This window comes from Meriones unguiculatus (genome assembly GCF_030254825.1).
Source record: "Meriones unguiculatus strain TT.TT164.6M chromosome 13 unlocalized genomic scaffold, Bangor_MerUng_6.1 Chr13_unordered_Scaffold_45, whole genome shotgun sequence".
NCBI classification, from domain to species: Eukaryota; Metazoa; Chordata; class Mammalia; order Rodentia; family Muridae; genus Meriones; species Meriones unguiculatus.
In genome coordinates, this window is record NW_026843652.1 from 2,293,841 (window position 1) to 2,365,929 (window position 72,089).

The window sequence follows — 72,089 nt, forward strand, 5'->3', positions numbered from 1 at the left end:
ATGTGATGTGGTCCTAAAAACACCTCTATGCTCCAATCACAGCAGTCCTTAGCATCTGCAGGATCACCAAGCAGGACCTACTTGGTACCAGCAGTTCCCCTGATGAATGTAGGGATAGTGTCTTCTTCTCATCTCTTCACACTAATTTGGAAGTTATGAGTTCAGAGGCTTACATATATGATCCCCTTTGAGCAACCAATATAACCAGTGATTTTATCTTTCATATTTTAAACAGTTTTTGAGAAAAATTTTAGTGTAGTCCACAAACTTCCAATACTCATAAGTCAGCTTCAAAATAACTATAATTGCTGATACCTCTCTCCTTTTCATGATTTTTGCTATTTTTTTCTCAATTCAAACAGCAGAATCACACTTTAAATAATTCATTTTTTAAAATATGACTGAAACATTTGTGATAACAAAGTGAAAATGTGTACAGAAGAAAGTCCACTAAGCTTCAACTCTACTTCAAAAAGTCTGTGCCGCTGTGCAATTTTGAGAGTAAGAGAAATACCTCTCATAGGAATAGCAACTAATTGGCTATCAATACCAAATGGTCAGTCCTGAAAAATATATATACAATTAATATTATACTGACTGAGCTGATTATGTAGTTACGAATACATATATATATATCCACACACATATACGTACCTTAACACATATATATCTGTGTAACAATTATTAATTAAAAAAGAAGCTATGATTTTAAAAGAGACCAAGTAAGGAAACATGGGAGGATGTGTAATAAGAAATAAAATAGGGAAATAATGAAGTAATTATAAAGCAAAACAGAACAAAAAACTATTTTATTTTTGTACAGTAAAGCCTAATCAAAGTGTAGCCTCTAATACTATGGCAGGCATGAGGGACATACTCATAGGTTATTAGTCACAACCAAAACATCATTAAACAAGGAGAGATGTAGTTTTTTTTTTTTTCCTTGTTCTGTCTCTTGAGTTTCCTGGAGCCTTGGCATTGCAAGGTCCAGTATATTCCATCGTTGGTGAACTCCTCATAGGCTTCCATGTGGGTAAATATGGATTCTCCTGGGACAGGTCTCAACCTAACAGAACAGATATTCAGTGGATAATTACAAGACTGATATCCATACTAAATTTCAAAGGGTGCATAGTTTTAAAACATGGACTCAATTTGCAAGAGAAGTCATTTTCCTTGCCTCTGGCAAAAGCGACATATGGCACTCCACCAACCTGTGATATCAGGATATCAGCCACCAATGCTGGCCTCCAGGTCAACTGAAGGGGAAGTAAAAGTACTTATTATACATCTCAGAACCCACACCTGTATTCCTGTTACTTCCCAAACAAGCCTACACTCTGCTAACTCCCAAAATATTCAAGCAAAATATTTTATAAAGACAGTTTCTTTACTTGTCTGAGCTATCTCCACTTTCCTGTCTTAATATTGTTTCTTTTCTCATAGACAGCTTGGTCACATGAAATTTTTTTTCTCCCCCCAGGTCTGAAGTTTTCTAGAATCCTCTGAACATTTTTCATCTTTTATCCATAACAAAATTCTTTCCTATAATCATCTAAGATTTGGTGGTTTTTTTTTCCTGTTATCCAGATCATTTAAATTGAACATTTAAAATGTATCTGTACTTAAGTGACTATTACTCTGCTAAAAACAAGGAATGTATAGCTTTTAGTTAGAAAACACTTAATGAAATGAATGAAAGTATCAAAAGAAAGATAGCAGCCAATGGTCTTCAATACACACATAAATGAAACGTATGTAATGTAAAGGGTTATGTTAAAAATAGTACCAATTCCATTTCATGATAACAGAATTGAAAGTAAAAGAGCATGTTTGGAAAACAGTTCTTGTCTAGTCTGAACCTGTATCAAAATATTGAGATTTAGGTTTCAAAGAACGTAAAATATGTCAGAAACAATGAAAGTCTGTTGAAACAAAGAATTGTGACTGAAACATGAGAGATACTCTGTAAGTTTCATAATAAAGAAATGTAGTATACACTGGACATATAATGGTCATGGACAAATCATTCAAAATTAGAATGCCTGTCTTTAAAATGATTGTATTTCGGTGACAGTAATAATTTTTGCCTTCTGCACAGTGTGCAATTTCATTAATATGTGTAATTATATACTTCTAATTAAGATAGCAAAACTCTACCAGACTGTTAGGTTCTTCATGAAGATATTCTGCTGAATAATTATGATTTTAAAAATATAACACATTTGAGTATGGGAAATAAAAACACATCAGAAGGAAATCTCTATAGTGTCACGTGGTTACCAACCCCATTATTTTCAAAATAGTAATAAATACGTGTAAAGAAAGTAATCGGGCTTTCCTAATAGCATAAACTATTTAGGTCCCAGGGAGTGCAATTATCCAAACATGCCAGTCCTGGACCTACTCAACATGCATTTTCAAAGGAATTCTGGTGATTAGAAAGAAACAAGCAAAAAACAAACAAATAAACACACATACAAAAAATAGCATTCATCAAGAATTTGTGCAAAAGTTCTGGTCCAGCAAAATAGCCATTTTCCTTGCTCCAACAAAAGGGACAAATCGCTCTCTATTGACCTGTAGCTCCTATGAGGATATCAACACCCATGGTGGCCTCCAGGTTCCTTGAAGGGGAAGTAAATGGACTTGTTATATATCTCAAAACACACGTCTAGATTCCTGTGCCTTCCCAAAGAGCCTCATCTCTTTCTGCACTATCCTAATTTTCTGCATAGTCTAGAAATACCCTGATTTTTTTTTACACAAATTAATTTATTTATAAATTTCATATCTTCATCCCAGGCCCCGTCCCTTCTCTCTTCACAGTCCCACCATCATTCTTCCCTCCCCCATTCCCTCTTTCTCTTCAGAGAGGCTCACTGTGTGTAACAACCCACCCTGACACATTACATGAGGTAGGACTTCCTCTCTCACTAAGGACAGGCAAGACAGCCCAGCTAGGGGAAAGGAAACTAAGGGCAAGCAACAGAGTCAGAGATAGCCTTCAGTTCAATGTTAGGGGTCCCACATGCTGACCAAGATGCACATCTGTTACATATGTGTAGGTGGACCTAAGTCCAGCCTGTACATTTATGAAAGCATAGTTTGTCTCTGTCTAAGCTATCTTTACTTTTCTCCTAATATTCTCCATTCTCTTCTAGACAGTCTTGGTCATATCACGTCTGCTTCTTTTTCTCTGTGCTATGAACTCTTCCAGGTGCCTCTGAACATTTTTCCTCTCTGACCCATAATAAAATTATTCCCTGTAATAATGGAGTGGCTACAATTTTAATGGTTTCTCTGTTGTTCCTGCTCATACAGTTGGAATATTTAACATATATATTTTATTAAGTGAATATTACTATGCCTAAGTCATTTCATTTCATTCAAGGAATATGTACTGACAAGCCATAGTTTTTACTTGGGAAGGATTAAAGATCCCTGTGAATTGAACAGTCAAAGAGAGACATCAGCCAAGGTTGTCATCAAATGCATCTGGCAATAATGTAAAGGTATTTTATAAAATATTGCCAATGCAATTTCATTATAAAATTGAAATTAAATGAGTATGTCTGGAAAGTCATTCCTATCTAGTAGAATCAATGTTCACATATTGAGAAATATATGTTTGAAACTAGAAGGTTGTTGAATTTGGGGCTGAAATTTGAGCAGTTTCCAACAAAACTTTGTTGGCACAATGGGTAATACAACTAGATGAAGAGAAAATAATCTCTCATATCTTGGGCATATAGTTTTGAAGGTACATGGCTATCATTCCTTGTAATAACTCAAAGCATTACTCTCTGTCATGATAACTTTGTTTCTTTGGGGGAATGGTACTGATTATTGCTAACAGGAGTAGCTTTTCATGAAAAAAAAAAAAAAAAACTGTTAAGAATTAGCTCACAGGTTCTAGAGAACTCAAGACAGAACACTTCCTGAGACCATTAGTCTAGCATGAAAATCATAATGAGCATTTTAAAATACCTTTACATCGGAGCCTGGAATGGAGAACCTTTCACTGGGCAAAAAATTATCCTTTTCTTTCCTGGCACTAACCAAAATGGCTACAGCAGTTTGTAGACAAACCCCTGAAGTGTAAACATTCTGTAGTAGTCAGGGGGAGAAACCACTGTGATGTCAACATTCCAAGGCTCAGGCCATAACTGACAAAGTGACGCATGCATTTCAAATTTTGACTTTAAGACATTGATTTAAAAAAAAAAATTGAGCCACATGTGTTTTGAAGAAATATTCAAAACTGTGTGTGTGTATGCGTGTGTAATAGATATATGATATAGACAATAGACAAAGAATAGATGTTAGATAGAAGGATAGATAACTATAATGCTATCAGCACAACAATAGGAGGAATACTTATATAGGGTCAAATAGGGGGAATACTTGTACAGGGTCAAATAAAAGGGGAGGACAACCTTCCCTAACAGTGGACTAGGGGAAGGGTGCAGGGGGAGAAGAGGGAAAGAGGGTGGGATCTGAGATGAGGGAGAGGGCCACAGCCACAATATAATTTGAATAACTTGAAATAAATAATAATAATAATAATATTTAAAAGACAGTAATGTAAAAATATCGGGAAATTTATATTCATCTCCAAAGATTATTAATTCCTAATTTTTTAACCTGTTAAAGGCCCAGGTAAAAAAAGGCAGCATGCAAAATCATTAAAACTCTGAAACTTAGAGTCTAATACATGCAAAAATCATAGAATACTTGAAAGATGAATGCGCTTTATTGAGATATGGTCAGAAAGCTTCATGCACAAAGAAGTCAGAAAGCTTGAAGGAGAGGAGTACACATGCTTATGAGTATACAGTAAATTTTATATATTAGTCCTAGATACACAAAGAATTGTAACTGAAACATGGGAGATGCTCTGTACATTTAGTAATAAAATATGTAGTATACTTTGGACATATAACAACCATGAACAAACCATTCAAAATTAGAATTACCTGTCTGTATGGTGATTGTATTTGGTGATAGTAATGATTTTAGACTTCTGCAAAGTTGTATAATTTCATTAATACATTTAATTATACAGTTCTCTTTAAGATAGCAAAATTCTACCAGACTGTGAGATTCTTCATAAAGATGTTCTGCCAAATAATTATAATTTTAAAAATATGACACATTTGAGTATGGGAAATAAAAACACATCATAAGGAAATCTCTAAAGTGGCATGTGATAACTAAACCCATTACTTTTTAAAAGGACATAATAGGTGGGAATAGTTTAATCAGGCTCTCCTGATTACACTATTTAATTTAAATAATTTAAAAAACAAGTTTAAACTTGTTAGGTCCCACGAAGTGCAATTATCCAAAAATGCTCAACATGCAGTATCAAAGGAATTCTGGTGATTAGAAAGAAACAACAACAAAAACAGACAAACAAATAAATACATATACCAAAAACAGTATTCATCCAGAATTAGTGAAATAGTCCTTGTCCAGCAAAATAACCATTTTTCTTGCTGTGACAAAAGGATCATACTGCTCTCTACTGACCTGTGGCTCCTATCAGGATATTAACACCCATGGTGGCTTCCAGGTTGCCTGAAGGGGGAGTAAATGTACTTGTTACACACCTCAAAACACCCATCTAGATTCCTGTGCCTTCCCAAACAGCCTCATCTCTTTCTGCACTATCACAATTTTCTAAATATTCTAGAAATTACCCTGTCTTTCTTTCCACCAATTAATTAATTAATTTCATACCTTCATCACAGGCCCCCATCCCTTCTCTCCTCACAGTCCTACCATCATTATTCACTCCCCCATGACCTCATTCTCTTCAAAGAGGCTCACTATGTGCACCAACCCACCCTGACATATTACATGAGGCAGGACTAAGAGCATCTCGCTAAGGGGAAGGGAATTAAGGGCAAGCATCAGAGTCAGTGAAAGCTCTCAGTCCAATTGTTAAGGGACCCACATGTTGCCCAAGCTGCACACCCGCTACTTAAGTGAGGGGGGCCCTAGGTACAGCCTGTGCATTGATGAAAGCATACTTTGTCTCTATCTAAGCTACCTCTACTTTTCTCCTAATATTCTCTATTTTCTTTGAGATAGTCTTGGTCATATCAAGTCTACTTCTTTTTCTCTCTGATCTGAATTCTTCCATGTGCCTCTGAACATTTTTCCTCTCTCATCCATAAAAAATTACTCACTGTAATAATGGACCAGATGCTATTTTGCTGGTTTCTCTGCTGTCCCTGCTCATACAGTTTGAATATTTAAAGTATATATTTTATTAAGTGAGTATCACTATGTCCAAGACATGTTACTTTGTTTAAGGAGCCCCGGTCCTAGTGTGGGTGGCTCCTCCTCACATGCTGAGGAGGCCCTAGATGGATGACTCCAGGGTCTGGAGAAAGCAGAGCTCTGTCAGCCCTGGAGACCTTGGCTCTCCGCCACATTGCTGTACTCCCTGGCCTCAGGGCATGGAATCTCTTCCCCCAAGAGCTCACATCACCTCTGGCTACACAGCCTTCCTCCTTTCCTCCCTCCCTCCTTCCTTCCCTCTCTCCCTTTCTTCCCTCCCTCCATTCCTTCCTTCCCTCACTCCTTTCTTCCTTCCGTCCTTCCCTCCTCCCTTCATTCCTCCCTTTCCTCCCCTCCCACTTCTTCTTCCCCCCACTGCCTGGCCTGGCTGGTCTGGAACTCTGTATACCAGGCTGCCTCCAACTCCATGGAGACCAATCTTCATCTGACTCCTGGAATTAAAGACATGTGTCCCTAAGTCTGGACCTGTATTTCAGGATTTATTTATGTCTTTTTTTTTTTTTTTTGAGACAGGGTCTCTCTATGTAGCCCTGGCTGTCCTGGACTTGCTCTGTAGACCAGGCTGGCCCTGAACTCACAGAGATGCCCCTACCTCCGCCTCCCTCAGTATTGGTGTCACAGGTGTGCTATACCACCCAGCTAATTTATGTATATATGCATGTAAGCATGTATGTATGTATGTATGTTCGTATTTTTGCATACATCACATGTGTGCCTGGTGTCTGTGGAAGGTGGAAGAGCATCAGAGTTCATGGGCCTGGTCGTGAGCTGCCAAGGGGGTGTCGGGAACCAAATCCTGAGGCCTAGGCGAGTGCTCTTAACTGCTAAGCCATCACTCCAGGCCCTATACTACTTTTTGTATTATCACACTTGTTGCATGTATGTGTGTGTGTGTGTGTTTGTGTGTTGCATGCATGTTCTATCTTCTCGGCTCATTGCATTATTTTTTGGTGTGTGTGGGGTAAGGTTCTATCATCTAGCTCAGGCTAGCACCGAGCTCAGAGCAATCCCTCTGCTTCAGCCTCCCAAACCTGGGCATTCCAAGACCGAGCCCATAGCCAACTGTGTAAACTGAGAAGCTGTGTCTGTGCACAGCTGTGTGGGCTGCTGGCTTCAACACAGCACCAAGCTTTCCTGATGATGAGGGTGGCTCAGAACCACCACCCACCCACCTGCCAGGGACTGTGCTCCTCCTGTCTTAGGGACTCTGGGGCCAGCTCTTCTGCCAGGCACTGTGGCAAAGTGGCTCAGTGGATAGTGCATGCATGGCCCGGGCTGCACCCCAGTGCTGCCAACTGCCACTGGAGAGACATACCTTGAAATCCCAGATCATCATGGCCCCATTGATGCCAGTGGTGTATAATTTGCAACTGTCCTGCTGGTCCACCTCGTAAATGGACACCTGGCTAAAAGAAGAGCGAGACCATGAGGTTGGTGGAGGGAGTGAGGCCATTGCCCCAAGCCCCGCACCGAAAGATGGCTGGGGGTGCACTAGGCTCCAGATTCCTCAGGGCCACACGACAAGACCCTGTCCTAGAGTGGGAGGGCTCACTCACCCGGGATGTGGCCGAGACTACATCAGGCCCTGGCCAGGTCCCCAAAGCCACATACACTGGCTACTGGTGCTTGCATGGAGACCTACCTATCTGAAGGTGGAGGCCAGAAGGCTACAAGTTCAAGGTCAGGGGGCTGCAGGGATGGGTCAGAGGTTGAGAGTGCTGGCTGCTATTCCAGAGGTCTTGAATTCGAGTCCCAGGACTCACACGGTGGCTCATAGCCATCTGGTGCAGAGGAGAGGGAGAGGGAAAAGGAGGGAGAGAAAGAGAGAGGGAGGGAGAGGGATGGAGAGAGAGAGGAAGGGAGAGAGAAAGAGGAGGGAGAAGGAGGAGGAAGGAGGGGAAGGTAGAGGGAGAGAGAAGAGGAATGGAGAAGTAAGGAAAAGGCGAGGGAGAGGGATACAGGAGAGAGGAGAGCGAGGAAGTGGGAAGGAGAGGGAGGGGAAGGCGGCAGGAGGAAGACAGGGAAGGAGGGAGGAAGGAGAAAAGGCCACAGCCTCAGCATGGGGCTGGTAGGGACAGAACAGGGCTCAGCAGATGCAGACACAAAGAACTACTTTTTCCTTCCAAGCTCAAAAGTGACCGGAGCATGGCTGAAGCCAACCAGTCCTCAACAAGGCCTCTGAAAGCAGCCTGCTTGGGCAGCCACAGCCTTCCTGGCTTTTGAAATCGGCCTTCAGGAGTTCCAGGTTCCATCCCAATCCACAACCCCAAAGGAAACAAACAAATAGGGAGACTCCCTACAGAGCCTTCACCCCAAGATGCCTGCAGAACTGGGCAGACAGGGGATACCCGGGTGAGCCAACCCATCTGCAGAGCTTCCAGAGAGACTCCTCCTCCTCCTCAGATGCCAGCCTGGCTGGCCTCAAGGCGTGGAGGCCCCAGCACAGCCGGTGAGAAGGGCCTTTACACACTCACAATCATTTCAGGTTGTTATTAGTTCGTTAAGCTGTGTTTTTGGTATATAGGTCAGTAAACGACTATGAGAATCTGTTCTCTCCCTTCTCCGTGTGGGCTCTGGACAGCACATGCGCCTTGTTTGACTGGCACAGGCAGTGGCACCCTGCAAGTGGGCACACTGTGTGCGGGAAACTGTGTGTGGGGGAGGGTGTGCGGAGCATATCCTGGGACTGGCACAGGCAGGTGGCACCCTGAGAAGGGGCACACTACAGGAGACTATGTGCAGGGGACTGTGTGAGGGGAGCACCCTGGGAATGGCACAAGCGGGTGGCACCCAGCTAGGGTGCCCACTGCGGGGAAGTGTGTGCGTGGGAGGGTGTGTGAGGCAAGTCCTGGGCCCAGCACAGGAGGCATCCCAGGAGGGGCACACACTCACCTCGGCCACCATGCTCTTCTCTGAGGACAAACTGAGCAGTGGCAGAAATTCTGTCTTCAGACTCGACACACTGCACAGGGGAAACACGCATCACACATGGTTCTCCTCCTTTGTGAAGTGCACACTGAGGACCAAACTTGGGCAGTGCCACCTTCATGTGAGGGTCGTACCCTGCAGACCAGGCTGGCCTCAAAGGCATGATCCCTTTGCCTCGGCTCCCCGGATGCTGGGATTGTGGGCCTGCACTACCGTGCCTGGCTTGGAAGAGTGTATTCATGTGGAAGGGTGAAATCTTGACACCAAGGTCTTTGGCTTGACCTTTGTGGCTCTTTGACCTCCCCCACCACCACAGAGGGAGGAGCAGTATTGCCAAGCCAGAGGAGGACATTGTAGCCAGTCCTGATGAGACCTGATAGACTAGGGTCATATGGAAGGGGGGGGGACTTCCCCTAGCAGTGGACTGGGGGAGGAGCAGGGAGGAGATGAGGGAGGAAGGGATGATGGGGAGGGAGGGATGACGGGAAGGGAGGGTGGCAGGGATGATGGGGAGGGAGGAAGGGATGATGGGGAGGGAGGGAGGATTGGTGGGGAGAAAGGGAGGGATGACAGGGAGGGAAGGAGAGATGATGGGAGGAATGACAGGGGGAGGGAGGGAGCTACAGCTGGGTTACAAATAAACTATAGTTAATATAAAAAATAGAAATTTAATTTAAAAACAAAACAAAATGCAAACAACCAAAAAACAAAATAAAAGCTTGACACCAGCAAAGCTGTCGCAGAGCACAGTTCTGCCATGGTGACCCTTTCATAAGAGAACTAGTAGAGTCAGCACGGGGAGGACCACATCCATACCGTCCACGCCACTGCATCCTCACAGGGTGGCCAGGAGGAGGCCATAACCCAGGCACATTCCTAGTTTGCCCATGGGAGGGCAAGTGCCAAGCTGCCTGAAAGCGGACTCTGGGCTTCTTCCCTTGCCACCGAGCCACCTTCACCGCAGTCTGGTGAAAAAGCACCATTCAGACTCTTCCTGAAGACCTGGGGTGGCACGAAGGCAGGAGAAAGATGGCCCCTGTCCTGTTTGGGGTGGTGTCAGGGGAAGGAGCTGAGGGTGTGCATGTGCTGGGTGGTGGCAGCAGCTTCAGCTCTGGTTTTCTGGGACAAAGACCAGGCTGGCCTTGAACTTCTGAGCCTCCTGCTTCTGCATCCTGGGCCACCACGCTCTGTCTCATCTCCCTGGGGGCTGGTGGGGACCACAGATGTGAGGAGACATTCAGGCATCTGAGGTGCCATCCTCCCAGCTCCCAGACATCATCTTCATGAGGGCGGCTTGGACCAGGCCTGCTGTCTACAAGTGCTGCCGGAAGGGCGGCCGTGGGTTACTGACCCCCAGTGAGACCCAGCTGCTCTATCCTGGGAGCTGTATACACTCCCCCTAGCTGCAGTGCTCTAGGTTACTGTGTCCAGAGTGACTGTGGCCAGCTGTATACACTTCCCCCAGCTGCCAAGGAGAGTCAGCATGTCCAGATCGGTAGCTGTCCACCCTTCCCCTCGCTGCTGTGTAGGGCCAGCATGTACAGATCGTTAACTGTACCCCCCAACCCTCCCCTCAGCCAGGCGAGGACTCACTGAACACTCTTGGAGGTGTCAGCCACAGACACTGTGCTGTCGCAGGCGGCTCCCACTGGCCGAGCAGCTGACACTGTGCACCCAGCCACCAGTGCAGCTGCTTTAGTGCTGGGTTTACAGGCGTGCAGCACCTACCGGGCTTCTGCAGTGCTATGGGAAGGTAACCAGCTCAGCAAGTTCTCTACCTGCTGAGCCACATCTCAGCCCCAGCTCCTTTTCTAAACGAAGAAGCTCTCTTTATCACCCAGCTGCTCACATGGTACTGTACTTTGCAAATAAAGGAGCCCAAAGGGTACCTGGCAGTGCTGAGCAATAGGCAGTGCCCATTTATCCTCACCTGGATTTGAAGTCACATGACCCTGCAGCCAGCAAAATGTTGTTGGAGTGCCAGCCCAACCTGAGGACTGTGGAGCGAATCAGCTTCTTAATGTGCTTGCTCACCCACCTAAGGAAGGAGAAAACCTAGTTTACAATCTTCACAGACAAAAACAGCATCATTTGCCAAGACGCCCCATAAACCCCCTCCAAATAAAACTGATCTATATGTTTATAAAAACCATTTCAATTCTGAAATCTACTAGCAACGTTAGCTACATTTACAGAGATAAGTCATATAGGCACTTTTAATGTTGTAAGGCTGCCCTTTGACTTAGGCTTGAGTATTTTCATGGGCTCCCTACAGTTCACAGCTGCTCCTGCTGAAGGCTGGCTTGCTCTCTGTCAGGGAAGAGCTTCCTATACAGAGTTCAGGCTGGCCTCTGATTTGCTGTGAACCCCACACTGCTCTTAAAGTCAAGCTAGAATTACAGGCCTGTGCACCACACTGGCCTGAGGGCTGACGTACAGCTCATGTTTAGGGACTACATTTGCGACCACAGTAAGGTCCAGTCCACTAACAACCTCTCTGCAAACACATAGAGTCAACTGCTCCAAGGCAGTCAGGAGGAAATGCTTCCTACATGAATTAAGAAGAGTGGGGGGCTGGAAAAGGAAGGATGGAAATGAAGGGATGAAGGAGGAGGTAGAGGGAGAAAGAAAGGGAAGGGGGATTAGCATGGCTCACCAGTTGTTTTCAGACTCAAAGTAGCAGACTGAGGAGATGAGCCAGCCTCCACTCCCCACAGCAAACTTGTTATCCAAAGAGGACTACTTCACAAAAGTGGCACAGTTGATCCTGAGCAAGGGCAGGGGTGGTGGCAACCTCAAGGTTGTCACTTTTCCAAAGCCCCTCCTCCTTGGCCCTGCAGAGGATTTATGAGGTGGCCGTGCACCTGGCTCTCCACTTCTCCAAAGCCCTTCCTCCTTGGGTGCACAAGGGACGCAAGAGGTGGCTGTGTGCCCTGACTCTCCTGGAGCACCCTGGGGCTGTGGCGGTGGCAGAACAGCATCTTTAGGTGGTTTCTCTTCCCTTTCGAAGTCCATCCCCAGGGGGACGGGGGGCGCGCCTTGTACCCAGGCCTGCGCAGGCTTGGTCTCCTCCTTGTAGTCCTCCTACTGCTTTGGGATCAGGTTAGGTTTCAGGCAGCTTGGTTCTCCAGGCCTGAAACGGGAGAATGTGAGCAGAGAGAGAAGGGGCCCAGCCCGGGACTCCAATGTCAGTGTTAGGACCCAAGGTCTCGGTGGGGTCAGGGGGTCAATCTATAAGAACTGTTCCCCTGAGCGCTTAGGGAGAGGGAGGTGGGGGGGATGGGAACTGGGGGATACTGGGAAGAAGAGGGGTTCCAGAGGCAGGACAGGAACTGGGGTATTCTGGGAAGGACGCTTTATCACAGCATCCAGGAGGAGACCCTGGCTCACCAGAGCCATGTGGACCTCAGGGCGTCAGAGAGGAGCCTCACTCACCCGGCACGGTCGTGCTCCCTTAGTCCTCCGCGCTCTCTTTGCACGAGCCGTTCTGGGGATCCACAGCCAGCTGCTGCCATTCTCCCTGGGTTGGACATTCAGCCTCGGCCTTGAAAGTCGGGGTGCCCTGGAGGGGCGCAAGACCTCAGTTAGTACTCGCTTTCTCTGCTGAGTAGCAAGGAGCTGGTGAGCCGAGTGGCAGGGTAACAAAGCGACCCACGTCACCTCGACTGGACTCAGGGACCCCTGAAACACGGCTTCGGGACTAGCCTGAGCTAGCCAGCATCTCCCGGCAGCTTTGACTAAGCTGAATGTGCGGAATGGAGACAAGGGGAGCGCCGGCGTCCACCTCCTCCTCACCGCTAATTGGGAAACAAGGGGACCAGCCCCACCCCTGCTGCACCTTCCTGGGCCTGGACTGTGGCTCTTGTTCTACCCTGACACCCCAAAATAAGCCCTTCCCTCTCGGAGCCCTTAACACAGCGGCGGGAAGAGTCATTCGCCTACGGTCTCGGGGTTTGGGGGGGTCCTCACCTGCGGGGAGGCCGAATGCAGGGAGCGCGCCCAGGCCGCCGCCTCCTCCCCGCTCTCGGGGCGCCGGTGGCGCAGCCGGCGCGGGAGGAGGCTGAGGAACTGCTCGAGGACCAGCAGCTCCAGCATCTGCTCCTTGGAGCGCCGCTCGGGCCGCGGCCAGCGGCGGCACAGCTCCCGCCGGCGGCTCAGCGCCTCCTCCGGGCCGGACACGTCCCCGGAGCGCAGCCGCCCGAAGCGTCTCCGGGAGGTGTCGGGGTCCCGCCAGTCCCCGGGGTCCTTCTCTTCCTCCTCCGCTTCTGCTTTCAACGCCAGCACCACCGCGCAGGCCGCCGCCAACGCTGCCTCCGGGGCCCCGAGACACCGATGAGATTCCCGGAAAGCAGGGCGCACGGCCACCGTCTCCTCCAAAGCACCGCCACCACAGCTCACTACCCCGGCCAGCGCGCCAGCGGGAGAAAAACAAACCAGGCCGGAAGTGCGTCATCAACCCACGCCTACTCCGGACAGAGGGATATAGAAGCCGGGCCTGTCATGGGTCTCTCCATGTGCATCTCTGCCTCCCAGCGTTTATAATGCTGGAAAAAGCGCGCGCGGGATTCTGGGATTTGTAGGCGACTCAGTGTCCACGGTCCAGCAACGGACAGGGAAGGAATCAAACTCGGGACTACGAGCAATCCCAGAATGCATCGCGCCACGTCGACGTCATTTTTGTAGTTCTCCGATACAATCCCGGAAGTCCTGCCTCCGAAGCCATGTTTGTAGTTCTCAGGCTGGTGGGTCTCTGAGGCGATGTATCTTGGACCGTTGGGACTTCCGTGACCAGCAAGAGCTCCGAAGTGAGAAACGAATGGATAAAGGTCTGTCTGTGAGTAGAGGGTTTGTGTTTACAGCCCAGGCCAGGGAGATGGTAGGGTGGCCTCGGTGCCTCCGAGCCCGGAAGTCTCTGCTCTCTGCGGGGCGGATCTGGAAGCGAAGCCATAAGGGGCGGGACTTCCGCTAGAGACGCGCTGCTACCCGGAACGGTTTTCCCAGGTCAGCAATCTTCTTATCTCAAGCAGTTATGAATTCATAGTCCTGCTCACACGTGGGGTGGGGGCGGGGAGGAAGGGGAGAAGGAGGGATTTTGGGGTTCCCCGCTTCCCTCCTCTGTCCACTCCTCGCCTTCCATCCATCCGCCTGGAGTCCCCGAGAGGCTCGTGCAGAACTGCAGGCAGGGGATGGCGGGAAGAGAGGAGGCACAGTCCTCTGCTCCCACCATTCCTGCATGCTTCCTGGGGGAGATGGGTGCACCCCGTCCTGGGTGAGGCTGTGCACGACCTTGTATTGGTTGTTCTGGCGCCCTCTGCTGGCCTGCGGGTGCACGAGCAGGGAGGATCCTATAAATAATGTTTAGGGGGCTGGGGGTTGAGTAGGTAGGTGCACTGGGCTTAGTTGTTAGGGTGCTGGGGACTCAGTACAGAAGGATCTGGCTACCTCTGCTGTTCTAAAGGCATATACATATGGGCAAAGAGAAAAAGTAAGAGATGGAGGAGGAAGAAGAGGGAAGGAAGGAGAGAGAGAAGAAAGAAAAGGAAGGAAAGAACGAAAGAAATCTGTGTGGTTTTGCAGAAAAACAACAGCTAATTAAAACTTGGGTACTATTTGGTGTTGATTTCCTGAATTTGAACCAACATACACAGGTAAAAGTGCAGGTATTCTGTACTCACATAAGTAACTGAAGTTTTTCCACATGGTAAATAAATTATTTTCAACCAGAAGGAAGGTGTAGAACATGGCAAACCAATACAGTTTATTTTGAGTCCCTATCAAATAGGAATGACTTGATGAACTTTTTCAGAGGAGGCTTCTCATATTCGAAGAGAAGAGCTATCCCTGGCTTAATGAACTATCTCTAGTCTTCTACAGCCTCCCAGTACCCAGGAGATTTTTACTTCCATAAATTCTGGATTGACAGGTTTGATTGCTCATCTCCTGCTGTGCTATATGAAAATCATGACACATACCCAATTTCTATAGAGATTAAACCAGAAGAAAATGATGTGGTGACCGTTTCTGAGCCCAGCTATTCCATATGGAATGCAGTGTATGCAGTGTCCCATGCCCTTCATAAAATGCTGCTGAGCAAAATTGAAATGGGACCTAAAGAAGACAGAAACATGGACTGGCTTCTTCCATGTCAGGTAAGCCTCACTCATAAGCAAGCGAAGCATCAGGATCTTATATTATTGTTAATTACTATCCTCAAACCTATAAAACATTTTCATCTTATATTTGCAAGTACAAATTAAAATGGAAATAGGTTCTGTCAAAGTGTATGAGTATATATTACATGATTTGGGGACAGAAAGCACTCATTTGAAGACATTAAATTTGAATGTTTTTCAACAAATGATTTCCTAGTGTGAGATGAAATTCTGTAAGATACAATTATACATAGTGTAAAAATATAGCAAGTTCAAGAACCAAAATTTTTATGATTTCATAGAATATGTCCAATGACATAAGATATAGACTATGGCCTCATATGCAAAGCAACCATTTCACCTAAAATACAATCTGTATTTATGACAAAAGACCATAAAAAGATCCTTTTGTGGACAATAAATACCCTGTCCTCAAGTCAGCAGTAACAGAAAAGTAATTGCTTTCACAGATGATTTAGTATTAATAAGGTAAGATGAATGTGAAACGAAAATTGTGGTTCCATTAATAAATTTTAGAACACAGACAGTACTCATAAGCTTGGGCCACAACTCAGTGTGTTAGTGATGAGTATAATGTGTGGGTTTTAAACCAACAAGATATAAACTAGGACTCGTTGACACTTACGAATCTTGGAGATGAACTTTAAGTAGGATATCAAGATGATTGTTGAGCAAGTCAGTTGAACTTTTCATTCAGTCAATGATAGGTAAATAAAAGATGAAATGTGAGTGTGTACTATATAATTTAGTATTATGGGGATCAGTAATATTTGACATTGATATTGAAATAGTCTGTAATCATGGCTTCCAGTCATGATGTATTAGGTGAGTGAGTTTGTCTCTTGTATGAATAACTGAGTACCTATATAGAAGTTGTTTATAACATGAGTTATTAATTAGTTAACACAATATTAGGTTGTGTTATTAATTTTCAGAAGTTGATTTTTTTCTAATCAAGATAATACTGCTGGTGTCTTAACAAAAATATGGAAGTGTTTCTTCCTTTTCCCTTCTATGGAATACTTTGAGGAGTATTGTAGTGAGTTATTTGCAACTCTTGTAGAATTCATGCTGAATCTCTAGACCTAGGCTTTTCTTTTCTCTCTCTTTTTTTTTTTGAGAGATTTTTAAGTTACCATTTCTATCTTGGTTGTTATGTTTCTGTTTTAATCATTTATTTCATCTTGATTTAATGTTGTTAGATTTTATACATCTAGAAGTCTACCCATTAATTTTTTTGCATTTAAATGCTTAGTTGAATGAAAACTTTTAAAATATGAACCAATGATTTACAGCTTTCCTCAGTGCATGTTGCAGTGTCTGTTAGATCAGGATTGATGCAGGTGTCATGGACTTAAAAGAGAGCAGACAGGCATTTCCAAAAGCAGGATTTTTCTCTCAGACAGAACACTGATATGGTAGTCTATTGAGCGGGGAAGTAGAGAGTCTATGCTGTAGTACCGGGGGATGGAGGTCTTAAGTAGCTTGATAGGGAGAAGGACATAGCGTGGGGGTTCAGTGTATAAATTTCTGGCTTTAGTCCTGCCTGTCTGTAGGTGTGTGGGTTTATTTCTGGATATCTGATTCAATTCCATTGATCCACAAGGCTTTTTCTCCGCCAGTACTATGTCATTATTATTACTCTTGCTCTATAGTATAGCTTTAGATCAGGGATGGAGTTAACTTCAGAAGTTCTTTATCATACTGGGTTGTTTTAACTATTCTTTTTTTTAATATGTTGTTGAGAATTGTTCTTTCAAGGTCTGTAAGGAATAGTGTTGATATTTTGATGGGAATTGCATTAATCTCTAGATTTCTTTTGGTAGGATGACCATTTTTGCTGTTATTCTTACTGATCCATAAGCATGGAAAATCTCTCCATCTTCTCATATCTTCTTCAATTTCTTTCTTCAGAGACTTGAAGTTTTTTTTTTTTCATACAGATCTTTCTCGTTCTTGGTAAGAGTTAAACTGATGTACTTTATATTATTTGTGAATATTGGAAGGTTGTTGTTGCCCCAATTTCTTTCTCAGCCCACTTGTCTTTTGTATACAGGAAGACTTCGGATTTTTTTGAGTTAATTTTATATCCAGCAATTTTGCTGAAGGTGTTGATCAGCTGTACGAGTTCTCTGGTAGCATTTGTGGGTCCACTCATGTATACTATCATAACACCTGTGAATAGTGATACTTTGACTTCTTCCTTTCTGACTTGTATCCACTTGATCTCCTTTAGTTTTCTTACTGCTCTAGCCTGGACATGGTGGATGATATCTTTAATGTGTTCTTGGATATGGTTTGTAAGTATTTTATTGAGTATTTTTGCACCAATATTCATAAGAGAGATAGGTCTGAAGTTCTCTTTTTTCTTGGATCTTTGTGTGGATTAGGTATCAATGTGACTGGCTTCCTAGAATGAGTTTGATAATGTTCCTTCTGTATGTATTTTGTGAATTCGTTTGAAGAGAATTGGGGTTAGCTCTTCTTTGAACGTCTGGTAGAATTCTGCGCTGAAACCATCTGGCCCTGAGCTTTCTTTTTTTGGAAGACTGATTCTATTTCCTTGGGAGATATAGGACTATTCAATTTATTTATCTGATCTAGATTTAATTTTGGTAAATGGAATCTATCAAGAAAATTGTCCATTTTATTTAGCTTTTTAAATTTTATGGCATATAGGCTTTTGTATTAAGACCTAATGATTGTTTGGATTTCCTCAATGTCTGTTGTTACGTTCCCATTTTCATTTCTGATTTTGCTGATTTGGATAGTTTTTCTCTGCCTTTTACTTAGTTTGGCTAAGGATTTGTCTATCTTGTTGATTTTCTCAAAGAACCAGCTGTTAGTCTCATTGATTTTTTGAATTGTTTTCTTTGTACCTAATACATTGATTTCAGCTCTGAATTTGATTATTTCTAATCATCTACTCCACTTGGGTGTGTCTGCTTAACATGAAGTCACACCACAATTCTACCAGACATTCAAAAAGGAGCTACAATAATCCTTCCTAAACTATCATGAAAAGAAAAGAAAAAAATGAAAAGAAACAGAAGGAGCCTGTGAAAACCCTTTCTAGAAATCCAGCATTGCTGTCATTTGCAAACCCATTAAAACTACACAAAAAGAAAACCATAGGCCAATATCCTTAATAAAATAGACTTTCAACCAAAATTAATCAAAAAAGATGAGGAAGGGCAATCCATTCTCATCAAAGAACAATCTACCAGTAGGACATTACAACACTGAACGTCTATGCCCCCAAATCAAGAGCACCTGCATTTGCAAATGAAATATGATTAAAGCTTAAACCACACATCAATCTCAACACTTTAATATTGGGAGACTTCAACACTCTACTCTCACCAAGGGACAGATCATCTAGACAGAAACTAAATAGGGAAATAATGACAATTACTGAGGTCCTAAATCAAATGGACCTAATAGATGTCTACAGAATTTTTCACCCAAACTCAAAAGAGTATACCTTCTTTTACCTTCTTTTCAGCACCACATGAAACTTTCTCTAAAATTGACCATATAATCGGGCACAAAGCAGGCCTCAAGAGATACAAGAAGATCAAAATAATCCCTTGTATCCTATCAGACCACATGGCCTAAAACTAGACTTCAATAACACCAGAAATAACAAAAAGCCTACATATACATGGAAGAGCCTTGAACTCATTGGCATAAGAGAGTACTTCTTAAACAGAACACCAACAGCTCAAGCTCTAAGAGCAACAATTAATACGTGGGACCTCATGAAACTGAAAAGTTTTTGTAAACAAAAGACATTGTCATCAGACTTAAACAACAGCCTACAGATTAGGAAAGGATCTTCACCAACCCAATAGCTGACAGAGGGCTAATCCAGAATATATAAAGAACTCAAGAAATTAAACAAAAATAATCCAATTAAAAATATAGTAAACAGAATGAAGCTAAACAGAATTCTCAATAGAGGAATATTGAATGGCAGAGAAACACTTAAAGCAATGTTCAACTTCCTTAATCATCAGGGAAATGCAAATCAAAACAACCCTGAGATTTCACCTTATAGCCATTAGAATGGCTAAGATCAATAACTCAAGTGATAGCACATGCTGGAGAGGATGTGGAGAAAAGGGGCACCCTCCTTCACTTCTGGTGGGAATGTAATCTTGAACAACCGCTTTGGATATCAATCTGGCATGTTCTCAGAGAAAAAGGAATGCTCTTAATTCAAGATCCAGCTATAGCACTCCTAGGCATATATCCAAAACATGCTCAAGAATACAACAGGGGTATTTGTTCAAACATGTTTATAGTAGCTTTATTTGTAAAAGTCAGAATATGGAAACAATCCAGATGTCCCTCAACTAAAGAATGGACACAGAAATTGTGTTACATTTACACAATGGAATACTGCTCAGGTATTATAAAAATTATAAAATTTGCAAGCAAATGGTGGGACCTAGAAATGCTCATCTTGACTGAGGGAGGTTTCCTAGAAACTGAAAGAAACACATGGCATATCCTCACTTGTAAGTGGATTTTAGACATATAATACATGGTAAACATACTGAAATGTGTATGGCTCAAGAAGCTAAACAAGAAGGAGGACCCTGGTTTAGATGATCAATCCTCACTCAGAATGGCAAATGGGATGGACATTGGAAGTGAGAGATACCAGGCTATAGGACAGGACCCTACCACAGAGGGCCTCTGAAGACTATACCCGACAGGATATCAAAGCAGGTGCTGATACTCAGCCAAACTTTGGGCACAGAGGAGGTAATCTTACAAAAGAAGGGGGAGGTAGGAAGACCTGGAGGGGACAACATCTCCACAAGGAGAATGACAGATCCAAGAAACTTTGGCATATGGGTCTTTTCTGAGACTTCTACTCCAACCAAGGACCATGCATGAAGATAACCTAGAATCCCTAGTACCCCTACACAGGTGTAGCCCATGACAGCTCAGTCTCCAAGTTAGTTCTCTAGAAAGGGGAATAGTGACTGTCTGACATTAACTCAGTGATTGGCTCTTTGATCACCTCCCCCTAATGGGACTGTAGTTTTAACAGGCCACACAGGAGACGATGCAGCCAGTCATGACAAGAGCTGATAGGCTAGGGTCAGCTAGGGATGGGAGGAAGACCTCCCCAATTAGTCGTTTTGTGGTGGGAAAAGGGAGGACATAAGTGAGGGAGGGTAGGATTGGGAGGGGATGATGGAGTGGGATAGTGGGGATACAAAGTGAATAAACTAATTTATTGAAAAATTAATTAATAAAAATAGACTCAATTCTAATGAAATTCTTGTAAAGAGAATATAGACATACATCAAAATTATTATCCACTCTGAACAAATTTCTTTTCCCTGATATGGCACAACATACGTCAATAAATATAAAAATCACATAAATGATGTATAAACAAAAATCACATGAACATCTCAAGATTTTAAACAGAAAAACAACAAAAATCTTTGAAAAAAATCCAACATTCCTTTATCATAAAAGTTTCAAAAGTTGTAAGGCTAGAGGCAACACCTCTGAACATAATAAAAGCTATAGGTGAGAAACCTGCATCCAGAATCATCCCTAATGGAGAAAAGGTCCAGGCAAGTTTACTCAGGTCTGAAGTTTGTCATCTATGTCCACCACCCCCAGTCCTTTTCAATATTTTGCTCAAAGTGTTAGTTTAAGCAGTAAAGAAATATAAATAGGAAAATTAGAATTCAAACTATCACTCTTTGCAGATGATGTAATAATATGCATTAAAATTCCCCAAAATTCTATCACAAAAAATTTTGAAATGATTAAAAAGTATACCTATGTGACAGGATACAGAATCTGCGTACACAAATCTATTTACTTTTGTATATACCAACATCAAACATTCAAAGGTGATCTTGAACATATATTCAGAAATGTCTGAAGGAAAGTAAAATATCTAGTAATAAACAGATGAAAGAAAAAATATACCTACAATGAGAACTTCAAACACCTTAAGGAATCAAGAAAGACACTGGAAAATGGAAGACATCCCATGTTCCTGGATTGATAAAGATAAAATCTTGAAAATGACCATTCAACTGAAAGCTATTCCCAAACTCAATACAAATGCAATAAAAAGTATATTATTCTTATTCTTCACAGATAGAAAAAAAAATTCTGCTCAGTTCCCTCTCTTCATCCAATTCTGCTGTCTATTCTGTTTTCTGTTCTGAGTGATATTCTGGCACCCTCCTGTGGACCCTCCTTGTTATTTAGCTTCTTTGGGTCTGTGGATTGTAATATGGTTATCCTGTATTATAGGTCTAATATCCGCTCATAAATGTGTACATACTATGTGTTTTTATCTGTGTCTGTGTTACCTCACTCAGGATGATTTTTTCTAGTTCAATCTATTTTCCTGCAGTTTCCATTATTTCTTATTTTTAATAACTGGTTAGTATTCCATTGTGTAAATGTACCAGAAGTACTTTATCCATTCTTCTAGATTTGAGGGACACCTAGGATGTTTCCAGTTTCTAGCTGTTATGAATAAACAGCTATGAACACAGTAGAACAAATGTCCTTGTTATATAATATAAGAGAACAACTATTGGATATATTCCCTGGAGTGGTATAGCTGGGTCTGGAGGTAGAACTAGTCCCAATTTTCTGAGAATGCACCAGATTTATTGATTTCCAGAGAAGTTGGAGGAACGTTCCCTTTTTACTACATCCTCACCAGCGTGTGTTGTCACTTGAGTTTTTGATCTTAGCCATTCGAGTGTAAGATGAAATCCTGGAGTCATTTTGATTTCTGTTTCTCTGATGACTAAGGACTTTGATGATTTCCTTTAGTGCTTCTCAGCCATTCGAGATTCCTCTGTGGTGAATTCTCAGTTTAGCTCTGAACCCCATTTGTTAATTGGATTAGTTGATTTGTTGGTGTTTAATTTCTTGATTTCTTTTTGGATTTTACCGCTCTGTCTGATGTAGGGTTGGTGTTGTTATTTTCCCAATCTGTTGGCTGCCATTTTTTCTTTTGATAATGTCCTTTGACTTACAGAAGCTTTTCAGTTTCTTGAGATCCCATTTATTAATTGTTGATCTCAGAGCCTGTGCTGATTTGTTCTATTGTCTCCTATGTTAATGAGTTCCAGACTTTTCTCTACCTTGTCTTCTAAATGATTTAGAGGCTCTAGTTTTATGTCAAGGTCTTTGATCCACTTGGACTTGAGTTTCTTCAGGGGATACAAAGGGGTCTATTTGCATTTTTCTACAGGCAGACATCCAGTTAGACCACAACTATTTGTTGAAGATGCTGTTATTTTCCCATTGTATGGTTTTGTCTTTGTTGAAAGTAAAGTTTCAGTAGGCGTGTGGGTTTATTTCTATGTCCTTATTCTAGTTGTACAGGATTGGTCTGCTCAAAAGGGTGTTTTATTTTTCCATATGAAAACTTCAAACTTCAAACTTCAAACTTCCATATGAAATTTGTTTGCTCTTTCCAGGTCTTTAAAGAATTACGTTCGAATGTTGGTGGGAAATGGACTGAATCTGTACATTGCATTTGTTAAGAATGCTGTTTTACTATGTTAACCCTACATGCCCATGATTTTGGGAGATCTTTCCATCTTCTGATATCTTCCTCAGTTTCTTTCTTTAAAGACTTGAAATTCTAGTCATAGAGGTCTTTCATTTGGTTAGAGTTACTACAAAATATTTCATATTGTTTGTGGCTACTGTTTAGGGTGTTGTTTCCCAAATTCCATTCTCAGCCCATTTTTCATTTGTAAGCAGAAGGCCTAATGATCTTTTTCATTAAATGTGTTCCCAGCCTATTTGTCGAAAGTATATATCAATTGTAGGGATTCTCTGGTAGAATTTCTTGGATCTTTATGTATACTAGCATATCATGTGTGAATAGTGATACTTTGACTTCTTCCTTTCCAAGTTGTATCTCTTTGATCATCTTCAGTTGTGGTATTACTCTGGCTAGGACTTAAGTAGTATATTGAAAAGATATGGAGAGGGTAGGCATCCTTGTCCTGTACCTCATATTAGTGGAATTTAAGTTTCTCTCCAAATAATTTAATGCTGGCTCTCAGCTTGCCTTTTACTGCCTTTATTATGTTAAATGTGCGCCCAATTCCTTGTATGTCTGATTTCTCTAAGTCTGTTAACATGAAGGGGTGTTGGATTTTGTGAAAGGCTTTTTCTCATCTAATGAGATGATCATGTGATTTTGTTGTTTGTTTTTTTATATGGTGGATTACACTGATGGATTTTGAACCATCCTGGTATCCCTGAGATGATGCCTATTCGTTCATCGTGTATATATTTGATGTGTTTTTGGATTTGGTTTGTGAGTATTTTATTGAATATGTTTTTTTCTATGTTCTAGAGTGAGATTGCTCTGAAATTTTCTTTCTTTGTTGAGACTTTGTTTGGTTTGTGTATTAGGGTGACTGCCATCACAATGAGTTTGGCAATGTTCCTTCTGTTTGTATTTTGTGGAATACTTTGATGAATATTGGTATGAACTTTTGTTTGAAAATCGGGTATGAGTCAATGCTAAAACCATCTAGCCCAGGGCGTGTGTGTGTGTGTGTGTGTGTGTGTGTGTGTGTTTGGCAGACTTTTAATTACTGCTTCCATTTTCTAAGGGACTATTGATCTATTGTTTTATATTATTAATTTTATTGGTTTTGTTTTTGAAGAAAAAATTTCTCCCATCTTGTGTGTCCTGTAAGTAGGTTTGTAAATCAGAAGCCTCAGACATAGAGATTCATCTGAATCTTAAACTAGAGTGCTAGCTTTGTAATTTTGTTTTGTTTTTATATTACTGGCTGATGACCTGAAATGTAGGTATTTGTACATATCAAATCTGTTCTTCAATTGATCTTCATCCACATGTTGAATTTTGAGATTTAACAGAGCATATTATATTTCTCATTTGGTAACTTCATGGTCCATAACCCATGCTGCTCTGGTTTCTCATCTAGGGCCACACCTGTATCCTGCCAGGGGCCTCCCATGACCTCCAAATTCACCCACCCTGATTTCTATTCTCTCTTTTGATTCCTTCCTTGCCTCTACTTTCCCCAAAGCTGATGTCCATCCCCATTATCCTCCTCACTCCCTCTCCCACCCTATTCCTTCCCTCCATTTAATTCAGATACCTATATTATTTTCTCTTCTGAGTGAGTTTCCTACATCCTCCCTTTGCTCTCCTTGACACTCTGGGTCTGTGGATTGTTCCATGGTTATCCTGTACTTTATGGTTAATTTCCACTTATGAGTGAGTAGGTACCATGTGGGTCTTTCAGGGTCTGGGTTACCTCACTCAGAAAAATCTTTCCTAGCTCCATCCATTCTCTGGCTGACTGCATGAAGTCTTTGTTATTAATAGCTAATTGGTATTCGGTTGTATAACTGTATCACATTTTATTTATCCATTCTTCAACAGAAGACATCTAGTTTTTTTCCAGTTTCTGTTTATTACAAATAAATCTGCTATGAACATAGTTGAGCAAGTGTCCGTGTGTTATGGTAGAACACCTTTTGGGTATATTCCCCGGAGTAGTATAGCTCTTCAGGTATATAGGTATTGATGTTGGACTGTTGTAAAGTTTTTGAGAAATGTCTAGATGCATTTCCAAAGTGGTTGTTTAAGTTTTCATTCTCACCAGCACTGAAGGTGTGTTTTCCTTACTCCACATCCTCACCACCATGTGCTATCCCTTGAGTTCATGATCTGAGCCATTCTGACAAATGTAAGCTCAAAATGCAGAGTCCTTTTGATTTGCATTTCCTTGATGACTAAGGACAACGAACATATCTTTAAGTGGGTCTCAGCCATTAGCACTGCCTCTGTTGAGGGTTGTCTGTTTAGTTCTTTATGCCATGATTTAATTGGGTTATTTGGTTTGTTGGTGTCTAATTTCTTCAATTCTTTATTTTAGATATTATCCTTCAGTCAGAGATAGGGTTGGTGAAGGTCCTCTCCCAGTCCATATGCTATCATTTGTTCTATTGATGGAGTTGTTTACCTTCCAGGTGATTTTCATCTTCATGTGTCCCTTTGTTAATTGTTGATCTTATTGTCTGAGCTGTTGGTGTAGTGTTCACAGAGGTGTCTCTGTTTTTTATTTGATTGATTAATTTTTACAGAATATACAGGTTTTTATTACATACCCCTGACTGTCCTGGAACTTACTGGATAGATCAGGCTAGCATCCAGCTCTATGAAATACTCCTGGGCCTGTCTCCTGAGTGTTCTTGGAATAAAAGACTTGAGAAAATACACCCAGCTTGTCCATTGTTATTTTAGTTAGGGATTGTTCATACTATTTATCTGATATGTGCTCATTACTGTTAGTGTTTACTCTCTCTCTCTCTTTATGTCTGTGAATTGGCATTTCTCTTGCAAGGCTATATCCTCCTGAAAGGATGCAGAAATTAGAGAGGTGAACCTCACTATTCAGTTTCCTCCTAAAAAGATTTCATGATTACATTAGAACCTGTGTATCAGAAAATAAGTAGAAGAAATGCCAGAATTCAATGAAAATATTGTAAACGAAGTATACATTTCCAGTATACTTTGTCCGTTTCATGCTTTCTGTTGTACACATGTGTGAATATTTTAGAATGCATTGACCTACAATGATGTGCATGTGAACTTCACTCGAGAAGAGTGGGCTTTGCTGGATCCTTCCCAGAGGAATCTTTACCAAGATGTGATGCTGGAGACCTACAGGAATCTCACTGCTATAGGTATGAGAGTGAATAATCTTTACTTTTTAAAATGAGGGAGGAACTCTTTATTTATTATTGATGTACTTCTGTAATTTCACTTGCCCATGGGGAAGACTAAAGTGAATGGTTCTTTGATTGATCATAGATTATGACCTAAATTTTGCCTTATTTCCAATAATAAAACATACATTTTCTGGTATTGTATTTTAGGCTACAGTTGGGAAGATCATAATATTGAAAAGCATTGTCAGAGTTCTAGAAGACATATAAGGTAATTTTCATATGTAAGCTGATATGAATATGGTTCTGAGAAAATGTTAATGTGTCTTGGAAATTTGAAAGAAAAGGGACAGTGTAAATGGAATGTTTTAAGTATATTTACTGATGATTACTAACTTGTTACTAAACTATTTACCTCCATGTTAGGTATTTGATGTGTGTTTGCAAGGCACTCCTCTAAGAATGCAAGGAAACCATACCTCATGCAAGATCAACATTTAAATCATAGCCTTGTTAGCGCTATGAGGTGGAGCTGCATTTCTTTAGTTTCCTACAACTCAGATATTGCTAAAGGTATTCACAGTAAATAGTTGCTGAAAGTATGTAGAAAACATTATACTAAAGTAGTCCATAGTAAAGCTGGGGTTACTCATACACTTGTAATAATGTTGCTAAGCTTTGTGAGAAGGACAGATTTTTAGAGTCAGGAATGTTGTTGTGGAAAAACCATAATCCCTGTAGCACATATCTATAATGAACAAAAATCAAATGTGTGAATGCAACGTGAAACCATGTCATTTATTATTCTTCTTTTAATAGGGATATCATATATCACAATGAATACAAGTCATAGATATATTGAAAGAAACAATATACCACTCAAAACAACTAAAATAAATAGTAGTCCCCAGTATGAGTAGATATTTAAATGGGGATACCTATTATGCTTTATATGGACTATTCAGAGATGCAAGCAGTATAAATAATGACACAGAGACTACTTTATATTTTAAAGCTTAGGCAATTTAACTGGTTGGATTCTGAAACCTCTTTTTCCCTAACACAAACCTAATACAGTGTCCTGCTGCATGGGCAGCACTACCTCTTTGTTCATCTTCATGTCTATCTCTTAACCCCTCTGTCCTGCTGGTGAATCGCCTGTCATTTGCTTTCTTCTTTCCAGCAAACCTCTCTCACTCAGAAGTTCTGCCCTCCATTTTGTGCCCTGCTATCAGTTGTCAGCTCTTTATTATTTCCAATGTAAGGAAGGACAAATGTTTACAAAATATAGGGCAGGTGATGGACCATAAAAAGAGAATTATGCAATCTGCTCAGCACTTAGCTTTCTGCTGTCTCAGCAATCAGCATTCCAATACACAGACACACTTTCACATAATATTACGACAACATCAATTAACTGGTTATTCAACTTCATTAGGAATTTTCACAAAAATCACACTTCAGAAAATGTAGTTTTAGGAATATATAAATTATTCTGTTTCTCACAGTTAACTTTGCCTATTTACCATGGTGTGCAGTATAGGGAAATTTATTAACCCAATCAGTGAGTTAAAACTCTGAGGTATTGCAGTTTTGTACAAATATGTGGTAAAACATCTTAAAGAATAAAGTAAGAAAGTATAGTATAAATGTGAGCAAGGTGACAAATATTTTCACCATCACAGGTATTTTCAAATATGCAAAACACCCCCTAGAGAAGGAGAAAACCGTGAATGTGAAAATAATGATGAAAACTAAGATGTAATTCCTATTTATCTTTACACCAAATTGTAAAATTAAGTGACATGGACAATTAGATTCATCAGTGTAATGAATGTGGTAAAGTTTTCATATGTATCAATTATCTTTGCAGGTATGAAAATACTCATAGTGGAGACAAACCCCCTGAAGATACTCAATATGGTGAAGTCTTTACACATCACAGGAGTCCCCACACATATGAAAGTAAGCATATTCGTGAGGACCGCTATGAATCAAACCAATATGGTAACGCTTTTGCACATAACAGTCATCTCCTAAGACATAAAAGGACACATATAGCAGAGATATCTGATGAATGTAACCAATGTGGCAAAGCCTTTGCAGGTAACAGTACTCTTATAATACATAAAAAAGCTCACACTGGGGAGAAACGTTATGAAAGTAACCAATGTGGTAAAGCCTTGGCAAATAATGGTTATCTCCTAAGACATAGAAGAACTCACAGTGGAGAAAAACCTTGTGAATGTAACCAGTGTGGTAAAGCCTTTGCATGTAACCGTGATCTCCTAAGACATAAAAGAATTCACAGTGGAGAAAAACCCTATGAATGTAACCAGTGTGGTAAAGCCTTTGCATACAACAATGGTCTCCTAATACATAAAAGAACTCACACTGGAGAAAAACCTTATGAATGTAACCAATGTGGTAAAGCCTTTGTACAGAGGAGTACTCTCCTATTACATAACAGAACTCACACGGGAGAGAAACCCTGTAAATGTAACCAGTGTGGTAAAGCCTTTGCATACAACAGTGGTCTCCTAATACATAAAAGAACTCACACTGGCGAAAAACCTTATGAATGTAACCAATGTGGTAAAGCCTTTGCACAGAGGTGTACACTCCTATTACATAACAGAACTCACACGGGAGAGAAACCCTATGAATGTAACCAGTGTGGTAAAGCCTTTGCAAACAGGTATATTCTCCTAGTACATAACATAACTCACACTGGTGAAAAACCTTATAAATGTAACCAGTGTGTTAAAGCCTTTTCATCTAAACAAAAGCTCCTACTACATAAAAGAATTCACACTGGAGAGAAACCCTATGAATGTAATCAGTGTGGTAAAACCTTTGCATCCAACTACGTTCTCCTAATACATAAAAGAGTTCACACAGGAGAGAAACGTTATCAATGTAACCAATGTGGTAAAGCCTTTTCGCAGAACAGTCATCTCCTAAGACATAAAAGAACTCACACTGGAGAAAAACCTTATGACTGTAACCAATGTGATAAAGCCTTTACATCTAACACTGAACTCCTAATACATAAAAGAACTCACACGGGAGAAAAACGTTATGAATGTAACCAATGTGATAAAGCCTTTGCATGTAACAGTAATCTCTTAAGACATAAAAGAAATCACACTGAAGAAAAACCCTATGAATGTAACCAATGTGGTAAAGCCTTTGCATGTAACAGTGATTTCATAAGACATAAAGGAACTCACACTGGAGAAAAACCTTATGAATGCATCCAATGTGGTAAAACCTTTGCACAGAGGTATACTCTCCTAGTACATAACAGAACTCACACTGGAGAAAAACCCTATGAATGTAACCAATGTGATAAAGCATTTGCACAGAACAGTAGTCTCCAAATACATAAAAGAACTCACACGGGAGAGAAACCTTATGAATGCAACGAATGTAGTAAAGCCTTTGCATGTAACAGTGTTCTCCTAAGACATAAAAGAACTCACACTGGAGAGAAACCTTATGAATGTAACCAATGTGGTAAAGCCTTTGCATATAACAGTGTTCTCCTAAGACATAAAAGAACTCACACTGGAGAGAAACCTTATGAATGCAATGAATGTCGTAAAGCCTTTGCACAGAACAGTCATCTGGTAGTACATAAAAAAATTCACACTGGAGAGAAATCTTATGAATGTACCCAAAGTGATAAAGTCTATGCATTTCAGAGTAGTCTATAAAGTCTATGCATTTCAGAGTAGTCTCTGAAGACAAAAAGAACACATCCTGGAGAAAAACCTTATGAATGTAAGCCATGTGGAATCAGCTTTTTACAACAGTCTCATAATAAAGTCTTTTCATGTAAGAGTCATCTTGAACAAGAACACTTATTGGAGTGAAACCCTATAAATGTAAACAACGTGTGAAAAACTTTTCATGCCATAATAATCTCCATCTACATAGAAGAATGCACACTGGAGAGAAACATTATAAATGTAACCAATGTGATAGAGCATTTTGACATAATAGTAATCTCCTATGACATAAAAAAGACATACTGGAGATAAACCATATGAATGTAAGCAATGTGGAAAGGCTTTGCATGTAACAGTCATCTCCTTATACATAAAAGAGCTCACACTCGAGAGAAACCTTATTAATGTAACCTATGTGGTAACATACTTTCTCCAGCAGGGATACATTTCATAAACATTCCCAAATGATACCACCAACTGAGAAGGATTCATTTCTCTGACTTCAAATGTACGTGTTTGATTTCTGTTACATGAAAGAATTCATGATGAAGAAAACATTTATAGATAAGCCTGTAGTTGCCTCAACACCTGAGTTCAGTAATGAATGCTTATATAAGTAAAACATTCATGAGTAAACATATTTAAGAATTAGTTTTAATTTCCATTATGTGATAACAGTTTGTCTTTGTGTTTTTGATGTGCCTGTCCTTTCTAGTTTCCATGAAGACCAGACCTTATCGTCTGGTCTTTCTGAGACCAGATCTTCTCATACCAGGAATTCTAGAAAGTTGTCAAAAACCTTACCTAGGTCCTGGGAATGAACTTGTCTTAACTGCAAAGCCATGTCTCTAGTACTGTAAATATCTTATATTATCGTGATGTCAGGAAGTAGAAAAGAATTCATAGGAGAGCAACCCTATTTGTACAAAGGAGTTGATTACTTTGTACATAATAAATGTATCCATTTTCAAGAAAAGAACCTTTTTTGTATCTGTTTTTATCATAGCCTTGGAGGAAGTAAATTATTTACCATGTTCCCTTAAATGTAATGGAGCAGAACACCATTTATGATTGTGGTCTGAATTTTGAACATTGGAGTAGGGATTGAATTTGCTGTATGTGTAGCAAATCTATTCACAGAAGTTTATGAGGTTGTTCTGATATTCCTTCTGTGGTGGCTGTTCGTATTCTAATGCATTTCCACTTGGTGAAAGGTATTTTTCTGTGCAATGTATAGAATGGGATCCCCATCATCTATGTGGTCCATTGCTTATTTATATCAGGCAGTCTGTGATCATAGTTTTCAAGGAAGGGTCTCTGAGGACGTGTGGTATTTTTTTTTTTATGTTTTCACAAATTCATTTAAAATGTTTGTTTTTAAGCCTTGCTTGGATATCAATAATTAATAAATGCTCAATAGTATGTGTGTGTGTATATATATGTATATGTTGTTTGAAGTTCCATGTTTCTGCATTTTCCCACATTTACTATATGGCACATCATCTTCCTAGAGATTTATCTAGCTTTCTTAGAGATTATCTAGCCTTCTTAGAGATTTATCTAGAGGTACTAGTTAATGTAACAGCAATGAGATTTATTTCAAAACATGTTGTGTGTTTAGTGGACTATTCATTCTTAGGCTATGACAGATATATGAAGACTGTCTGACACTTTGTGGGGTTTATTTTAGTCATGCTTATATGATCTTCAAGTTTATGTTGTCAGTTTTGCATAACAGTCTTCCCACTGAGCTCACTGACATGCACAAAATTAGTTGAAACATTACATCAGTACAATATTGTATTTTATTCAGATTATGAATATATTGTCATCAGAGAATGGAATAATATAAAATGATTTGAATAATAAATGCTACTTGCAAATGAAAATTATACACTCCTGTCTCATTTTGGAACGTGTTGGTTCTTAGGAGTAAAGACTTACTCATAAGACTTTCTCAAAACTGCAAGTGAATGTCAGAGAATTGTCTCAGTGGGTAAATTTAGTTATTGCTAAGCCTGATGATTTGAGCTCAATCCCTGAGTAGTCCATATCACTGCTACGGATTTTTCTAATGTTTCTATAGTTGGGTTGCTGTATATGCAAATTCACACACTAGCAGATATGTAAATATATTTTCAGGCTAAATAAGGGCCAGTGTCATCACTGGCCAAAAGACTCATTGTGTTCCATGTCAAGAACTTATATATGGGATGTAGATAATAAACAGCAATAAGTTGTACTCTCACTAGCACATATACACAATAACATGTATGTATACACAAACACACTCCAGCATTTTTTAATTTATTTTTATTGATTATAGTTTATTCACTTTGTATCCCTGCTATAGACCCCTCCTCATCCCCTCCCAATCCTACCCTCTCTCCCTCTTCTTCTCCTATCCCCCCCCACTCCACTGATAGGGAAGGTACTTCTCTCCATCCATCTAAACCTAATCTATCAGGTTTCACAGGGACTGTCTTCATTGTCTTCCTCTGTGGAATGGTAAGACTGTTCCCCATGCAGGCAGAGGTGACCAAAGAGCCAGGCCCTGAGTTCATGTCACAGACAGTCCTTGTTCCCATTACTAGGGAACCCTCTTGGACACTGAGCTGCAATGGGTTAAATCTGTCAGGGGTACTACATTATATCCATTCTTTGTGCTTGTTTGGAGTATGAGTCTCCAAAAATCCCTGTACCCAGATTTTTCTGGTTCTATTGCTCTCCTTGTGGAGCTCCTGTCCCTTCCAGGTCTTTCTTTCTCCTCCTTCTTTCATAAGATTACCTGCACTCTGCCCAAAGGTTGGTTATGAGTCTCAATATCTGTTTTGACACCCTGCTGCATAGAGTCTTTCAGAGGCCCTCTCTGGTAGGCTCCTGTCCAGTTCCCTGCTTTTTCCCTCTTCTGGTGTCCATCCTGTTTCTATTTCTGAATGGAGACTGAGCATCTTACCCAGGGTCCTCTTTCTTGATTAGCTTCTTTAGCCCTACAGATTTTAGTATGATTACCCTATATTTATATGTCTAGTATCTGGTTATAAATGATGAAGTTAACAAAGCAATGCAGCCATTTATAGATAACAGAAATTATTTGTAGAATATGAAGACTTATTGCTGTTCATTAAAAGGAAAATGGTTCCTTCGTACATCTTATTTTATTCTTTAATTCCTTGATTCAAGGATAGACCACTTAAAAATCATAGCTTAGCTCAGAAATGCATCCCTGTCATCCTAAATCTATTATTCAGTGCAGGCTAATCTTTCAGACTGAGGCCAGATTGTTCCACAGAGTGTGTTTTCAGTTTGTTTGTTTGTTTGGTTGTTTTTGAGACACAATTTTCTTGTGTATCTTTAGCTGTTCTGGACTCACTTTGTAGACCCAGCCATCCTCAAAATCACATAAATCTGTTTGCCTCATCTTCCTTGAGTGCTGGGATTACAGCTGTGTGCCACCATGCACATCTCCACGGACACTTCTAAAACAGGCATGGCTACAAAATGATTTCAAAATGCAAACTATCTTTCAAGGTATAGATTTTTTTCCTGAGGGATAGTGTACACAGGGACGTTAGAAGTTTTCTGAAATTGTGCTTTGTCCTTTCTGTAAGTGAAAACTGTAGTATTGTAACATCCCCCTCATAGATAAGACATTATTACCAGATGGCATTGCTCCCTGAGCAATCTACTTTCATGGCCTCCTTTACTTCATTTTGAGATAAGAATTTATGGTCAAAACATTCCAGAGGCATTTCTGTCCATAATTTTAAATTTTTTACATTTATTTCTGCATGACTTTGAGCCAAGAGTGCTTTTTATCTCTTATTTTTACATTATTGAGAATAGGACTTAATTTAGAATGGCTCTGAGTAGGTGAATCCACATTTGAACTTATCTATATGCCCTAAGTAAATTCCGGTGATTGCTTTGTTAACGAAAACCATTGCTTTGGAAAGGACTCTTATGCTCTTCTTGCCTGTGCCAGGAAAATCTCTTTCTCAGGTCCTGTGTCTTAGCTGGTGTAACAAAACACCAACAACACAGGCTCTAAACAACAATCAATAAATGGGACCTCATGAAACTGAAAAGTTTCTGTAAAGCAAAGAACCCTGTCTACAGATTGGGAAAGAATGTTCACTAACCCTATATCTGACAAGAGGGCTAATATCCAGAATATATAGAAAACTCAAGAAGTTAAACAGCAACAACTCAAGTAATCCAATTAAAAAAATGGGATACAGAGCTAAACAGAATTCTCAATACAGGAATGACAGAGAAACACTTAAAGAAATGCTCAACACCCTTAGTCATCAGGGAAATGCAAATCAAAACAACTGCGAGATTTCACCTTACAGCAATCAGAATAGCTAAGATCTAAAGCCCAAGGGACAAAACATGCTGAAGAGGATGTTGTGAAAGAGGAACCCTTCTCCACTCCTGGTGGGAATATAAACTTGTACAATCACTTTGGAAATCAATCTGGCACTTTCTCAGACAATTAGGAATACTGCTTCCTCAATATTCCACTCCTAAGCATATATCCAAAAGATGTTCAAGTATACAACAAGGACATTTGTCCAAATAGCTGTTTGTAACCGCTCTATTTGTAATAGAAGTTGGAAACAACCCAGGTGCCCCTCAACTGAGGAATGGATACAGAAATTGTGGTATATCTACATAATGGAATATTGCTCAGCAATAAAAAAAAGGAAATCATGAAAATTGCAGGCAAATGGTGGGAACTGGAAAAGATCATCCTGAGTGAGGTATCCCAGAAGCAGAAAGACACACAGGGTATATACTACTCATAAGTGGATAATAGACATAAAATATAGGATAAACATACTAAAATCTAGACAACTAAAGAAATTTATGAATGAGGATCACTCTGGCAAAGATGCTGAATCCTCATTCAGAAAGGCAAAGATGGTGGACATCAGAAGAGGGAGAAAACAGGGAACAGGACAGGAGCCTACCAAAGAGGGAATCTGAAAGGCTCTACCCTGCAGAGTATCAGAGAAGATGCTGAGACTTGTAGTCAAATTTTGGGCAGAGTGCAAAGAACTTCATGAAAGAAGTAGGAAATAATATGACCTGGAGAGGACAGGTGCTCCACAAGGAGAGCAACAGAACCAAAAAAATCTGGACACAGGGGTATTTTCTGAGACTGATTCTCCAACCAAGGACCATTGATGGAGATAAACTAGAACCATGCACAGATGTTGCCCACAGCAGTTCAGCGTCCAAGTGGGTTCCATTGTAATGGGAACAGGGACTGTCTCTGACATGAACTGATTAGCCTACTCTTTGATCACCTCCCCCTGAGGGGGTAGCAACATTACCAGGCCAAAGAGGAAGACAGTGAAGCTATCTGGGATGAGCCCTGATAGACAATGATCATAGGGAGGGAGAGGAGGACCTCCCCTATCAGTGGACTTGGGGAGGCACATGTGTGAAGGACAAGAGAGGATGGGATTGGGAGAGGAAGAGAGAGGGGGCACAGAGGGATTCAAAGTGAATAAAGTGTAATTAACAAAATTAATATAAAAAATGGAAAGAAAAAAAAAGACACAGAAGCCGAATATATAAGCTCTCATTGGTCAAATGACAAAACAATTTGAACATCAAAATGTTCTGCATATCTATGTCCTCCCAAAATTCCTATGTTGAAGTCCTGAGACCCAAAGTATCAGAACTGCAGGAGATCTTTGGGAGAGGTACTCAGGTCTGGGAGGTGAAGCCCTTATAAATAGGTTCATAACCTTATTGAAGAGACCTTATAAAATCATGTGGCCCTTTAGAACACTGAGTTTAAAGTGCGAACAAGACTGTAGACAAGCATGCCCCCAACTAGACCTTATAATTTAACTTTAGACTTTCCAGAGTTCACAACTGTGAAAAGTAAAGCCTTTATTTATAAATCATTTGTCACTTAGCCCCAGCAGACTAAAACAAACAGTAACAGTCCAGTCCACTACAGACGGCACATAAATCATGAAACCATATTGATGTAAGTGTATGGCAAATTTATTAACATTTTGATGAGGACCAAGACACAGAGTGCCAAGGTACTCATGGGGGTGCAGCATATTAACTGTAGTAGAAAAGCCTGGAAAACACTGGTTGCAAGTAATCAAAGTGAAAGTATCTACCACCTGACAGGATACAGTGTGTGCCGCTGTTGTGATACCCTTGCCCCAGTTTACGTATTGATCCATGAGAACACAGAGAGCTCAGAGAGAGTCTATTAAAATAACTAACATGGGATATTAGCCATATCATACAGGATAACCATGGTACAACACACAGACCTAAATAAACTAAGTAACATGGAGGGTAGAAGACAGGATACTTGAATCCCACTAAGAAGGGGACAGACATGGGAAGTGGAGGAAGAGAGGAGTTGGGTGGGAGAGGGGGTGAAGAGAGGAACAGAACAGGAGATCAGGTATGGGAAAGTGCACATGGGGGTGAGAGGGCTAGGAAAGAAGGGAAATTGGTGTTGCCACATGTCTGAGATAAGATGAAGACCTGGAATTCTGGAGGTACCTGGGAAAATATGGGGGTATGAGCCTGGCTGAGATGCCTAGCAGCAGGGATATTGAGACTGAAGTAGACACATCTTGTAGCCAGTGGAGGGAGGGGGATACCAACCAACTCACAAAACCCTCAACCCAAATTTGTCACCTACAAGACATGCAGGAATAAAAGATGGAACAGAGATTGAGGAAATGGCCAACCAATGACTGGCACAACTTGAGACCCAACCCATGGGAAAGACTCAACTTCTGACACTATTAATAATACTCTGCTATGCTTGTAGAGAGGGGACTAGCGTAACTATCATCTGAGAGGCTTCATCCAAAAGATAATGGAAAGAGTTGCAGAGACCCACAGCCAAAGAAACAGGCAGAATTTGGAGAGTCTTGTGGAAGAGTTAGAGGAAAGATTTAGGGAGCTGGGAGGGGGTAGTACACCACAAGACTTACATAGTCAGCTTACCTGGGACCATGGGGCCTCATAGAGACTGAACCACCAATAAAAGAACATGCCTGGACTAGTCCTAGGACCCCTTCTCATATGAAATTGATGGGCTGTTTGTCCTCAAGTGGGTCCCCTAACAACTAGATCAGAGGCTCTCTCTGTCTTGGGCTCCTACCTCTGTTCCTACCTCTGGATCCCATTTTCCTAGCAGGGCTGCCTTGTCTTGCCTCAGTGAAAGAGGAGGTACTTAATACTGATGTAACTTGATGTGCCAAGGTGGGTTGGTTGGGGGCTATCTGGGGAAAATGGGTGAGTGGGATTAGGGTGGGACTGGGAGGAGAGGAGGGAGTGGGGTTGTGAGTGGGATGTAAAATGAACAAATAAATAAATTAATGAAGACAAAATCCAACTGACCCACAGTCATCAAAAGTGACAGGATCATGAAAAAGATGATGGAACTATTCCATATTGAAAGAGACTAAAGAGATAAGGAAACAATACAACACTTAAATGTACCAACTTCCTGGACAATTATGTGAGTGATAAAATTGTCAACACAACACAAATTAAATGCAATACTGTGTCAGCGTGAATTATAAACTTTGATAACTGCACTGTCATTATGTAAGACAAAGTTCTTGTTTGTATAAAATCAACACTAAACCATTCTGAGTGACAGGGCATAAGAGCAGCAGCTTCCTCTCAAAATGTCCAAAGTAAAAGTGCAATTAACTGTACATACTTGGAACTATCTTCAAGTTTGTTATTGTTTCAAAATCGTTATGGGGAAGCTGCACGTGGTCTTTAACTCCAGCACTTGGGAGGAAGAGAAAGGCAGATCTCTGTAAGTTCAAGGCCAGCCTGGTCTACATAGGGAAGCCCAGGACAACCAGATATCTGTAGAGAGAATTTGTGTCAAAAAACCAGCTAAATAAAATTGTAAGGAGAACAATGTAACTGAAAACTGAACAAGATTAAAAACAGTGCTGATTCTCCACACTGGCAGTCTGGGTAAGACTATGTCTGTAAGAGACTGAAAAATGAAATGACATGACATTTTGGAGCAGCAAGAAGATTCTCTAAATACAGCCCACAGTGTTCTTTTTTTATTGTGTATGTGTGTGTGGGGGGAGAGTTCATGATGCAGGTAAAGGATGAATACTAGTGAACACATGGGAAGGTTAGAAGACAACTGTGCAATCATTTTTGCCTTCCACCTTTTCAGGAATTCAGGGATCAAACTCAGGTTTCCAGGCTTGCCCAGCAAGAGCCTTTATCTGCGAAGCCATCCTACCGACCTGCAAGCGATCCTCTTAAATGACCTCAATTAGACAATAGTGAGAAAAAAAATGTGAAGGGTTCCTTCTCTTAAACATTTTCTTAGGGATGAATAAATAATAAAAAAGAGATGAGTAGAGCATTAGTACACTAGTGCTACCAATGACTAACTATCATCCAAACACAACCTAAGCACCTCCTGAGACAAGGGGCTGCTGGGCTGGTAGCTAAAATTCCCTGCAAGTGTTAAACTGGAATAATCCTGAAATAAAAGAGCTTTCCAAGCACAACAATAACCTTGTTATTACATCCTGTTTATCTATCCATAAAAACACAAAGAAATAAAAATAAGAAAATAAGCCTGCGTGAACCCTGTATACTCCTGTTTGTGCAAGTCCATCAAAGTATAAACAGCAATGTATCTGCCAAACTGTTCCTTATGAAGAATTCTCGGACAAATAAAGGGAACAATCAAAACTCGTGAAAGGTGAGTGAGAGAGACCACTGGCTCTCTTTACCCAAGAGGCTGGCTGTCTTTACTTAAGAAGAATCATTTCATTCTGGAATGCCGGCATATACGTCCTGAAAAAAAAAAATGTTCCTAGTAATGTGCACGAATCCTGTAGCCATTCCAAGTACCCTGCTTTCTTTCGACCCGCATGTCCAAGCTCCCCCACCCCAAGAAGCCCCAGGGCAGGGAGGTGGTAGCCCCCGACTCTCTGTACTTCCTTTACGGGAGGATTGGCCCTAGCATCACTCTTCCTCAGGATGCAAGGCACAAGTGTATCCCTAGGAACTACACACAGTGTGTTCCAGCCCTCCCAACCCCTGCAGCCAGAAGGCGCATTCCTGGGTACCAGAAGCCTCCACAGAAGCTCTTGTTTGAACGCCGGCAGGCTCTCACGACCCGCCCAGCCCGCCAACCCACGGTTGTACCGCCCTGGCCTCGCCCAGCGACCCCCATCCAGCGGGTCCCTCACACATGCCCACAGCCAGCCAGGCTCAGCTGCTCCAGGATGGCCAACTCCTGTGGACCTGCAACTCCTCCACCACCGGACCCAACCCTCTCTCCTCTCCGCCTCCCAGCTGCCATGACAGGCCCAGCCCACTGGATGGCTGCTGGGTGCGGAGGCGGAGCGCAAAGGCAGAGGTGGGGGAGGAGCCCGAGAACGGAGGCATAGCCCGGGGCGGAGACGGGGGAGGAGCCCGGGGCGGAGGCGGAGCTTGGGTGGGCGGAAACAAAGCCAGGGATGGAGGCGGAGCCTGCGTGGGCGGAGGCGGAGCCTGGGGGCGGAGACGCATCCCAGGCGGCGCCTGCCCCACAGCCTTACCTGGCTTCTCCTGGACTCAGCCTACCACTCAGTACTCCAGTAGGTGTGCCATGACCCCCGCCACTGCACCAAGGAAGAGGGTTCCTGTCGCCAACCCTCGCCGCCGTCGCCCACCAGGCCCAGGAGGAGCTCACCGTTTTCCCTTCAGCGTCTGTAGCCATAGCAATGGCGCTTACATCACGCTTGACAATGGAGGCATGCACTGCGCCTGCGCTGCTCCTCGTGCTAGCCCCTCCCCGCCCCATCCGAATAGGTTCTGCCTTCTGGGTCGGGTTGCTGTGAGGCCAGAATTTTACTATTAATTTTACAGGACAAAAGGATCTTTGAGATAAGTGTACATCAAAGCATTTCTCTCCTGTTTTCAAACCCCTTGTCTTAGTTACTTTTCTATCACTGTGCTAAGATAATCATGACCAAGGCTGCTTATAGAAGAAACATTTGGTTGGGTACCTAGAGTTTCAGAGGTTCAGTCCATGACTATCACGGAAGGGACCATGTTGGCAGACAGGAATGGCAGGCAGAGCACCAGAGAGAGCAGTGGGTGAGAGCTTACATCCTGATCTACCAGTATGAGGCAAAGAGCTAACTGAGAATTGTGTGGGATTTTAAAAACTCAAGGCCCACCCACAGTGACACACCTCTTCAACAAGATCACACCTCCTAATTTTTCCACCAATGGGGGACCATATTTTCAAACATATGAGACTGTAGGGGTCATTTTCATTCAAACAACTACACTTCTCAATAGCGTCCTATGTAGCCAGGAATTAAGATAAAAAATTTCAATGTCCAAAAGCATCCCAGGCACTCAGATTCTTGTGGGGTTTTGTTGTTGCTGCTTATTTTTGTTTTTGAGACAGAGTTTCTTATAGTCCAGGTTGACCTTCATTCCTGACTTTCTTAATGCTCCATTTACAATCATGTGTCACCACACTTGATTTATGATCTTGTTTGTTTGTTTTGTTCTGCTTTTCAAGACAGGGCTTCCCTGTGTAGCTTTGGCTCTGTAGACCAGGATGGCCTCGAACTTACAGAGATCCGGTGTGTCCATCACACCCTCTGACCTCTTCTTCTTCTTCTTTTTTTTTTTTTTTTTTTGAGGGAGGTATTTTTATCTTTTGCGTAGATGAATGATAAGAGTATTTTACTTGAATGTATATAAATGTGCCACATGAGTGCCTTATATTTCAGGAGGTCATATGGCATCAAATTCCCTGAAACAGGAGCTACAGAAAATTGTCAACTACCATGGATATGCTAGGAAGTCTGGAGAAGAGAGAGAGAGAGAGAGAAAGAGAGAGAGAGAGAATATTTTTTAAGATTTCTTATTTATTATGAATACAATATTGTGTTTGCATGTATACCTACACACCAGAAGAGGACACCAGATTTCATTATAGATGGTTATGGGCCACATGTGGTTGTTGGCAATTGAACTCATGACCTCTGGAAGAACAGCCAGTGTTCTTAACCTCTGAGCAATCTCTCCAGCCCCACAGAAAGTGTTTTTCATCACTAAGCCATCTTTTCAGCCCATATGGCTTCCTCTTTAATTCTTCTTCTTCTTCTTCTTCTTCTTATTATTATTATTATTATTATTATTATTATTATTATTTTCTTCTTGCCTTGTATATGCCAAACAAATTCACCTTCTTTCATTTCCCCTACTGAATTAAAATGTTCTCACCTTTAGGCATTTGAATATGTATATTTTTATCCCTTCTGGGGTGTTAAGTACCTCTTGCTTTTCTTTAGGTTTCATAGTGTAATTTATAGTGATGTACGCATTTCTATGCATGCTCTATAGGTTTGTTTTTGGTGGATTACCCCACAAGACTATAAGTTTATAGAGAAAGAATGGTGTTTGCATGAATCATTTTCTGTATTCAGGACTTAGCACAGTACTGGGTACCTAAATCACAAACAGTATCTATCTGTGGAAGGACAAATAATGTTTTAAACAGTAAATTCTATTAACAAAGTTTTCATAATATGATAGTAGTACAGACTCCCACCTAGAGGATGGGAGCACATAGCATTTCATTTGTTAATGCCAGCCAATGTGCCATCTGTAAAAAATATTTCCTGAAGTCTTTTTATCTTGTTCTATTACTGCTGTTACTAGGACTGCTTCCTTTATGCCTGTTGCCTTCTCTGTGTTCTCTTTAATTTATCCCATAACAAGTTACTTCCTTTAAGCTTTAGTGAGGTTTAGCATCTGGCTTTATTATATCCAAAGACTATCTGTATCTACCTATTTTGTACAGAAGCTAGGAATACAACTCAGAGGTAAAACATTTGCTTCACATATAGGAGGTAAGGAAGGAAGAGGAAGGGGAGGAGAAAAAGAGGAACAGGAGAAGCAAAGCATTGCTTTTCTTTATACAGATGCTCTGCCTTAAATACAGGGGTTAACAATCTTCCGGTCTCTGAGTTCCAAAAAAGATAGAAATTTCAGATACAGCAACAGTACTACTTATTTGGTGTTGGTTTTTATCCTAGTCCTTCTCCTGACATTTGCTGTATACATGCTTTATACATAGTTGTTTTTATGTACATGTTCATTTTCTAAGAAGAATCTATATTTTCATTAGGTTTTTTGAGAGGTCAGGTCCTCAGAAAATGACCTAGGTTTTGCATCCTGCCATACTTATCCCTAGGAGACTGTATCTGCAAAGCTGATTGTGTCCTCTCTGTACATCATTTGATGTTATGACTTCAGGATGCATCTTGGACCTTGTTTTCAAGAGCATGCTGTAAACAAGCCCTAAGCTTAACAGGCATTTTGTTCCTCATGAAAAAAAGATTTCATCATAAAATGACCTGTCTGAAAAGATCATCTGAGATCATTGTACTCACTCAGTTACTTTCATTTTAGTCACTAACATTATTAGTACTGTTTATTGTTTTTCATTACTTTTCTAGAGACACAGGTATGATGACCCTGGTGTAATGGACTGTGGACACAGTATTAACTAAGAAAATAAAACCACACATTCAAAACAAGCAAAACCTCCAAATATTGATAAGAATTAGGTTTAGATTTAGGGCCCCAAATTATTTCAGTTGAAATGTGAGGAAGAAATTGAACCACCATTATTCAGCAAGCTTTTAGAGTATATATATATTTACATACATATTTACATATATTTGCACATATATGCAAATATGTATGTAAATACATATACAAATATATGTAAATATGTGTAAATAAATATATATGTAAATAAAAGTTATATGTATGTAAATATATGTGTAAATATGATGAAAGGATGTACACATAAACACAACTTAAGAATTCTTGGGCACACACACGAAAGTTGGAACTTCATTAAGTAAGATATTTTTCCTTTCTGTTTTCCTGCCAGGGAGATTCTGAACATGTTCCTTCCCTTCCTTCCCTTCCCCTCCCCTTCATTTATTTCCTTGCTCACTGTGAATTTCTAAACATTGCTCTTGAATGGATACAATTCTGTGAAAGCATTGACAAAAGGACCTCTGCTGCCTCACTTCTAGACATTGAACCCAAAATGCATTCTAGCTATTTTTTTTTTCTTGCACTGGTGATGAAGTAAGGCAACTCATTTTCTGGGGGGGATGGGTAGATACCCAGACATGGTGAATTCCTCATCTACCACCCCGCTTATGTTCTTTTGCACTTTAGGGAGCAGTTTCACAGAGGTTCCCCACCCATGCAAACCACAATCATACATGTACTTTCTGAGATTTTCTAAAAAAATTCTACTTTCCAGTCAGAGACTTCGCCTAAAAAAGAATTGGCTTGGTTCTCAGGTGACAATCTCATAAGTGAAGCCAGGCTAATAAGTCATGTGCCAAGGTGCTCAGGTGAGTAATCATGGCACAGTGCCAGTACACTGGCACAAAACCAGGACGTCAGTAGAACCAAGCCTTCTCCTTTTGTGATCAGTCCACTTCCTAGTTGAAGCCACCTATGGCTCAAAAAGAAGTTTGAGGGATAAGGATGTAGCTCAGTTGATTAGTGGTAGAGCAGAAGGATTAGAAATTCAGGGTCATCTTATAGCTATTTAGTTTCTGGCCAGGCTGGGCTACAGAGGACTGTAACCAAATAATAATAATAGTAATAACCACAATACATTTCGGCTAGGAGCATATTTGACGATCATTGTTCCAAGCTAGAGCTAATCTCAGGTCATCAACTTTCCCCAGAGAGGAAGCAAGGAGGCAACAAGGTCCAGCCCAGCAGGATTTTCTGCACACAGACCCCTCTCCAACTGAGCCTTTCCAGCCAACAATATGGAAATGTGTGTTCCTACTGGCAACCAGAGGTGCCTCAGCTTGTAGCGCTGGGAGCATGGGGCAGGCAAAGTCACCATGGAGCACAGCTGTTTGGTCACTACCCACTGAGACTAACACAAGCAAACAAAACCACAAAAGAACAACACAATAAAAAATATACTGGGTACAATTCACACAAAGAGAATGGAAGAAGAAGGAAATATCAAAACTTGGAACAGGGGCCTGTCTCACTGTGGACCCTCTATCTGTTCCATTAGTGGTGGCCTACCCCGAAATCAGGATCAATCCAATTACACCAGAGTTAAGAATGGTGACCTGCATTCAACCAGACCATAGAATGGAGCAACAACGTATCTGTTGATGTCTGCCAGACCAGAGGCCAAAGCACCAGGCAAATTCTGCCTGACCAGAGACTAAAGCAGCAGCTACTCTCTGTCAGATTAGACTCCAGAGCAGTGGCCAAGCTCTGTCAGACTTGAGACCAGAGTAGTGGCTAAGCTCTGCCAGACCAGAAACCAGAGAACTTTGGCAGAGGTGCTAAGCCTGGGGCTCCACATACTGTATCCATTCCTTGGCACCTCCTCACCACTCTCACCATTGCCTGTGGAGCATGGCTCAAGCTTCCCTGAAATGGGAAAGAATCAATTCTAGAGGGATAGAAGGATTCTGTCCTATGTCCTCAGTCAGTCCCAGAGACAAAATATTGGCAGCGAGGGACAAAACAGTTAAACAAGACACAAACAGCTAGATCCCATTGCTTGTGCAGCAGAAAAATACACAGAGCCAGACAGCAGATTCCACCACTGCAGATTTCCTGCAGTGGAAAGAAATGAAAGTAGGATATCAGCAAATTCCCAATGCAGGAGCTACCTGCATTGTGCTTGTCCAAAGATCCAGAGATCACAGAAAACTGGGTACTCTACCACCCTTTACAGATAGGGGCACATCCATCCTCTCTGAGATCTAGAGATCACAGAAAACTCAGTGCTCAACTCCCTTTACAGATGTGCCCCTTCTTTCCAGGCCCCCTCTGGCCCACAGTTGTCCAGAGCATCAGCTCTAACCTTTCTGACGACACATATTACACATTTTGCCTCGAGTCCCAAAAATACAAACTAGAGAAACACAGAGAAAGACACAGACAGACACAGAGAGAGTACTCACTTACTGGCTGTTGTTCAGCTCCATGTTTCCAGTGTGCTTGGGAGACTTGGGTATCCAATATGAGACCCCATATGTTATGGCCAGATCTTAGGGTCTCCAAAGATCATCAGGAGCCAGACCACATATGCAAGAGCAAAGAGTTTTATTTGAGCTTAAGCTCGGTCTCTCCAACATCACCAACACAGTGGATCAGAGAGGATTGCCCTGAGCAGCTGCATGGCAGGGTTTTGATTGGGGTTTTAGGAAGGACCAGGAAGTTCCGGTTTAACAGTTACAGAATTGGGTAACATTCAGCATGGGCAAGCTTTTGACAAAGTGAATGGCTAGCTAAAATAACCAACATTGAGCGAGCCTCAGGAATGTTAGGTATTTTCTGTGTCATTGAATGTTCTACTACAAGGTTGGTAGGCTGCTCAGCACAAATGCCCCACTTTGAGATGAGATAGCTTCATCCTTGTGGTTATCCTCAGGCTGTTCCTTGGGTAGGGAATCTTACGACATGGCTCAATTCCTGGTGACCTTATGGTAGAGTCAGTAGTCTGGTGACCTTTAGGTGACCTTTTTAGGCCTAGTTCCTGGTGACCTTTGGGGGTGTCAGGTAGGTTCTCTTAGTTCTAAAAGATCCATTTGCATTTTGTCAGGGGTTGTAAAAGGTATGTCCTGTGTCAGAGAGCATTCCAATATTAAACTGTGATATCGAACAGTAGAACTGATGATGTAAAGCATTTACTACTGCTGAGAAACTAGTGCTCCCAGTTAGAATTTAGCTGAGGGAAGACTGTCTGTAAAACACTCCAAAGTAGTATTCTAACCAGGCCTGTTAGAGATTAGGATCCCAGGATACACATGTTTGCCTACCAGGATTATCCAGAAATGTGGTAGGGTGAGGTTTTGTTGTTGTTGTTGTTGTTGTTGTGTTTAATTTGTAACATCCCAACGTGTATTCATTAATTTATGAATGGAGTGAAAACAGACCACATTGGTGGGTGTACAGTTAAGGTCAGGTAACTTGATCCAGTGAATGTTGAATTTTGAATTAAGGGGCTGTACTATGTCCATATGTACAATCCTCATTGACACAGTTTTCTCCGTTCAAATTTGAGACACAGGCTATTGGCTAAATCTATGTCTGTCAGGTTACAGGTCTAAGCAGATGACATTGTACACAGGGGCAACATCAAACAGTATCTTATTAATGGATTTCCCTCTACCACAGAATGGCCTGTGTTTTTCAAAGTCAGTATGACTATGTGTTTTCTTTTTCAACTCTGAGGTTAAGAGCACTGGCTGCTCCTCCAGACGTCATGAGCTCAATTCTCACCAACCACATGGTGGCTCACAACCTTCTCTAATGAGATCTGGTGCCCTCTTCTGGCATGTAGGTGTAGATGCACACAAAACATTGTATACATAATAAATAAATAAATTTTTTAAAAAGTCAGTTGTTATCATTAAATTTTATTTTGTTCATGCTCTAGTCTCTTATTGGTTAATATTCTCTGATAATCCCCAGTCATTAAGAATTTCATTCCTTTTTTCTCTAGTGGTTTGATATTTGGTTTTGTTCAAAGCAATGTCTCTTGTAGATCAACCTTTCACATGTTATGTAACTGAGAATTTCTTTGAGCAATGAATACTGCCCCTACTGCCCAGTGCCCAGAACATAGTCCTGCAGCTCTTTTTAGGGGTACCCTGACTGGTGAGTGTGAAGTAAAAGAGACCAGTGAATGAATGTCCACTGAGCACTCTGATATTTTTTGGAGGTGGGCAATTACAAATAAAGAGGGACCTGTGCAAGAATTGAGTTCACTGACCTACTTTGAAGCTGGTGTAGTCACAACACAGAAAGGGAGGGGAGGAAGGAAGATAGTAATGAGTCAGGTAATCAATGTTAAACAGTCAATAAAAGTGAAAACTGTACATTTGGGGGGAGTCATACACAAAGGGAATCAAGAATATGGATTAGTTGCTGAACTTGTTTCTGGGAAGCAAATTTCTATAGTTGCACGAGTTCAAACAACACAGAAGTTCTGAATAAACTGCTGTGGTAGTGACTAACAGGCATGTTTCCGCCCCCCCCCCCATTGAAAATGAACAACCTGAGAGAAAAGGTGTGAGTAATATTTTGTGTGCTCTAATACATACTTGAATTCCCTGAAGAATATTGGGCCATAAAGCCATTTTCAACTTTTAAAAATAATTTTTGAGATTATAATGAAATCATTTCAACCTCCTCATTCCTCTCTACTTATACCTCTCAAATGCTGGGATGGATGGTTAAGGTGGCTACTTAACAATCAAAGTAGATTTGGCTGTCAGGTTCTCCCAGTATCCCTCAGTCCTTACCTGTTACAAGGTATGGGTGTCAAACACAGATCTCTAGCCCAGGAGTTGAGCTACCCTCATCCATGCTTATGTATTCTAACTGTTTTGGTTACCTGGTCTTATTCATTTATCATTTATCCTCCTGGCCCTTTGTTCTGGCTCTCCACTTCCCTCTCTCCTCTTGTCTCACATAGCTCAGGGTTATGTCAACTCTAGATTATCCCAGATTTTCCTGTGTCTGACTATGTTCTCTAGTCTATCTATAATAAACTTTCTACTCCAACATTTCTAGGTAAAGCCATATTTTTTTTGTTTTATTTCTCATTTTCATTGAGCTCCCATTAACTACTCCTTGCTTTCAAATTCATGGCCATTTGTTTTTTTAATGGTTGTTACTGTTTGGCTTTGACAGAAGTTTGGCTGAAGGATTTCCCAACTATGAGATAGAGACGACTGCACTAGACACTGATAGTGTAATGGAATGTGCAACATAAATGACCTGTATTTTGGAAGATGAGCAGGTGTCCTGGGAAAGTGGAAGATTGTATTTTAAAACATTTCCAATATGAGGATGTTGCAGGATATTTGATCCCAATGTGATCCCTTAGATTGTGAACTGTAAAAACCTGTGCTTTGTTTGGTGTGGGTGAGCCCTAACACAAACCTTAATTCCAAGAACTTACAATTTATTGTAAACAGGTGATTATGGCATGGTTCCATCAGCCCTAGAACATACCTTTAATTCAAAAGCTCTCTGTGCACAGGATGAAATAATGTTAACCCTAGATCAAGAGTCAAAGCAAGAAACCAGCTGACAGGGATTAAAGAGTAAGTGGAACTTTCAGCTGAAATGTATTTAAGACAGAGTGTAAAAGTGGAAGGAGTTTTAGCTTGGTAGATTTTGGGCTTTTTGAGCTTTGAGCTAGAAAACCTTTGGCCTTCGGTTCCTTTGGCCTATCTCCCCTGAGCTGTCATCTGAAGTCGTGAGCTTTTGGGACCTTTTCCTCTTGGAGGTGAGGTGAGTAGCAGGGTCAGATGGGTGATTTTTCTGCCTCTCTGCGATAGCAGGTTTTTAAATCGAATAATTGGGATTTTCATTCTTTTATAACAACACTATGGTTCTGTGTGCCTCTAGGGCAAAGCTAGAATACCTCTGCTATCTGCATTATTTGATCTTTGATCCACTTTTAGAAGAGCTACTACTGTCCTGAGACTCAGGTGTATTGTCCAAGCTAATGAGGAAGTCGGCGTGGGCTTAGCAGTCAGGAAAAGCAGTGAGAGGTAGCTTATGAGTTTGTTCTGGGATTGTCCTCTGATGTAGCTGTAGGGAAATGTGAATGAGACCAGAGCCCATGCCATCATGAGTGAGGGGCCATCGTTCCCAGGCCAGGCAGAGCAGGTCTGTTGAGCCATCACAGCCTGATCTGCTTTGACCGATATGAGCTGTGGTTCAGAGTCTGGTTCTGTTGTTTTCTATGTGGTGACTTCAGCAGAGATCCTTGTCCTCTGACCTTTCTTGAGTGTTGACTATCCAAGGAGGAGGGGACACTGTGAGTTGGGCAGTAGAAAGTTGTGGTGCTTATAGTATCACTATCTAGTGTTCACGCCCAGGCATTGCTTTTGCTATGCTTTAGATAGATAGATTGGAAAACTGAAGGTCTCATTTTTAGAAATGCTGCATGTTATAATCCACACATGGTTTTGTGTAACAAATTTTATAAATAGTTTTGAAACTGGTAAAAAAAGTGATGGTCATCATTAAGCAACACTTGCTTATTTTTTTTTAAATTTATTTTTCACCTTTCAACTACCCCCGGCACAATGATGTGATTCAGGAAAATTCAATTCTTGGGTTCAAAAGGATTTTCTGAGATGCAAACTTTTGTCAGTGTCAGGTGTGCGTGGTTTCAGTTAAGTGAATAGGGCAGATTGCACATCTTGTGACATAATCCATGCAGCAAGAAACAGATACTAAATTATTCTCCAACATTTTTTTTTTGTGTGAGAGTGTTGGCAAGCCTGGGCTGTGCCTGAACTCACAAGCGGACATGAGGGACTGCAAGCCATAGCCCAGGTTTATGATCACCTCCATTTTCCAAGAGACTTCAAGAACAAAAGGACTCTCTGTAAAAGAGGTTAGTAGTAGCCGGAGGGTCAGAAATATAACAGTTTAGGTGTCACTTTGTGTTTGTTTTGTAGCAGTTGTGAAATCTGTGTTTATTTAATTTGTATTAATTACAAACTCAAAGGTATCTCTGGTCCAGTGCACATTTTTCATGCTAGAATTTCCTTAGGTCTTTTCACGTAAACTTGGGTATATTTTAGGCTTCTGTTTTTTGGCTTTTTCTCTCACCCCCTCATTCTTTCACAAACACTGTGCACATTCTTGATTATTGAAGTTTGTGGTAAGTACAGAAGTCACATCACACCAGAAGATTATGAGATTTGTGACAATAGAATCATCCCTTATTTTTCTGTTTTCCTCTGTTTCTTACCAGGTGGCTTTTCTGATATGAGATAGAGATTTTGGATTGTTCTTTAGAAATCACATAAAGACAATTTGCACTCATGTCGGTAGAAGGCAGAAGAGACAACATGAAGGTGATGAAGGTGGGTGATACCAGTTGGCTAGTTTACTCCTTCTCTTTTGACATTTTATTTATTTTTATTTTTTGGTGATCTGTCATTTTCTTCAGCAGTTTCATGTGTCCAGTGGTCTCCATATTCTTTAGTTGAATGATTTTATTCTCCTGAAAGTATTAAATCAAAACCCTGCCCCAACCCCAATTCAGGGGTGAGGTTTGTACCTTTTTAGGCATGTTATATCTTTTATAGGGCAAAATGTTTTTTTTTAAATAGAAAAGTATAATATCTCAATTAAAGTTAAAAAATCTTTCAAAGTTTACAAATATACCTTAAAGTGTATTTATTTCTAGATAATAAAAGGCACTCACTTTGATTTTCAGCCTGCCTTTTACAAGCAGCTTTTAAATAAAATCACTGTAAATCCTATGTGCCTCCCTCTGCCTCCCAGGTGGTATGTAAAGGGCATGTGCCTCCAAAATGCTGGGATTAAGGCTATGAACCACCAACACCCTGTCATTGTAACTTCTGAATTTAGAAAACAACTAATTAATAGATAACTGCTTGTCTCTGCTGGGATTAAAGGCACTGTCTATCCCCACACTGCTCAAAAATTTTATATTCAGTCCAAAGTATTCCAACGCAAACAAGTTTATGCCTTTGAATTTACTTAAAACATTTTAAACCCCTTAACTGTTTTTAATATGAAACAACAAAAGTATATTTTTTATTTAAGAAGAAAACACTAGTCTTCACAAGTTTGGTTGGACTCAATGACCAAGCTGTCTGATGAAAAGTTACCTCTGCTTATTCAGGTGATCTCTACTATTCAAATATAATCATTATCAATTTTGATAGGATCCACCATTCTTTTCCTGTAGAAACATTCAGTTTTACCAGTGAAGACACAGTTCAACAGTTTCTCACTATCTACTCCTTTTAGTTGTGTTTACTTCTTTTTGTTCTACAGTATTTACGTGTGCTGTTAAGTTGCTGGGTAGAGATCCTTTTGATTTTTTTTTCTGAATGTACTTAGTGCTATGAACTGTCTTCTGGTCGACACTTCTGTTGTGTACTACGAGTTTTGATATGTTATGTATTCATTTCATGAACTTATTCCAATTTTCTTATATCTTTTGAGACTTCCACTGTTCAAGTATTTCATCAATTTTGGAGCATAATATATGAGTTGCTAAGAAGAGGGAATAATCTTTTGTGCTTGGGTGGATGTTCTGTAAACATCATTTGGGTATATTTAGTTTTTTGATGTTAGTTATCTGGAGCATTTCTCTGTTCCGTTTGGTCAGGAGGACCTGTCCATTGGTGAGAGTGATATACTGAAGTCTTCCCCTATCGGCTAATGAGGGCTAGGATGTGATGCAAGCTGCAGAATGGTTTCTTTTATAACTTGGGTGCTCTTAGGTTCGGGCCAAAGATGTTAAGTGTTGAAATGTTATATTGCTGGATTTTTGTTAATATGTCATGTCCTTTGCCATCGTTTGATTAGTTGCTTTTGAAGTCTGTTTTGTTAGATATTAAAATTGCTATATGAGCTTGATACTCTAGTCCATTTATTTAGAATATCTTTTTCCAAACCTTTACCTTGAGATAATGTCTACCTTGAAGTGAAGCTGTGTTTGATGTGTTTAGAAGAAGGGTGGATTCTGTTTTATCACCCATTTTGTGAGCCTGTGTCTTTTCATTGGTGAATTTGGGTCAGTGGTATTAAGAGGTATCAATGAACAGTGATTGTTAATCTTGGTATTTTGGTGGTGAAGGTGTTGGTGGTTTTTTGCACCTTGTGTGGGGCTGTATTTATAGATACATATTGTTTAAATTTGATCTTAACATGCAACATCTTATTTTTTCCACTTGCTGATTAAAAGGTTCTGGGCATAGTTAGTAATTTTTCTTGGCTTCTCTAGTTTTTTTAGAGTCACAAGAACACTGTCTATATCCTTCAACCTTTAGCATCTTTACTGAGAATACAGGATTAATTCCAATAGATCTGCCTTTATTTATTTCTTGGTTGGTTATTGTTTGTTTCAGTTTGTCTGATTGGTTAGTGTGGTCTGTTTGATTTTTTTGTTATAACTTTTAATATTCTTTCTTTGTTCTGTATATTTAGCGTTTTTATTATTCTCTGGTAAGAGGACTTTCTTTGCTGTATTTCTGTATGCTTTTTGTGTCTTCATAGACATCTTCTTTAGGTGAAGAAATTTTTCTTGTATGATTTTGTTAAAAATATCTTCTGGACCCTTGATCTCATCCTTCTGCTAATCTGATTATCAACATGTTTTGTCTTTTCATAATGTCTCAGAGTTCCTGGATGTTTTGTGATAGGGAACTTTTGGATTTAACATTTTCTTTGACACATGTATCTAGTTCAGCTTTTTTTCTGTTTTTTTTTTATTGTTTATTTTCAGACAGGATTGCTTTTTATAGGCTTTGCTGTCCTGGAATCACTTTGTAGACCAGGCTAGCCTCAAACTCACAATAGTCTAGCTGTTTCTCCCTCCCTGAGTTCTGGTATTAAAGGAGTGTGTAAACACACCTGTCTTCCATTTCTTCTATTTTGTATTCAGTGAATAAATTTATCTCCTTGGTCTCTGTTTTCTCTGTGAACCTTGACTCTGTATTTCCTTGCTGTAGTCTTTATTTTTTTTTATTTCCAGGATTCCCTAAATTTCTGCATTTAAAAAATAATTTTTTTTTGGTTTTTTGAGCCTGGGATTCTCTGTGTAGCATATGCTGTCCTTGCCTTGCTTTGTAGACCAGGCTAACCTCAAAGTCACTCTGCTTCTACCTACCCAAGTGCTGGGATCACAGGTGTGCACCACCATGGCCAGCTTGTTTTTGCTTTTTTTATTGATCATATTTCCATATTTCCTGAATGTGTTTCATTCTGTCATTCTCCATTCAGCAGAGGCCTGGAGCTCAGCTTCTAGATGGAGAACAGTGGTTCCATTTCTCTCAGGGGCAGCTAGAACAGTTTAGGGCAACACCCATGTTCACTAGATGGGGGTGTGGAAAGAATTTTCTATTGACTGTTACAGGTAGATAGCTCTTTTTGAATGAAATCACCAGTGGTAGTGGAAAGTTTGGTATTCCACAGCCTATGGCAATACCAAAGTGTTACCATTCTCGAATAAGCTGCTGTGACTTGCTCTAAGGACTTTCACCTCAGAGGTTCAAGTAAAAGTCCATGCCTGGTTTGCTTGCAACCAAGACATAGGCCTAGTGAGACACAGACCCAGTGAGGCCTAGGCCCAGTGGGCCAGTGAGCAAGACCAGATCAGTATAAATGATGAATCTCAGAGGCCATGATGGAAGGCTGATGGTATCAGGTGGCATACAACCTACCAGCACACATGCACCCCCAGCATGGGCTGGATTTCTTAGGAAGAACATTGAATCTGTTGAATGGTTATTATTAATGAGACATTCAGGACCACAGTGAAAGAAAGAGTCAAGTGGAGCAGAAATAAATGTTGTCTTTGGTTTGTAGAGAAAAGCATCAATAGGTAGTTTCAGATGGCAGTCACATGCTGAAACAGAGACAGGAATTTTTAAGTAGATCATCATCATCAAAGAGAAGGTCCTAGGTCTGGATTTGAAGCCTAAGATGGTGTCCTTAAATTTACACTCCCTCCTGATAATTCTTCTGTTAATCAAAAGAGTAGGTAAATGATTCCTAGTACCAGGAAAGAACTTCATATAAAACCTGCTCCAAAAGTGTTCCAAGTGTGGCACAGTCCATCCCAATTTGTCCATCCCAACTTAAAATCCAACTTGACAGGCTCACCCATGTTATGCACATTCTGGAAACAAGAAAGATGCAAAATTTAAGATTATTCCTTTGTGTTTTCATTTTAACACTGTGACAGCCATCTGTGTTTCGCAGAGTCAGCTGTAAAAGTTCATTGCATGAAGCAGTGAGTGTGAAGCCTGAGTTGCATCTTGACAGTACAAGATGTTGAGGTACATAAGTTATGAGATACCTCCCATAGAGTGCTTCCTGTAGCGAGTGGAAGTAACCAAACTGAGATGTATGAGACATTGTAGGGATAGGGAAATCTAAGCCTTTAAAAATAGCAACAGAATTTGTTTTCCTAGCTAATCTTCTTGCCTTGGTCCAGTCTTTCCACACTATGTATACATTCCTCTTTACTGGAATGGGAAGGGGTTTTCTGTGCATCTAAGTTGGAATGATATGATTTTTTTTCTGGTGTTACAAGATGTGGCAGCCAAGAGATTTTATTGTGTGTCAGAAGAAACATCGAATATTTAAACAGTGTATGAGCTATTGCAAAATTTTAGGATCATTGAAGTTAGACTACATTTTCATCATGGGATGACAACAAGCCTATAGGGAATTTGGTCAGAACTTATTTGCTTGAATCAAAAAAGCTTCCAGAGAAGATGATGTTTCTGTTTTTGACATTGAAGAAAAAGTTTCTGTGTAGCCCTTGTGGTCCTGAAAGTTGGTATGTAGACCAAGCCAGTTTCGAACTTACAGGTTTAGCTCCAGTGGAGTGTTGGGTTTAAAATTAGGCCAACATGCCTGACATCAACATCATCATCATTGGCTGCTGATCCTGTTTTTTTTTTTTTAATTTTGTTTTGTTTTGCTTTGTTTTGTATATGTAAGTGTAGGTTACTGTGTTGATCTTCATCCATATCTTGCATTTAAAATTTGACAGAGAGTATATTTAATTTGTTAGGATGACATGTATTCATGACACTAATACTGCCTGAGCTTTCTGAGTCATTGAATTGCAGGTGTGTGACATTCTTCTTACCTGTTGTGTTTTTTAAACTTTATGTATTTATTTAATTCACATTTAATTTAAAATTGTTTTCTGTAATTTATTCTCTGTCATGAACTCATGTCTTTGATCACCTCCTCCTGAGGGGTGCAGCCTTGTGAGGCCACAGAGGAAGATGATGCACCCATCCTTGATGAGACCTAATAAGCTAGGGTCAGGCAGAAGTGGAGGAGTTCCTCCCCTATTAGGAGACTAGGGAAAGGGCATAGAAGGAGAAAAAGGAGGGTGGATAGGGCTGGGAGGAGATGGGGGGGCTACTATTTGATATTTTTACCTGATCTTGATTCAACTTTAGTAGGTGAACAATTGTATATTTCATTTAGATTTTCAAATTTTGTGGCATATAGACTTTTGACATAAGAGTTAAAGTTTCTTTGGGTTTTCTCAGTGTCTGTTATATCTGTCTTCCTTTCAGACTTTGTTATTTTGGGTAGTGTCTCTCTGACATTTACTTAGCTTGGCTAAGAGTTTGTCTATGTTTTTGATTTTCTCAAAGAACTAGCTCTTGGTTTCATTGATTCTTTGAATTATTCTTTGTTTCTAATTTATTGATTTTAGCCCTGACTTTGGTTATTCCTAGTTGGGTGTGTCTGCTTCTTTTTTCCTAGGGCTTTCAGGTGTGCCATTAAGTTGCTTGTATGGGATGTCTCCAATAACTTATGAAGCTTTTAGTGCTATTAAAAGTCCTGTTAGGACTGCTTTCATTGCATCCCATGAGTTTGGGTATGATGTGCATTCATTTTCATTGAACTGTAGGAAGTTCTTTCTTTATTTCTTCCCTGACCTAGATTTCATTGAGTAAGGAGTAGTTCAGTTCTCACGTGTGTGTAGTCTTTTTATTATTTCTGTTATTGTTGAGGTCCAGCTTTAGTCCATCATGGTCTGATAGGATACAAAATATTATTTCAATCATGTTGTATCTTTTGAGGCCTGGTTTGTGACCTACTGTATGTTCAGTTTTGGAGAAGGGTCCATGAGTTGCTGAAAGAAGATAGATTCTTTTCTGTTTGGGTTAAAAAATTCTCTAGATATCTGTTAGGTTCATTTGATTCATGACATCCATTTGTGTCATTATCTCTCAGTTTAAGTCCTTTTCCATTGCTCTGTCCCTTGATGATAGTGACATGTTGACCTCCCCCACTATTAATGTACAGTGATTGATATGTTCTTTAAGTTTTATTAATGTTTCTTTTACAAATCTGGGTGTCCTTGTATTTGGGGCATTGTTGCTCAGAATACAGATGCCATCTTGGTGGAATTTTCCTTTGATGAGTATGAAGTATCATTCCTCATTTCTATTTATTTATTTATTTATCTATTTATTTATTTATTTTTATTTAGGAGCAATGACTGATATCAGGCAATATTTTCAAAGTTTGAAATTATGTATAACAGCATAGTTTTTTAAAAAAATCTTTCAACATTTTATTGTGTTCTTTTTAAATTTTTATTAATAATGGTTTATTCACTTTGTATCCCCCCTGTACCTCCCTCCTTCCTCCCCTCCCAATCCCACCCTCCATCTTTCGCACCCCTATCCCTTTCCCAGTCCACTGATAAAGGAGGTCCTCCTCCCCTTCACTCTGATCCTAGTCTATCAGGTCTCATTAGGAGTGGCTGCATTGTCTTCTTCTGTGGCCTGGCAAGGCTGATCCCCCCTCAATGGGAGGTGATCAAAGAGCAGGCCAATGAGTTCCTGTCAGAGACAGTCCCTGTCCCCATTACTATGAAGCCCACTTGGATACTGAACTTTCATAGGCTACCGTTTGTGCAGGGGTTTCAGGCCATCTCCATGAGTGGTCCTTGGTTGGTGTATCAGTTTCAAAAAGACCCCTGTGTCCAGAATTTTTGGAACTGTTTCTGTCCTTGTGGAGCTCCTGTCCTCTCCAGGTCTTACTATCTCCCACTTCTTCCATAAGATTCCCTGCACTTTGCCCAAAGTTTGGCTATGAGTCTCAGAATCTGCCTCTATACCCTGCAGAGTAGTGCCTTTCAAAGGCCCTCTGTGGTAGGCTCCTGTCCTGTCCCTGTTCTCTCTCTCATCTGATGTCCATCCTCTTTGCCGTTCTGCATGGGGTTTGAGGATCTTAGCCAGCATATTCCTTCCTGATTAACTTCCTTAAGTGTACAGATTTTAGTATTTTTATCCTATATTTTATATCCAATATCCACTTATGAGTGAGTATACACCCTGTGAGTCTTTCTGCTTCTGGGATACCTCACTTGGGATGATCTTTTCCACTTACCACCATTTACCTGCAAATTTCATGTTTTCCTTGTTTTTCATCACTGAGTAATATTCCATCATATAGATATACCACAATTTCTGTATCCATTCCTTAACTGAGGGCCAACTGTGCTGTTTCTGGCTTCTGCTATTACAAATAAAGCTATTACAAACTTAGTTGAGCAGATGTCCTCGTTGTATACTTGAGCGCCTTTTGGATATATGCTTAGGAGTGGTATAGCTGGATCTTGAGGAGGTGCTATTCCTAATTGTCTGAGAAAGTGTGCCAGGTTGACTTGTAAAGTGGTTGTATAAGTTTACATTCCCACCAGCAATGAAGGAGGGTTCCTCTTCCTCCAAATCCTATCCAGCATGAGTTGTCACTTGAGTTATTTGTCTTAGTCATTTTGATGGTTGTAATGTGAAATCTCAGGGTGGTTTTGATTTGCATTTCCCTGATGACTAAGATTTTTGAACATTTCTTTAAGTGTTTCTCTGCCATTCTATATTCCTCTATTGAGAATTCTCTGTTTAGCTCTGTACCCAATTTTTTAATTTGTGTTACTTGATTTGTTGGTGTTTAACTTCTTGAAATCTTTATAAATACTGGATATTAACCTTCTGTCAGATATAGGGTTGGTGAAGATCCTTTCCCAATCTGCAGGCAGTCATTTTGCTTTGATAACAGTTTCCTTTGAGTTATAGAAGTTTTTTCAGTTTCATGAGGTCCCATTCATTGATTGTTGCTCTTAGAGTCTGTACTGTTGAAGTTCTGTTCAGGAAGTTGTCTCCTGTTCCAATGAGTTCAAGGCTCTTCCTCACTTTTTCTTCTAACAGGGTTAGTATGTCTGGTTTTATGCTGAGGTCTTTGATCCACCTGAACTTTAGTTTTGTACAGAGTGATAAATATGGATCTATTTGCATTTTCCTACATGTAGACATCCATTTAGACCAGCACCTTTTGTTGAAGATGCTATCTTTTTTCCATTGTATGGTTTTGGCATCTTTGTCAAAAATCAGGAGTCCATAGTGTGTGGGTGTATTTCTAGGACTTCTATCTGATTCCGTTGATCCACTAGTTGGTTTCTAGGCAAGTACCATGCAGTTATTATTACTGTTGTTCTATAGTACAGCTTGAGACCAGGGATGGAGATACCTCCAGAAGATCTTTTATTATGGAAGATTGTTTTAGCAATTCTGGGTTTCTTGTTATTCCATATGAAGTTGGCAATTTTTCTTTCAAGGTCTGTTAAGAATTGTGTTGGTAATTTGGTGGCAATTGCATTAAATCTGTAGATTGCATTTGGTAAAGGACCATTTTTACTATGTTAATCCTGTCAAGTCATGAGCATGGGAGATCTTTCGATCTTCTGATATCTTCTTCTATTTCTTTCTTCAGAGAGTTGAAATTCTTTCATACAAGTCTTTGACTTCCTTGGTTAGGGTCACACCAGGGTACTTTATGTCCTTTTTGACTATTGTGAAGGGTTTTGTTTACCTAATTTCTTTCTCAGCCCTTTTGTCTTTTGTATACAGGAGAGCTACTTATTTTTTGAGTTGATTTTGTATCCCGCCACTTTATCATCTGCAAATAGTGATACTTTGACTTCTTCCTTTCCCATTTGTATTCCCTTGATCTTCTTTAATTGTCTTATTGCTCTAGCAAGAACTTAGAGAACTATGTTGAAGAGATATGGAGAGAGTGGGCAGCCTTGCCTTGTCCCTGATTTCAGTGGGATTGATTTAAGTTCCTTTCCATTTAGTTTGATGTTGGCTATAGGCTTGCTGTATATTGCTTTTCCTATATTTAGCTATGTGCCTTGTATCCCTGATATCTCCAATACTTTAAACATGAATGGATGTTGGATTTTGTCAAATGCATATTCAGAATCTAAGGAGATTATCATGTGTTTTTTTCCTTTCAGTTTCATAATATGGTGGATAACATTGATGGATTTCCATATATTGAACCACCCCTGCATACCTGGGATGAAGCCTGCTTGGTCATAGTAGATGGTATCTTTGATGTGTTCTTGTATTGGGTTTGCAAAGTATTTTGTTGAGTATTTTTGCATCAATGTTCATGAGGGAAATTGACCTGAAATACTCTTTCTTTGTTGGTCTTTGTGAATTGTAGGTACCAAGGTGACTGTGTCTTCAATGAATAAGTTTGGTAGTGTTCTTTCTGTTTCTATTTTGTGGAATAGATTGAAGAGAACTGGAGTTACCTCTTCTTTGAAGGTCTGGTAGAATTCTGTACTGAAACACCTGGCCCTGGGCTTTTTGTGGATATGAGACTTTTGATGAATGCTTCTCTTTCCTTAGGGGATATAGAACTATTTATTTGATTTACCTGGTCTTGATTCAGCTTTGGTAAGTGGAATTGATTAAGAAAATTGTCCATTTCATTTGGAGTTTCAAATTTTGTGGCAAATAGACTTTTGAAATAAGTCCTAATTGTTTGGATTTCCTCATTGTATCTTGTTTTCTCCCCCTTTTCATTTCTGATTTTGTTAATTTGGATAGTATTTCTCTGCCTTTTAGTTTGCTTGGCTAAGGATTTGTCTATCTTGTTGATTTTCTCAAAGAACCAGCTCTTGGTTTCATTGATTCTTTGAATTGTTTTATTTGTTTTTAATTGATTGATTTCAGCCCTGAGTTTGATTATTTCCAGACATCTACTCTTTTTGGTGTGTCTGCTTCTTTTTTTTCTTAGGGCTTTTAGGTGTGCCATGAAGTTTCTTTTTTTTTTTTTTCAATGCAGTTTATTCAGAAACCTTGAACAATCCTCGGACCCTGGGGAAAGCCAGCCCACAGCTTAAATAGCCTCTGGGTAGCCAACCCAGGCATGCCATGTGGGCAATGCAGATAGGTCCACATACATGGAAGCAAGCCAGATCCTCAGCCTTAGCCAAATGTGGAATTGTTTGTGACAGAGAGCACTCACCATCGGGAAGGTGGAAGGTGGAAACCAGCTCCATCTTTAAGGCATAGCATTCTGCAGCTCTCTACAGTTCCCCCTTTTTGTTTTAGACGCATCAGGCAAGAGTAGAGGTCTGATCTCTGATATTAGAAATAAATTGGGACTTTGTACCGATGTTCGTTTGGGTGTCATCCACCCAAAGAGCATCAGACCCATCCGATACCTTTTTCTCAGAGGCGGGACCTGGGGCATCAACCCGCATGCAACCAGACATGCTCTTCTCTGGGTCCAAAGCAGCTGATCCTGAGTGCAGTGCTTAGCCTCGCATCCTGAGCGTAACATTTTAGCTTTTTATGGTATCCAACCATGCTTGGGGAGAATGTCCTGCTTCAATGGCTGTAAAGGCCTGAATGATCAAGGCTGCATCACACTGTTGTGAGACTCTAATCTTGCATATATACCACAGGCAAACCAAGGGGACCAACACCAGAAGGCCTGCTAACGCTCCCATGCCCGCCCATTCCTTCAGATGATTCATGGCTGCAGCAATCCATGTTGATAATCCTGTGGCTAGTCCTGCGTCCACTCTGGTAGAATTTACTGTGACAATGGCCACTCTCAGCTGCTCCATCGTAGTATCGAATTCTCCAGTCCAATTACCTAAAATATAGCTCGACAATTGTTTAGACAGATTTGCAGCACAGGAAAAATTCTCATGTTATATGCTAGTGACTCAAAGTCCAGCATATTTTCATTGACAGCCAAGTTGAGCGATTTGCCATAGGGTATCAATTTGCTCCTGCACGAGGTCAATCCTCTGATTGAACACCATCAAGCTTCCTTTTAGTTGAGCATTAATTCCTTTATGTGCAACTAAGGCATGAGCTACATTGGCTAAATGATTGTTCAGGGTCTGAGCAGTCTGCCCAGTATGACTCATGGCTAGTGCCCCGGTGGTAGCTCCAACAGCCGCCAATGAGATGGCAGTAACAATGGTGGCTGTAGTTCCAAGATTCCTTTTCTGTCTGAAGAGAGTCATAGCGTGAGGGGCATCAACGGGCACAGGCACGCAGTGAGGCATGCGAGTAACCAGGGCATACCTAAATTTACTAGCATTCCAGCATTGGGCAAAAAAGCAAGTATCATCACCACAATTACTTGGCTCTATCTGGCTAATAATGAATAAAAATGGGGGATATAGACAAACAGGTGTGGGCTTATAGGAAATATTATGAGAAGCCTTAACCCCCTCGTTGGAACTTCCTGCATTAGTTCTAGAACTAGCAGTGGTGGTGTCCGAGGTCTGAGTAGGTTCAGGAGACCATTGCCCCCAGGGGCAAGACGTGCTCCATGCCAATTGACTAACTCCATGTTTTCCTCCAATTTTGAAAGTCATTTAGGGTTCTTAAATTATTTTTTTCCCTTTTTTTCTAAATTTTTCATCAATTACACTTTATTCATTCTGCATCCCCCCATAAGCCCCTCCCTCCTCCCCTCCCAATCCCATCTTCCCTCCTCCCACTGCATGCATGCCACTCCCCAAGTCCACTGATAGGGGAGGTTCTCCTCTCCTTTCTGATCTTAGTCCATCAGGTCACATCAAAAGTGGCTGTAGTGTCCTCTACTATGGCCTGGTAAGGCTGCTCCCCCCCAGGGGGAGGTGATCAAAGAGCAGGCCAATCAGATTATGTCAGAGGCAGTCCCTCTTCCCATTACTATGTAACCCAATTGGACTTTGAACTGCCTTCGGCTACATCTGTGTAGGGGTTCTAGGTTATCTCCATGAATAGTCCTTGGTTGGAGTATGAGTCTCTGGGAAGTTCCCTGTGTTCAAATTTTCTTGTTCTGTTGCTCTCCTTGTGGAGACCCTGTCCTCCCCAGCTCTTACTATTTCTCACTTCTTACATAAAATTCCATTCCACTCCTGGGCATATATCCAAAAGAGGCTCAAGTACACAAAAAGGACATTTGCTCAACCATCTTTGTAGCAGCTTTATTTGTAATAGCCAGAAGCTGGAAACAGCCCAGAAGCCCCTCAACTGAAGAATGGATGAAGTAACTGTGGTACATCTATACAATGGAGTATTACTCTGCAATGAAAAATAAGGAAATCATGAAATTTGCAGGTAAATGGTGGGACCTGGAAAGGATCATCCTGAGTGAGTTGTCCCAGAAGCAAAAAGACACACATGGTATATACTCACTCATATAGATATACAACATAGGACAAACCCACTAAAATCTGTGCATCGAAAGAAAGTAAGCAAGAGAGAGGACCCTAACTAAAATGGTCAATCCCCATCCTGAAAGGCATGTAGTCTTTTGTAGTAAGACCTAATGATTGTTTGGATTTCCTCAGTATCTGTCATTATGTCCCCTTTATTTTTCTGATTTTGCTGATTTGGATAGTTTCTCTTGTTGATTTTTCTCAAAGAACCAGCTCTGGGGCTCATTGATTCTTTGAATTGTTTCCTTTGTTTCTAATTCATTGATTACAGCTCTGAGTTTGATTATTTCCAATTGTCTATTCCTATTGGGTGTGACTGCTTACTTTTTTTCCTAGGGATTTTAGGTGTGTCATTAAGTTGCTTGTATGAGATGTCTCAAACTTCTTTCTGGTGGCACTTTGTGCTAGGAACTTCCTCTTAGCACTGCTTTCATTTTGTCTCTTAAGATTTTATTATTATTGCTCTGTAGTACAACTTGAATTCAGGGATGGAGATACCTCCAGAAGTTCTATTATTATACAAAAACATTTTAGCTATTCTGTTTTTTGTTTTTTTTTTTTTGGTTTTGTTTTTGTTTTGGTGTTCCATATGAAATTGAGAATTGTTCTTTCAAGGTCTTTGAAGAATTGTGTTGGTATTTTGATAGTAATTGCATTGAATCTGTAGATTGTTCTTAGTAGGATGGCCATTTTTACTATGTTAATTCTACTGATCATGAGCATGGGAGATCTTTCCATCTTATGGTATCTTTTTCAGTTTCTTTTTTCAGAGATGTCAAGGTCTTGTCGTAGAGGTCTTTCTCTTACTTGGATAGTTATGTCAAGATATAGTATATTATTTCTGGTTTTTGTGAAGAATGTTGTTTCCCTAATTTTGTTATCAGGCCATTAATCATTTATAGTGATGCAGATTACTTATTTTATGAGTTATTTTTATAGCAACCAGTTTACTAAAGGGGGTTTATCAACTGTAGAAGATCTCTGGTAAAATTTTGTGGGTCACATATATATATATATACTAGTATATCATCTGTGAATAGGGATTTTTTTTTTACTTCTTCCTTTCCAATTTTGACCCCTTGATTGTTTGTAGCTGTCTTATTGATCTAGCTAGAACTTAAAGTACTACACTGAAAAGATATGAAAAGAGTGGGCAGCCTTGTATTGTCCCTGACTTTACTGTAATTGCTTTGAGTTTCTCCGCATTTAATTTGATTTTGGCTTATGGCTTGTATATTACCTTTATTATGTTTAGGTAGGACCTTGTATCCCTGATCTTTACAGGGTTTTTATCAAGAAATGGTGCTCAATTTTATCAAAGGCATTTTTTTTGCATCTAACGAAATGAACATCTTTATTTTTTTCTTTCAGTGAATTACAGTGATGGATTTAAATATGTTGGGCCATCCCTGCATCTCTGGAATGATGCCTACTTGATCATGGTGGATGATGTATTTGATGTGGTCTTGGTCTCGGTTTACCAGTATCTTGTTGAGTATTTCTGCATCAAAGTCCATAAGGGAAATGGATTTGAACTTTTCTTTCTTTGTTGGGGCCTTGTGTGGTTTAGGTACCTGTGTGACTGTGGATTCATAAGATGAGTTTGGCAATGTCCCTTCTGTTTGATTTTGTAAATAGTTTCAGAAGTACTTATATGAGCTCCTCTTTGAAAGTCTGGTAGAATTCCATGCTAAAGCCATCTGGTTCTAGGATTATTATTATTATTATTATTATTATTATTATTATTATTATTTTGGTTGAGAGTCTCCTGATGACTGCTTCTATTTTCTTAGGGGTTATAGGACTGTTTAACCTGCTTACCTGATCTTGACTTAACTTTGGTAAGTGAAATCGATCAGGAAAATTTTCCATTTCATTTATATTTTCCAAACTTGTGGGATACAGTCTTTTGAAATAATATCTAATAATTCTTTGGAGTTATTTCCCCTTTTCATTTCTGATTTTGTTTATTTGGATACTGTCTCTCTGACTTTTTGTTAGTTTGTCTAGAAGTATGTCTATCTTGTTGATGTTCTCAAAAAAAACAGCTCTTGGTTTCTCTGATTCTTTGTATTGTTTCCATTTTTTCTATGATACTGATTTCATCCATGAGTTTGATTATTTCCTGCTCTAAACTCCTCTTGGGTATGTTTACTTCTGTCTGTTCTAGAGCTTTAACATGTGTTTTTAAATTGCTACTAGAACTTCTCCTTAGCACTGCTTTCACTGTGTCCCAGAGGTTTAGGTATGTTGTCCATTCATTTTCATTGAATTCTAGAAAAACTATTTCTTCCATGTCTCAGTGGTTACTGAGTTGTTCAGTCTCCATTAGTTTTTTAAGTTTTCTCTTCTTTCTATTCTTATGGAAACCTAGCTTTAATCCCTTATTTTCTGTGTTTCTTTGGGTGCTGTTTATTTCCTTTGGTTGGGGTTTTCCTTCTAGTATCTTCTGTACAGTTGTGTACAGTTGTAGCATAGACACTGGCATTTTCAAGTCTACAGCATGGCTTCTCACTTGCTGTGGTGTCACTGCCGTCCAAGCCTTAGTAACCAAGTACACTGGGTGTCAACATTTTCGATCCTCTTAAAATCTACATCTTCTAAATGGAAATATTACTTTCTAGTGCTGGAGAAAGACACAGGACATTTTTCCAACTAAGGACGTGCTACACACTATATTATCTTCCATTTCATATATAATACCTCTACTTGTGTTCAGTAGATCTTGCATTATTTCTATGGGGAATAATTTTAATTTCATTAAACAACTGGGAAGACAAATAAACAAATGAAGCACCTTCAAAAAGAAAGCCATGTTAGAGAGAGGGAAAATGAGCTTCTCTTTAAAGTCAGCCAGTAATCTGTGTGGGCCACTCATATTGTATGATGTCTCTCTTCAGCTGCATCCATTTCTGAGGAAAATTAAATTTATAAATGCTGCTGGAGATGAAATAAGCTTTGATGAGAACAAGAATATTAGGGAAACGTATGATATACAAAACTATATTGCATATAGTCTTCAAAATGCATTACTACTTAAAGTGGGAGAGTTTGTCTTCAAGAGTGCACAAGATCAAGGCTTTTTCATCAATGAATTTCTGATTCAATGGCCAAGCAACTTCAAACAGGTCTGGAAATTTTTCAGCATTTAATATGAAGGGAAATATTTGTAAAGAATTGTAAAAATTGATGGTGTAATAATTTTTTGAACTTTTAAAATAATTGTGAAATTTTACTTTCTTAGCTCTATGTGACAGTGAGCTTTTGTGTGGGGGTTCATGCACACAAGCACATGTACTTCTTAAGTCCACAGTCAACTGTGGTTATCTTCTTCAATTGCTGTCCACCTTATTTTTATCTCTGAAACCCTTACTTTCTGATTTTGCTGAACTCAGTGGATAGCTTTACCTAAGTTTTCTCTGTCTTCATGATCATACAGTTTGGATTACAGGCCTATTTTTCTGCACCCAACTTTTCTTCCATACTTTCATCATGATCAAATTTATGTTTATCTGCTAATGTGGCAAGCATGTTAAATACTAAAACATCTCTTTAGTTCTGTTTGATGACTTTAAATCAGAAATGAACCAATATTTCAAATTACATATATGTATATATACATACACATATAAATATACATACAAATGCACACATAATTCAGCTAATTCCTTAGCTAGAATTAGGTGAATTGAATTTGAATGTGTTCATTTATAATGCAGTGAATGAATAATTGAGAGCTCATGGTTATATAGAGGCAAATATGAGTGTTTCTATATGTAAACACAGATATGCACACAAACTTATGTAAATTTTCACATATGTTAATTATACGGGCTACCTGATATTCAAGCATTCTTCCATTCACACAACTCACACTCAAGCATATCAATAATTTTACAACGTTGTGAGCTAGCATAAATCATAAGTTATGGATTTGGACATAAGATATCTCTGTTAACAATGTATATGAGCTGCCCAATATGTGTGTCAGGAACTGAACTTATATTCCATGCAAGAGCTCTATGCACTCTTAACAGTTGATCCAGCTATCCAGAAATATACTCCTGTTAATATGTACATATTCGTTAGACAGAAACTGAATCCAAACCAAGGCAGAAAAGAGGTCTAAGATAGAAATATTTACTGTCCTACAAAATTTCTAATATATAACAAACTAAAATTGCATTAGAATTTTATTAGTTATGTGATTATCTAAGAAAGCAACTGCTGAAAATCCCATTTGATGACTACACTAAGGTTTGAAAAGAAAGGCATAGAATAATCCCTAGCATTGGGAGTCAAGGGTAAAAGTCACAGTAACAGATTATAATTCACCAATGGCCAAACCATTTCACCAGAAAATTGAACTTCCTTTTGGAGCTGAATCAGAGTGCATGGGTGTTACTACAAGACTGGAAATATAAAGGTAGAAAGAAGTGTGCTTGGAGGCAAATGTGATTGGATTCTTGTCTTAAAACCCAAATGTCCCAAAATTCATACAATAAAATCATTTCTGGCTTGCTGCCTCACAGAAGAGAATATGTTGAAGTTCTACACATTTCACACAGGATAGGCAGTAGTAAGTCATTGGTCACCATAAAGGCATGTTGAACATTTAGTATTGGAAAGTTTGTTAAGTTTAAATCTCCATTCTACAGTCCCACATTAAAACATCAGAGTTTGTCATAAAGAAATACAATCTCCATAGGTTACATGTATTTAGCCTAAAATATTTTAATCTAATGTTCGATATCATGACCAGTTTTTCTGTGTTGCCTTCAGACTCCTCAATGTGTATGTACACAGAGCTGTGTTCCAGGATTCTGGAAAGTTCTACAAAAAGAAAGACCTGTTTGCTGTTTTTCTTGTGCATTTTGTCCAGAGCAGCACATTTCCAACCAGACAGATAGAAAAATAATACTTTTACTCAAACTGCTTGGAAATGGAGATGGGAAAAGTTAAGAAGTGACCTTGGTGTCATAATGTAATGCTGTTCCATATGTCTCTAACACTCATCCCTAAATCCATTATTAGTCATTGCTGAAGCCACAAAATGTGTGAAGTTTAGAGTGGCAATTCTCATGGTGTTGTGTCATGTGCACCCTACTTTTAAAAACTTGCCTTTTGGTGCATGGAATGGCCATCTCAGCTCTTGCAGTGTTCCATGCTATAAGCTCTGCATTAAATGTGAGATCTCCAGTTGTCCAGGATTGATATGTATTTCTGTGATTAACAAACCTAATGATTCTTGCCTCAAAATAACTCCAGGAAAAGTACATGTCTGATTGTATTTGCATGCACAAGAAACTGAACTGCATTTACAACACAGTTGTCATTTTCAGTATCAACAATAGAAAAAGCAAGTCTTTGTAAATGAAAACATGGCTGCCTGTTTAGGGTTGTGGTCAACTATGTGATAACATATATAAGTAACATCATATGGAATGTGCAGGTTGCATTTTTATATACAAACACACACACAAATACACAAATACATTTAATGAGAAAAGAGTCCATGTATTTGAGAGAGAGTAAATATAAGGTGGGTCCTGGAAAAGGTTTAGAGCAAATGAAAAAGAAGAGGCATAGTGAGGTAATTATTCATAAAATGAAATTTTTTATGAAAAAAAAAGTCAGAAGGAAAATACATTAATATAATGATGAGAATTGACTGTTTATTATATTAAAAGGCCAAACCTTTTTAATATAATCAGAACATTTTGATTTATTTCAAACAATCAAGTGTTAAAAAATTAAATATTCTTTATATTCTAAGATTTCATACTATCATAGGTTAAATTCCTTCCAGAGTGATACATGCCTTCAAGTCCTATGTTAAAAAGATATGGAGAGGCAGCCAGCTTTGCATTGTCCCTGATTTTAGTGGGAATGATTTGAGTTTCTCTCTGTTTAGTTTAATGTTGGCTATAGGCTTTCTGTATATTCTGTAATTCTAGGAAATCTTTAATTACTTTCTTTATTTCTTCCATGACACCTGTCATTGAGTAGAGTTGTTTAGGTTCCATGTGTATGTGTAGGCATTTTGCTCTTTCTGTCATTGTTGAGGTCCAGATTTAGAACATAGTGGTGTAATTGGATCCAAGGGATTATTTCAGTATTATTGTATCTGTTAAGACTTGCTTTGTGCCTGAATATATGGTCAAATTTGGAGAAAGTTCCTTGATTTGCACAGAAGAAGGCATATTTGTGTCTGGGTGAAAATTTCTGAGGACTTCTATTAGGTATTTGATTCATGACCTATGTAAGCTTCATTATTTCACTGTTTAGGTTCTGTGACAATAATCTCTCACTTGGTGAGAGCGAGGTATTTAAGTTTACCATTATTACTGTGTTGGGACTGATGTGTGATTGAATCTTTAATAATGTTTATTTTACAAATGCAGGTGCCCTTCTATTTGGGGCATAGTTGTTCAATATATTGTTGTCCTCATGCTGGATTTTTCTATGATGAACACAAAGCATCCTTCACTTCTCTTTTGATTAATTTTGGTTGGAAGACTATTTTATTAGATATTAAGATGGTACTGCCACATGCTCCTTGGATCCATTTGATTGGAAAACCTTTTTCTAGCACTTCACTCCAAGGTAGTGTCTATCTTTGGGGCTGAAGTGTGTTTACTGTATGCAGCAGAATGTTGAATCTTGTTTCCATAACTATTCTGTTAACATGTCTTTTTATTGGATTGCTGATTCCATTGATGGTGATAGATATTAGTCTCCATTGAATTTCAGTTCCTTTTATTGTGGTGTTATCGTGGATAGTGTGTTTGTGTGCTTGTTTTCTTTTGATTTTTGTTCTGATATTATCTATATTGTGTGTTTTGTGGGTGTAGTTGATCTCATTGGGTTGGAGTTTTCCTTCTAGTAGCTTCTCAAGGTCAGTGATAGTGCGTAGACATTGTTTTAATTTAGGTTTGTCATGGAATATCTTGTTTCCTCCATCTGTGTTGATTGTAAGTTTTGCTTAGTACAGTAGTCTGCTTTGACATCTGTGGTCTCTTTGCATCTGCATGACATCCTCCCAGGCCCTTCTGGGTTTCATAGCCTCTGTTGCAAAGTCTGGTGTTATTCTGATAGGTCTGCCTTTCTATGACACTTGATCTTTTTCCTTTGATGCTTTTGATATTTTTTCTTCATTGTGTAGATTTATTGTTTTGATTATTATATGCCAAGAGGATTTTCTTTTCTGGTCTACTCTATTTGGGGTACTGTAAGCCTCTTGTATGTTTAATGTTATCTCTTTCTTAAGGTTGGAGAAATTTTCTTTTATGATTTTATTAAAAATATATTCTGCACTTTGAAGCCTGGAATCATCTATTTAGTCTATTCCTATTATTCTTAGGTTTCATCTTTTCATGGAGTCCTTGCACTTTTCTGATTTTATGTTTTCTTTGGGAGGTTTATCAGTTTCTTCAATTGTAACTTCAATGCCTGAGATTTTCTCCTCCATTTCTTATATTTTGTGGGTGATGCTTATCTCTGTGGTACTTGATCTCTTCTCTAAATATTCCATTTCCAGGGTTTTCTCTTTGTTTCTTTATTGGCCCAAATTCCATTTCCAAGAATTGAATAATTTTAATAATTTACTTCACCTGTTTAATTGTGGTTTCTTGTCTATGATGGCCTCTCTTTGTTTGCCTTGTATTTCTCTGTATTTCTTCAAGACATTTATTCTTTTCCTCTTTATATGCCTCTAATAAGTGCATAAACATAGATTTAATGTCCTTTTCCTGTGTTTCAGCTGCATTAGAATATCCATTGCTCTTTGGAGTGGGTTCTGGTGTAGCCAGGATGTCCCGGTTTGTCTTGACTATGTTTCTATGCTGGCCTTTAGCCATCTTGTTGTCTGTAGCCTTACCTATTTCTTCCTGGAAACTGCACCAAAGACTGGATCCTCCTGTCTTTGGAGTTTAGAGTAGTGTTCAGGAAGATGTCAAATATGGAGTGATTCTAGAATGGGTCCTGGCAGTTCAGATGCCAGCATCTTGAAGGACAAGGCACAGAGCAGTGTATGGACACATAAATATGTAGGGACAAGTGAATTGAAGGACAGGGGTGTGCATGCACTGGAACACTGAATTTTGGGGTGCAGGTACTGGTACTCATCATTATCATGGTACAGGTGCAGGTGCTCCAGGTGGCATCTGTGAGATTCCTCAGAATAAAGCTGGGCTGCTGCTTACAGGCCTGCCCCAAACTGTGCTCCCTGTACTCAGATTTTCCTGAGCTCTGCCACTTTGGATCTGGCATCCCTGTAATTCTATTGTTCACCTGGTGTCCACAGGGTGACCAGAAGAACAGTGGCTTTGTGGCTGGGATGCTTTTCTAGTAATCCTGAACCTGACCCACATGGAAAAAGAGGTTTCTGAATTCTGGCTGATAGAGCAGAGAGTTCATGGATATGGGGATCCAAATTCACTAAAGTATGTGAAGGGACAGGTGGCCCAATGTTTGCTACTCCTGGATCAGTGAGATGGCCACAGAGGCCCTAGATCATATTGACTCCATTTCCTAGATGACTTGTCCATAACAGGAAGCTGCAAAGTTGATGCTCTTTATCTAGCCACTTGTCCATACTGGTCTCAGAGTCTCGGAATCTCTGCCCCTCAGATACAGTGTACACTGATCTCCACCATCTTGGAGTCTTCTTTTTTTGATCTTTCATTCTTCCTTTCTTTTGTGGTGGGAGCCTTTTGTGACCTTTTGAATTTCCTCATGGGTTTGTTTAGGTCTATTTAGGTTGTTGAATTATTGTTGAATTCATTGTTGAATAATGGTTGCTTGGGCAAAGCTAAAACTTATCCATCTCATGTACATTTTTAAGCTTACTGGAATATAGAATGTTTTAAGAACTTTTCCTTAGAATATTCTGAATTTCGCTGGTTTCTGTAATAATGTTTTTCTGTAATTTCTGATTCTGTTAATTTGAGTACACTATTTTTTCCTTAATTTATTTGAGATAAGGGCCTGTCAATTTTCTTTATCTTCAGAAAGAGCCAGCTCTTCCTTTGGTTAATTCTATGTACTGTTTTATTTATTTCTGTTTCATTCATTTCTATTATAATGTTATTTCTTTTTATTATATTATCAATTAATGTGTGTGTACTATCACAGCATCTGCTCACATCTCTCCTCTCAGACCCTCCCTCTCACCTCACTTCTCAACCCAATATACCCCTTCTCCCTTTCTTTAAAAAAAAAGAAGTCTCCCATGGATATCAACCAACCTTGGCATATAAAGTTGCAATAAGATTATGCACAACTTTTGTCATTGAGGCTACACAAGGCAGTCCAATTAGGAGACAAAAGAATCAGAGACAGCTTTGGTCTTGCTGTTAGGTGTCCCCATAAAGACCAAGCTGCACAACTGTTATATATGTGCCGAGAGCCCAGATCTGTCCCATACATGCTCTGTTGTTGGGAGTTCATTCTCTGTCAGATTGTGCTAGGAGCCTTTCTGTGGGGCAATCCTGAGCATGGAAAGGAGAGGTTTTTGCCTACAAGGTGTTCCAGAGAGCAGATGAGGGGTCAACGATGAGAGGGAGTTAGTCAGCTGATGTGGTCAGTGGAATCTAGCAGCTGACTTATAACATTAAGACCTTTCTTTGGCTCTGACTTATTGTTGACAAGGCTCTTCTTGTTTATACAAGGTTCACAGTACAAACACAGATTAATGATTATACAAGTGGTACAGAAAGGGTGTTTGATTTTTTTTCATTATCCAGGGATAAAAGCTCAGTTACAATTTAAACAGTACACACAGAACATATTTGATTATCATTATTAGCCCTATAACTCTGCTTTACTCTGCTTCAAGAATGTCTCCTTCAAAGAAAACACATTTAATCTGTGAAAGCCTGCTTTCAGGCTCCCATTGTTTGCAGTATGACTGTAGTCCAGAGAAACAGAAAACACTTTAACTGGTCTCTTTATGCATAGCAAATACAAATAAATAGCTCCCTTTACTCTATGTATCATCATCTATGCTACAAAGAAGAAATAGTTTATTTAAGTCAATCTATCTTATTTACTGAATTT

The 72,089-nt window shown here is 40.0% G+C and overlaps 1 protein-coding gene across 1 annotated transcript; it reads left to right on the plus strand.

The window, feature by feature from the left end:
- The first annotated feature begins 13,981 nt into the window (after window positions 1–13,981).
- LOC132651303 (zinc finger protein 431-like) lies at window positions 13,982–31,770 on the plus strand. Its single transcript, XM_060376530.1, has 5 exons — window positions 13,982–14,241; window positions 15,226–15,389; window positions 26,039–26,165; window positions 26,358–26,418; window positions 28,021–31,770. Exons 2-5 carry the CDS (start codon window positions 15,321–15,323, stop codon window positions 29,864–29,866), a joined length of 2,103 nt encoding a protein of 700 aa, XP_060232513.1. The 5' UTR covers window positions 13,982–14,241; window positions 15,226–15,320; the 3' UTR covers window positions 29,867–31,770.
- Window positions 31,771–72,089: the final 40,319 nt, after the last annotated feature.

What these genes read in the sequence shown, in the direction of transcription:
- LOC132651303 (XM_060376530.1), top strand. Translation starts at nt 15,321, where the DNA reads ATGCTGCTGAGCAAAATTGAAATGGGACCTAAAGAAGACAGAAACATG. An exon ending in ACTGGCTTCTTCCATGTCAG is followed by an intron (nt 15,390 to 26,038) that starts GTAAGCCTCACT and finishes TGAATATTTTAG; the next exon opens with AATGCATTGACCTACAATGA. An exon ending in CAGGAATCTCACTGCTATAG is followed by an intron (nt 26,166 to 26,357) that starts GTATGAGAGTGA and finishes ATTGTATTTTAG; the next exon opens with GCTACAGTTGGGAAGATCAT.